This window comes from Hibiscus syriacus, unplaced genomic scaffold (assembly GCF_006381635.1).
Source record: "Hibiscus syriacus cultivar Baekdansim isolate YM2019G1 unplaced genomic scaffold, ASM638163v2 tig00112285_pilon, whole genome shotgun sequence".
NCBI classification, from domain to species: domain Eukaryota; kingdom Viridiplantae; phylum Streptophyta; class Magnoliopsida; order Malvales; family Malvaceae; genus Hibiscus; species Hibiscus syriacus.
This window is the reverse complement of record NW_024063293.1, coordinates 3,594,630-3,658,234: the sequence shown is the minus strand read 5'-3', so window position 1 is coordinate 3,658,234 and position 63,605 is coordinate 3,594,630. Positions and strand designations below refer to the sequence as shown.

Below are 63,605 nucleotides of genomic sequence, written 5' to 3'. Positions count from 1 at the left end.
ATAAAAAATTATAACAAAATTACCTTATAACGAAAAATCGCACGAACTTCTAAATAAAATATGAGAAGATTGCCAGAATTATTGACTCATTGACGGAATTGTTGTATTAATTTATAAGTTGAGAGGAGAGATGTGAGAAATTAACCGGCGGAGAATGGTATTTATAGCGAGGAAAGTTATACAAAACGCTGTACCTGTCCCCCGCTATATAAAATTATGTCAGGAGTAAAGGTATGTCGCGGCGTATAGCGCGCTACAGGGGCCGCGTCATACTCACGTGGCGCCAGTTCACCGTATAGCGCGGTGCAGTGGGCGCTATACCCCACGTGACGTCAAATCATCGTATAGCGCAGTGCAGAGCGTGCGCTTTACTGCTAAGGATGTTAGATCGAAAAATATAATCTGACCGATGTTAGATCGATAATATCACCGGTCACCGGTGATATACCGGGAAAATCACCGTTAAAATGAGTCGTTAAGGTTTGGTGGGGGCAGAAAATCTTAGTTTCTGCCATTTGCGTGCAATTTGGTGCTTAGTTATAAATAGTAAATAAAATAATATAAAGTTAATAATTAAACGTTATATTAACATGTATATTTTGTGAGGGAGGTTTCGTCTCAAGTGAAGCAAAAGAGATCATTTGTGGGAATGAAGCATTGGTTGAATGACACGTGCGAAACATAGTCTTGATGTTGTTGTAATTTAGTTGCTGACGTGTAAAGTTACTAGATAAATAAGCAAGAGAGGTGGCAAATAGTCTCTGCCTTGCCTAACAAGGGAAACTCATCCCAGTTGAATTTGGGTACGTATCGTTATTGCTATTTATAAATTCCCCAACTGCCCTTTTATAATGTAGCTTCGAATATGAATTTTATTTTATTTCGTAAACTATACAATTGACCACTTAATTATTATCTTTTTTTTTTATTATTCACTCAATTAATTATTCTCTTATTTAGAGGAGGAGAATGAGGACTTCAAGAGAAAGAATGAGAGTGTTTCTAGTAAGTCTAGAACTCATGAAAAAAAGGGAACATGAGAGAATAAAGATGAATCACTTGACCAACCAACCAAATGTGTTTGCTCATACATTTTATTTTTAGGAGGGGTCATAATTTAGGAATCATATCATGAGTAGGGTCGATTTTTTAATTTATTCGATTTCGGTTTGAGAAATGTTATTTTTCATCTGCCGCTTGATTTATCTGTGATTCTAAAATGTTACATTCAATTCCGACATCAGATTTATAGTTTGGGGTAAAAATTTAATTCTGACTCTATCTCATCCGAATCAATTTCAAACTCTTATATTTTCTCATCAATTCTTCAGTTTAAAAATCATGAGAAAAAAATCAATCAAAGTAAACTTAAAAATAAAAAAAATTAAAAACTAAATCATAAAAAATAAACCGTCGAATAAAAAATAAAATAAACATGTAAATGTTAAAAATAATATCAAAAAATAAAAACCTAAAAGAAAAAAATTTAATTCATAAATAACATATGCAATATTTTAATTAATATTATATTTTTAAAATAATCTCACAATATCCACATAAAGTTACTACAAAAATTACGGAGGAAGTCGACCGTTGTAAGTGATGATGAAGATTGAGGAACTAAAAAATCTCTCCAGAACAAAGAAACACAGAAAAAAGTGAAAAAAAAGTATATGAAACGACAACAAAAATGAAGGATAAGAAATTGACCTAAATAGTGTATATATATATATAGGATTAGGTCAGATATTTGTCTTAAATTCGACATCGATCTAAATCTGACACTCATTCAATCAGACTCGAATCTAATTTGTTATTTCGAATGAACTCAACCATATAAAATCAAATCAAATTGAAATTCATCAAATTCGAATTAATAACCATCCTTAATCAAAATTCATGCCAATCCCTAACTTCATCTACTGAGAATACTACAACAAAACAAGTTTTTAGCGACGTTTTTTAGTCATGTGGCAGCATTTTTAACCGTTGCTAAAAGCCCTTGTGGCGAAAAAAATGCCACCAAAAGCTTTGAAAGGGATGAAACAAGGAAGCATAAATTTGGAAATTTAAAAAAAGGGGAAGATTTGATTACCTAAGAAGATGAGTGTTGTCGGCTTGAAACCTTGCTGGTGAGAAAGAGTAGATGTTATTTCATATAATGATTTGGGTGTTTCCAAATTTTGGAACCCGATGGGTTAACGGATTGGACAATCACGATGTTTATAATAAAAACGCCACTAAGGTACATGACTATTGCGGCTTTTATTACAAAAAAGCCACTAAATTACATGATTATTGCGGTATTTATTATACAAACACCACTAAAGTACAAGACTATTACGCCATTTTTATAAAAACGCCACTAACGTAGGGGTCTTTTGCAATGTATGATCAAAAAATGCCGCTATACACCAAATGTCATTTTTATTTTAAGTCTATCATATTTTGGTCATCTGATATGAAAAAAAAAATTACTCATGTGGCGTTTGTATAAAAACGCCGATAAAATACTACTTTATTGTGATGTTTTAATAAAAACACCGCTAAATTTTAGTCATATAGCGGCGTTTGTTGAAAAAAGCCACTATATACGTACCCTATTGTGGCATTTATATAAAAAACCACTAAAGTACTACTATGGTGCGGCGTTTGTAAAAAATGCCACTATTTATGAAACCTATTGCGGCATTTGTATAACAGCGCCGCTAAAATACTACTATGTTGCGAAGTTTGTTAAAATAACGCCACTATAAATTAATCTTATTGCAGCATTTGTATAAAAACGCCGCTAAAGTTACCATTTTGTGACTTTTGGAAGGGAAATGTCGCTATATGTATAAAGTTAGTGGCGTTTACTATCGAAACGTTGTTGTAGAACAGTTTTGTGGTAGTGCAATTCTACAAGGCTAAAGGAGTAATTTCCTTTTGTAAAATACTATCAAAATTGCATGTCAAAGATGACATCTTGTTATAAGACAAATGCTTCTTTTATACCCTAACCCTTTTCCAATTTTGTCTTGAATTTCCTAAACATCAATCCACATTCGAAACACTATATAAACAAGTCCCAGTTTTCTCACATTTTCCAAGGACTAACTAATCTCCCATCATCACACTCTTTTCCCATTTTGCAGAGATGATGGGGAGATCGCCTGGAAGTGAAGATAATGGCCTTAAGAAAGGGCCATGGACGCCCGAGGAAGACCAGATTCTCGTCGATTACATTCGGAAACACGGGCACGGAAGTTGGAGAGCACTTCCGAGCTTAGCCGGATTGAACCGGTGTGGCAAAAGTTGCAGGCTTCGATGGACTAATTATCTCCGGCCTGATATCAAGAGAGGCAAGTTCTCCGATGAGGAAGAGCAAACCATCATCAATCTTCACGCGGTTCTTGGCAATAAGTAACGTCTTCTACTTATTTATTTTGTTATTTTGTACTCGTCAGTACTAAATTTACGATTATGATAAATGATTATGAACTTAACCTGCTGCAGGTGGTCTGCGATAGCGAGTCATCTACCCGGAAGAACGGATAACGAGATTAAAAACTTTTGGAACACGCATTTGAGGAAGAAGCTACTTCAAATGGGGATCGATCCGGTGACTCATGAGCCGAGGACCAATCATTTCGACGTTCTAGCTAGCCTGCCGCAGTTGCTTGATGCTGCCAACTTCAAAAACATGATGAACAATCATCCTTTGGATATCAATGCTCTCAGGCTACAATGGGATGCCGCAATGCTGACCAAGCTCCATTTGTTGCATAACATGGTTCAAATCCTCGGCAACCCTTCGACGATCGAAGCGATGAACCTTATATCCGGACCAACTTTCCCAGAAAATCCACAGCCCGGAGCGAATACCGGTAATCTTCCATTCGGCAGCTTTGCCCCGATTGAAGTTACGAAATTGCAGTCGAATTTGATCAACTTGGAGGCTTGTCAACAACAATATCAACCAAAGTTGAGAGAATATCAGCAGCAGCCAATGAAAGACTCATCATTTGCTGTCAATGTTCCAACTTCGAGTACTCCTCCTGATCCTCATCAGCTCCCGGCATTGATTTCGGCCTCGCCGCAACATCGACCCACCGTCGTCGAAAACAAGATTAACCCGAACAAGATCTCTAACCCTTCATCCCCTTCAACTAACTTTGAAGTTTGGGGAGATTTAATGGATGATGTATCAAGTGACCATTACTGGAGGGATATTATAGAGTAAGTACTAAATGCAAATTGCTTAATTCTGTTCATTTACTCTCTTATGATCCATTCTTTCTTCTTGAATTGCAGCCAGGCATCATCACAGTCATGGTCCATCTCTTAGTTAAGTGAAGCTTTCGTATCGGATATATATTTAAATTATCGATAACCTACTATTATTTAAGTATTTAATCAAGTTTCCAGTTCGATATCTCTTCCCCTTATAAAAAAATGGTATTTCATTCGATTCAAATGGGATGAACATAGAAACATAGGATATAGTCCATTGTGTAAATAAAAATAAATTATTCTTATATATTGTGTAAATGTTATACTGTGTTATTTGTAAATAAAAATAAATTATTCTTATATAATGAGTAAATGTTATATTTTATTGTAATTGTATTGTGTACAATGAAAAAAAAGGGACCATAATATTATTGAATAATTGTTAATTAAGAATAAGATAATATAAAATAAGTTAATTGTGAATAATTTTGGACACGAAATTGATTACGAAAGAAAGTAACCTATTTTCCCTCTAATTAGGAAAGGGCTTGAAAAAGTGCTTCGGATGGTGTTTATGAGTCAATGACATTAATTTGTTTAATTATATTAATAATTATAATTAGTTAATTGTAAATGTATAATATAACTAAGGATATTTATTTTTCCACAAAAAGATATTTAGTTCTTTTTAAGAATTAATAGTAAATTTAATTAAAAATAATTATTGAATTGAAAAACTACTTCTCCAAAATTTTATTAGCAATTTTATTTTTTAAAATATACTAAGTTATTCTTAAAAAAGTGAGAAATAAAAAATTAAATTATAAAGGCATTGCTGCTAAGCTATTAGATAGCTACATCTTCCTCATGATAAATAAAGTCGAGACTATTTGGTACTCATTAGGTAAGATTATTTCCACTTACTAATTGATATTCAGCATTCATGATTATCTTATTTCAATTTTAAAAAATATTGTATTAAATACAAATTATTTCAAACATAAGAATAATTCAATAATTATTAACCTTAGGATGGAAGGAAAATGTAAATATATATACATATTTAAATAATTATTTGATATACTAATGATAAATATTTTTTATTACTAATTTTAATTTATTATCGTGTGTCTTTAATTAAGGATAAACGACGATAAATTAAAAATAATCATGGTTCAATGGTTAAAGGAAATATTATTCTCCTTAGAGATTAAGAGTTTGAACAATTGCAATTGTAGGATGTGTGTTATCAATGACTAAGAAAGATTCTAAACCGACACTACATTTTAATCACTCCAGATTATTCAGAAAATAATAATTATTGATTTTAGAATCTTGGGTACTCTTTTCTTCCTTCTGCTATTTTAGTCGAGCTTCTGCTCGATTGAGTTACGAGGAGATTTTTGACGAGGCCCGTTTACTTGAAAAAATAATTGTCGATTTTTTATTATAACTAAATCAAATGACATATAGATTCCTTAAGCAATGTCTGGGATTCAAATTCCGACATTTACGAATGAAGCAAATTGGATTGGAATAATTGCCCTTGTAATGAGTCTCTACAAAACTCGATTTGGATTAATCGATTAATAGATTAAATATTATTGATTAATTAAAAATAATAATTTTTTACTTTCAAACTTGAGGGAGAAATCCCTAATTACAAGTTAACCTTGTGTGAGAAGGGATATGATGATATTTAGTAGGTATACTATTTGACCTTCGGAAAACAACCAACTCTACCTACCTTGCCAAATATGTTGATTGCTATTTAATTAACATTGCTAAATCACAGAAATTTATATATAACATAAATAAATTCAGCATTCTTTTTTTTCCCTCTTAACGTTTCCTTTCCTATTCTTTTTTATTATCAATTTATATATTTTCAATATTTTTTACATAATTGATCTTCAAACTTCAAAGAATTCTAATTAAGTCTTCAAACTATCCATATAATTTTGTTTATGTCATTTCATCGACCTAACAATTTACTTGAGCATTAAATGTCTGTCCAAATATGACGTGGACCATATTTAAAATACATGAATCAAATTTTAAAACAATCGCGCACATATTACACGAATAATTTAAATATGATATGGAATGTATTTTTAGGATGAGAATTGAATTCAGCATCTTAGCTCTCTTTGGTCTGTGACTTCAGTCGATAATGATGGCCAGTGGAACTAATGATCCATATTCTGAGTTAAAGGAGAGGAATAAACCTTATCGATTTTTGTAGAGTAGAAGGATGAAATGTGGAATTAAACCGTTTTATGCCATAAACAAAATTGTAACTTCAAATAGATGAATTCTACGTCAGGAAAAGACGGAGGGACGGATTACATATTTTTTTACTGTGTCTGCATTTCCAAGTCTTGGAACTAACAGCGTACCATTTTACTGTTGCACAAGCATCAATGAACAAAGGTACCATGCAGTGAAAGTTGAAGAAGATGGATCTGGACTTCGAGATAATATTTTTCAACCCTATGAACATCGAAAGGTGGTTCAAGATTCTTCCTACAATCTATCATAATTCCTACTCGATCGGAGTACTTTTAAGTTTTACCTCAGGGACACCTTCTCCGTGCAAAATACTTCGAACCCGAATCAAAAGATTCCTAGGGCCATTTACCTTTGGTAATTAGATAATCATGAACACATACTAAATCTTCATATAAGTCTATGTATACATAAGCATGCAGAACACAATGTTCTCATCAAATGAAATATGTGATGACTGCGACGTTTTTTTACGCATGCTGTACCTTAAATCATCGGAAGTCAGAGAACATTAGCAGTCAGGAATTGATGATTAACGACTGCTTCTGCTATTGGACGTTTTCGAAAGTCGGGATTCAGCATTGCCTGCAAGAAGATGAAAATCTGTTAGTCCAATTGCAAATAAAGATGATAGATAACGTTGGCTACTGGTTAAAAATTAAAATACACATCATATCTACTATCCCCATATTGAAACTAACCTGAAGTAGTTCCCAACCAGCACCATCGCCCAAATCGAGAAATTTGACAGCTTCTAACAACCGGTCATCCGCCAAACAATACCTGCACAAAAACTCCAGAAGAAAAGAATGAAGTAACTAGTGAAACTTGAAACAAATACAATGGAGGAATAAATGGTTTCACAAAACAAATAATGTGCTATGGCTGAAACAAGGATAAGACTCGAACACGTTTCCAGTTCATCACAAGATATGTCGAGTAAATGAGAGAGAACCATTTTATATTCCTCCAAAGCTGTCCAAAATAATCTACATGTAGGCAAAACTTCGAAACTTTTACTTCATAAATTAGAGAAGTGAGACCAGATTTACAGTTTATACACAAAAAACAAGTCCTCTCAGCTTTCATATGTGACAGCTTTCATATCTGTAAGTAATTACAGATAGACGCTAAACACTTCATAGACCTATGAACTGGATTTGATCATATCGATAATAAAAGGACCTATATGCCTCTCAGTACAAGCAGTAGTTTTGGAATTTCGAAAGGCTTACTCTCTTGTAGCCATGACATCGAGTTTGAAAGTGCTTTCCAAAAGCCGCTGGCATTACATGAAATCGAAATTAGTTTGGTCAGAAAATTGCTCTTTCTTTTTGGATCATGCTTATAATTATATACAACCGGAAGAACAAAGACACATTAAAAGGAATTGCTTACTTGCAACGAAAGGCCATCCATAATGCCTGCTTCACAAAATGGAACAAAAGCCAAGTACGCAAAAAGAAGACCTGCTTCATATCTGTCTAGAGGGAAAAATTAATTTCTGGTATAAAAACGGCTAGGGAAGTGTCACCGAAAATCAAAACATTACATGTCATCTGCAATTCCAAAGGATCTTTTCTCCATAGGCGTAAATGCACCAGCAGAAGATGCCCTTCTCCAAAGACCCTCTGAGAATGTGCTAGGACCTTCTTCCAAAGATGAAAAGCTAAAGCAAAATGGCATATCATTGGATATAAATAGGCACTATTTTGAAAAACAAGAGCAATTCCAAGCAATATTTAACGGTCCATTTCCCTCATTTTAACGAGAATACTCCAGCAAAAAGGGAATTGAGATGTATTCCTATATCTTTTGAATAGATGATATATTACATGCTCATATCCAGGATCATTAACCTTATTCTCAACAAGATTGGTGATTATTTGCACCCTTCAGAAATGTAAAGGGATCTAAAACATTCAAAATTCTTGTAAAAACTAAGTCCATTCCATCATTATCTTGCTCTGTATACCATGATTAAGTACAGGCAATACTTTGCAACGGCAGTCTAAAGGGAAACAATATATCCTTAGTGGATTGTTTTAGCTTGGTTAGCGGTTCTCTTTTTTAGCCAACAATGAACCAACCAACTTATTCCAGGGAACAAAGTAAAGCCAAATATCAACATCGCAATACCTGATGTCAACAGAAAAGGCTAGATCTCGAAGCTTTGGAATCAGATAAGCAGCATCTCTTTCTACTATTGTACTGCCATCATTCAATGAAAGGTTGGTTAAATCTCTTTTAAGGACGGATAAACCCATATTTCAAATGAAAATTGTCAACCAATATACTTGAGTATAACAGAAGCCGGTCCAAGACTCTGGTGTAATCTTTCATGATTATGCATGTAGGCTAAACCTCTCATAGCACCCTGAAATAGCCTAATGACAAAGTATGTTCTGCGTTTAAACGCCTGCTCTTTCTCAAAAGGATTCCAAGAATTTTCTTGTAGAGAAAGGACTCTCAATACTTTCTCACTAGTTGCTTTTGCAAAGTCAGCTGCACTATATTTACCATCATCACGGAAGGCTAGCCACTGTACAGAAAAAGCTACTTCATTTCTTAAGTTACTGAAAATAAAAAAGCAACTCGAAAACTCACATATAGTTTATATAAAATGACAGACCTGCTCCCCTGTTTTTGTCTCAAATCCACCAAGAAGTAATAGAAGATTCTTACATATACCTTCAGAACTGCTCTGTTAAATAGATGCATGATCAAAGATAAAATCAGAGTACCATTCCTTCAATTTTCAATTACCAAAAGAAACAAAAATTTTATTTCTGTGATTGAAACTTATTGTTCCACTTCCACATCATTTTACCTGGAGGAAAGCATGTGCATTGAGTTCATTGGCTGCCATCATATCGGCCTCGATACCAGCGGCTCGTTGTCCAGGGTAGACCTTCACAGCCAGAGGTTTTAGTAAAGAGAATACAAATAACGAAATGGTTAACACCCGTGTAGCCTAAGAGCCTAAGATGGGAAACTATGGCTGAAAAAATGAGTATTAATAAAAAATATATAAATAATATCACCTTAAAGATCACTGGTGTGCCTTTGGATGGACCCTGAGCTATTCTTCCTTCATATAACCTGCAGATGGACTGGCACGAATAGCATCAGCAGGAAGATGGAAAAGATTCTGCAAGTTTCATTAACAGTAGCAAACATATTCAGCTTATTTGTGTCCACATGCATGTAGGGGTGAGCATTGGATCAAGTCAAGTTAAATCGAGTTTTTAAACGTCCAGTCGAAAAATTCGATTTTTTCTAGTCAATTTTTCTCACCCCTACATGCATATATCCATAGAAATGCACCTGATTTTTACACTCCCTTCTCCAACATCTTGAACTCTTAATTGCCCCAAATCTCCTGAAGAAAATTCAAGATCTGCCCCTGCCTGGAACCCTGAATAGCTGGAAATAAAAATTCAAACTTTTTTCCATGTCATCATTCAATAAAATTTGTCTCAAAAAAAAAAAAAAAGTAAATCAAGAATAACGCTTTCCAGTTGCAGATTCAAGTTGAATCTTACATACTCCTATGCCCAGAGATGGACCGAGGTGGCGGGTTACGGTAGCACCCCTTGAAATTTCTATTTTTTTTGTATTTTCTATGATCTAATTTCATATCCCTTGTATTTTATAATTTCAAACTCCTTAAATTTCTAATATATTTTTGTCGAGTCCGTCACAGTAGCTTCCGAAACCATATCCATGCAGGTTCATTAGCAAACGTATCTAACACAATTCAGGTAACTGACTGATCTGTTCAATAAATGATGAGAAAATCGAATTACCTAGTAACATTCATGAAACCATAGCTGCCAATTAGTCGACCAACTTCGAATGAGTCAGGACTGGTAATAAGACTGGCTGTACAGAGTCGACCGGACCGAGTTCGACTACTCACCCAGGTGCTGAATCGCGGTTTTGTCGAAAGGGAAAACTTGAGTTTTCGAGAAATGGAAAAAGGCAGACAATTAGAAGAAGATAAGCAATGGGGTGTGGCAACGAGCATGGCTGGTTCCGTTATTAAGTTCAGAGGGAGCAGAGCTGCTCTTCTTTGTTTTCAACTGAAATAAGTGATATGGAACTGGAAATGGCGCGGGGCAAACGATAAGATTCCATTTTTGAGGTTAACAATTAACCAAATTGTTCAAAATTTTAAATTTTAGATTGAAATTTGAGGGTTTTTATTTATTTATTATTATCATAGGGCCAAGTGAAGTTTTAAATAACTTAATTTCAATTTTAAAATTATAAAATATAATTTTATGAAAGAGTTTTATTGTTCATATAATCATATGAAACTCAAAAAGATTAATCTTTGTTTAAATTATTAAACGAATAGTCGATATACTTGAATAATAATAATAGTAACTAAATTCATCTTCACTGTTAAACTATCTATTTAGATATGGTATCATATAGTATTCAATTGGGTGTACCAAATTTCTGTTATTAAATTCTTTTTTTTTTTAATTGTTGAAACCCTCACTCTTTGCATTCTCCCCTTCTTCCATAAATATAGCAAATTCTTGTCATATGCTTTTCCTTCCATAGGCATGCCTTTATTGATTTTGAAGGTAGTTTATATATTTAAAATGTTAAAACTAAGATTTTTAAATTCAAAAATAAAAATTTTCCCATAATTATATGGTGGTTTAGTTTTTAAAATACTAAATTACATGATAGAAGTGTGTGGTAAGTTTGTTAAGGCATCACATAAGCATGTTCCCACAATTATACCTTCCTTTTATAGCACCACCTAAAAATCTACATGAAAATTTTACTTGTCTCGTTACCCAAAATGATCACCATTGTTGCTCTCCTAATAATACTCTTTAAATCATCATCTCCAACGACCCTTCCTCCCGATGATCGAGACCTTCGCATCGCCACTGAAGAAATGCAAAGAGCGAACTACTACACCTTCGTAATGCTTCTCAACATGTCACCGTTAGATCCTAAATTTTTTGGGAACATCACTTTTTTAATTTCCAACGATCGGATGTTGTCAAAAACAAGAATCCCTGAAAATAAAGTCTACGTATTCTTGTAACGTCATTCGATCCCTTCTCCATTGATCTTCGAGCACCTTTAGTACATCCCGATGGGTTCGATCATTCCCAATTTGTTAACCGAGTATATGATGGGTGTTGCGAACGGTGGTGACCGAAGGAGTTTTGTCCTCAACAATGTTATAATCATCAGCCCGAATATATGCACCTCTGGTTCCATTCGATGTCATGGTATCGATGGGATGCTAAGCCCGGTGAGTAATGTATCTCTACATGCGTGCTTCAACGGTGGAAGTTCTGTAGCACCACCATCCTCTCTGGTGGATTCACTGCCGCCGTTACCACCACTGGCGGACTCATTTCTTACTCCTGACATTGTCGATGAATTTATGGTGCCTGCACTACAACCATCTGAGAGCAGCTCTGGGTTTTCACAATTTTCATGGGATGGGGAAGTGATTAAAGTGATGATTAGTACTTTGGTACCTCTGGTGATTGGTGTTTCCATGTGAAATGAGTATTTGATGAACTTGCAAGCTATAGTTTAAAGCTTAAATGTTTGAAAATGTCCATGCTTATGTATCTGAGCAATATAACAATAAACTTTATTTTAGTTTATTTGTAAATTTTATTATAATTTTGTTAACAGCATACGGTGATATTCATGTTCATACTAACACATGTTTTAGATACGTACCACATATATTATTTTTTAGTCAAAATTGTACGTATATATTTTAGACTTTTTTTCCCTTTTTTTTTATCTCATCTCATCGTACTGATATAGAAAATAAATAAAGAATAAAATACATTTATTCAACTATTAATCTTTTTATCAATGATGGATACAAAAATACTTATTCTAAGATGGACACATAACATTAAACCTTAACATTATATGTAGTTGAATTATTATTATTATTTTTGAAATGAATCACTGATTTTATTCGAAATAGAAATTCCAAATGAAACGACGGTGAAGTTTTTTGGGATTAGGGGTTACTAGGGTTAGATGGATCGCTTGGGTTTTTAGAGGGGATCATTGTAGGGTTTCATGGCGGGATTGCACTTTGAGCAGTAAATTAGGTTACCCAAACTAGTACTGCTATTATTTCTTCTATAGATTGTTTGCAGTTTGCTTGCTGGTTTTTGGTTGGCTTTAGTAATTACTTCTGTAGTATTGAGTTATTCTGTTCCTTTGTGTGGGCATTGTGTTAAATTAGCTTGCTTTTGGAAGTTTAGTTGTGACTGCTACTTCTGCATGCAAGGTGTTTGTGAAAAAGTCACAGTTACTAGTCTGTGACACAACTGGGGTTGGAAAGTTGTCGTGTACGTTAGCCATTTTACTCCTATCTGAAGAGGAACGTTTGAATCCCAGTAAATGATCAAGTTAGGCCTGGACTAACTTTACGAATCCGAAATCAGCAATCTTTGGGTAAAAGTTCCTTCATTTAGATGACCAGAATATGAGTACTCAGGGTTTTCTATCGAAAACTGTTTATTTGTTTGTGGATAACTTACCAAATACTATTCATTGGAAAGGTTTATGGAAGATTATGGGTCGCTGTGGTGAGGTTCTGAGTGTGTACATTTCAAAGAAGAGGAGTCGAGCTGGCTCTAGGTTTGGTTTCGTTAAAGTTGGCAATAAAGTAGAAGTTGAAAGAGTTAAGGAGCGGTTGAATGGTCTTATGGTGTATGGCAGTCGCATTTCAGTGAGCTTTGCTAAGTATTCTTTGAAGGTCCAGAAGGATAAAGGTGTGCATAGTAAGTTGTCATGGAAATCAAAATTTGTAAGCCCAACCTTAAACGTAAATTCTAGAAGTAAGGAGGCTAGCAAAGTGTGTGCTTCCAGAAAGGAAGTTTTGGGGCATGTTGATGAGGATGAAGTAAGAAAGTTGAGGAGATGTTTGGTGGGAGTTATGGCTAGTGTTTGTAGTGTTCGGAGCATCGTTGATAGATTACATGACTGGGGTTTAGGGGAAATTAAAGTTCAACATTTACGTGGGAACTCTTTTCTGCTTACCATTGAGGATGAAGATTTGTTTCTCATACTTGAAGACCTCTAGTGGTCTTACTTGAAGGAGATTTTTGTGGATGTTTTGCTTTGGACAGAGTCTATTTGTCATAAGGAAAGAGTTGTATGGTTAGAGATAGATGGTATACCGTTGCATTGCTGGAATGTAGTCACTTTGAAAAGATTAGTTGGCTTGTGGGGTAGATTTGAGGCTTTTGGAGAAAATGTTAGCCATCATTTAGATTGTGAGAAAGTTAACATGTTGATTTCTACTTCAACGGAAGCTCGGATTAACGAAGTTGTAGATGTAGTCGTGGAGAATAAGAAGTTTGATGTTCAAGTACTTGAAGTAAGGATGGTGGATCATTCATTAGTGAATTTGTCTAAATATGAGTTTCTAAAGAAAAAAGATATTGATGATAAGAAGGCTGAGGTAGAGGTTGGGGCAGATAAAGAAGATGTTTCGTCGGCAAATTTGGACGTTGTTCCGTTGGAGGCTTTTGAGTCGGGAAGTTCAGATGATAAGAAAGTGTCACCCTTGTCCGGTGGTGGGTCTTTTGACGTCGTATGCTCTAGTGATAGTCTTGGTGATTGTAATAAGGTTAGTGTTGGGAAGCCGATCGAGGTCGGTTGTGGTATAGATGAAGGTAGAGAGAGTGTTGGTTTTCAAATTTCAGATCACTCTAACCATGTGGGGTTACAAGGATTTGATATTAATGGGGTTGAGATTAAGGATGTAGAATCAAATGTGGTTAAGCCTTTTATTGGCGGGGGTTCAAAGATGGAGGATATAGTTTTGGATGGTGCTTTTGTTGTAGGTTCTTTAGTAATTGGGGTTCCTCGAGGGTTGGGCTTACAGGCTGAAGATCTAATGGATTCACATAGAGATATTCTGGTGGCTTCAGGGGGGGAGTATGTTGGTATTAATTTGGGTCCTGTCATCTCTACTGAAAAAGGTAATTCAATTATTAAGGAAAATACTGGAATTGAGCATTTTGAGGGAGCTTTCGAAGATGAGTCATTCTTGCCAGTTCAGTCCATGAAGAAAAAAAGAAGTTGAAGAAATTCGATTCTCTTTTGGATATTCTGGGCAATGTTCTCTCAAAATCTGAGAGAAGAGGAAGAGATCGAGCGTTGAAGAGTACCAAGGTGAAGAAGTCTGATTTATTATCCTCAGAATTATCAGGTATATCTTTTTCAAATTCGGATTTAAAGAATAGGTGGGTTGCTACTTATGTTGAAGCGGATGAGACTCTGGCAGTAGCTAAGTTGCTTGGTATTAAGTTTGATGGTCCTAAAAGTAAGGTTATTGAGGAGTTTGTGTCATTAGAATTGAGTTGAGGGTAGCGAGAGAATTGTAGGGCATGCGTTAGGTTTTTGCAATTCGAATTTGAGGTCCCTGTCGTGGTTTTTGTTGAGGTCTTGGAGTACATTTTTTCAGGGGCTTTTTATGAATCTGTTTCGTCTTGCAGTGGGGGTTAGGATAGGGGAGGTTTTAAGTTTTTCTAGTGTGTAAGTCATCTAGATTAATTGTTTTGTCTGTGATGGAGTGAGTTTAAGATTATAGTTAGGCTTCTTTTGTTGGGAAGGATTTTGTTCCTTCGCTTCCGAGGCATTTGGGTGGATTCTGTTATTCTATGGATAGTATGATGTTTTCTAGGATCTATATTCTTGATGAAAGATGTAACACCCTAACCCGTACCCAACTCGAATACGAGTCTGAGGTGTCACTTTAACTTTTCAAACTTTGACTCTTAAAGAAAAACCCCGGGAATTTAAAACTTTGTTTAAAACAAAATACTTTAATTTATATAAAAGAGATCACAAAATACAAACTCGATCAGAGTTCTCATAATTAACGACTTATTACATGCCAACACTCTATACACAACAAAATACCTACTTTGTCGATTACTTCTAATCTGATCTTCTAGTAATAATACTGTCCTTGCTACTTCTATTCTTACTCTTCTCGTTTCTTGGTACATACGTGTAAATCACTTACACGCTAAGTCATAGACTTAGTGAGGCAATAAATAAACATGTAACAGTAGATTCATGAATATGCATTCTTACCATTTGATCATTATATTTCAATATGCATGTATATATTTCATATGACATATATAACCCAGTCATGCACACATGAAACTTACCTTTTTGCATCACTTTCACTTTAGTTTATATTTCAATTGCCCATGTATATTGTTTTTGAGAACAAAGGTATGTGAGTACATTGAGGTTGTGCACTAATGCTGTCACCACAGCTCATATAAATTCCCTCATGGGCACCGAACATTTGTTCAGTATTCGTCCCGAAGGACTGCTATATATGTCCCGTAGGACCGCTACGTCCCGAAGGACTACAATACCCTCGACTCTTGGCATGCCAACTATACCTATAGCTCTTGTATCATATACTATGGGCATTTACGATGAATACATTTCTCATCACTTGTTCTTTCTTTTATGTCACATACCACATGTATGTGTAACCATGTATTTCATATCATATCACATAGCTTATCTCATTTCACATTGGTCATGTCTCATAGCATATATCACATATGCATATAATCATGTATATTATATCATATATCTTATGTTTTATGCTCTTATGTCTATGCATATCATATAACATATATAATAACCTATACCCATTTCATGTATTCATGCACATATATGAATAACAAATCAAATAACATTTTAGGAGTCACTTCTTACCATAGTAACTCCATCACTAGCTCATCGCAAGCCAATGTTCGTTCAATAATATAAGTACAATTAAAATTGCACTCACCTTAGCCTTATTTGCTTTGATTCGATCCTAATCCTTTGATTATTCTGGAACTTGTTTAGACTCAATATCTACATAAATATAACATTTCAAAACAACTATCAGAAGCCTAAACCTTAAACTTGATGTTAACAACTTAAACCAAATTAAAGAACCAAATTTCATTTTTCATTTAAAGGGGAATCGATACCCCCCAGGGGGAATCGATACCCCCTGAACATACTGAAATTTTTCATTCAAGAGGGGGGAATCGATACCCATTCATAGGGTATCGGTTCCCTCTACCCAGAAATTGTATTTTAAGCCCGAAAAGCATTAATTCTTCATTCAATTCTTCTATTTAAATCCCTACCATATCATTAAACCTAACCACCATTACTTAAACCAATTTATATCCATGAAAACCATCCATAACCTCAAAATCCTATCCCTCATATGTAAATCAAGAATCATACTCAAATTTCAATATGTTCTAAATACAATTCTAACACTTCATATTCCTTAATTAGCATGATGACAAGTCAAATTTAACTTCAAATTCAACTTATCAACTCTTTTCCATAATTTCATATAAAACCCGTTTTCTTTAATTTCTTATAACTTCTTCATCTTTTGATTATAAGATAACTTAAGCTTTCCTTAAGCTTAGTTATCTTCTAATGATCAAAAACCTAACTTTTAATTTAACAAATACCAAAAAATCAGAAAACTCACCTCATGCTTCAAGCCTCACGTATGAAGAACAAAGAGGAGAATATAACTCTGGAGAATTATCTCCTCTTCCACGTGTATCTCTCTAAATAGAGAGATGACAATATCTTTTAAGCTAAATTACCATACTATCCTTTTAATTCTTTCATATTCACCACTTAATCCAACTGAAATATTCCTATTTAAATCAAACAACTTCTAAAACTTTACAATAAAGTCACTAACCCGTAATTTGGGATGTTACAAATCTCACCCCCTTAAGAAAATTCATCCTCAAATTTTCATTGTACAAAGAGATAGGGATATTGAATCTTCATGTCCTCTTCACGTTCCCAAGTCGCTTCTTCCACCTTGTGATTTCTCCACAACACTTTGACTAATGGAATAGTCTTATTCCTTAATTGTTTAACTTCATGGGCTAAAATTCTGACCGGTTCTTCCTTATATGTCAAATCCGATTGCACTTCTATTTCTTCTGGTGATATAATATGGGAGGGATCAGATCGATACTTACGAAGCATTGAAACATGGAAAACATTGTGAATTTTCTCCATATCAGGTGGCAAAGCTAATTAATATGCCACTGGTCCCACTCTCTTAATGATTTCATATGGTCCAATAAACCGAGGACTCAATTTTCCTTTACGTCCAAATCTCAATACTTTCTTCCACGGAGACACTTTCAAGAACACTTTATCTCCGATTTGAAACTCAATTTCTTTCTTTTTTAAATCAGCATATGCTTTCTGTCTATCAGATGAAGCTTTCAGATTATTCTGAATTACTTGAACTTTCTCTTCCATTTCCTGAATCAACTCAGGACCAATAACTTCTCGATCCTTAAGTTCATACCAATTCAAGGGTGTACGACATCTTCTCCCATATAAAGCTTCATAGGGAGCCATTTTGATGCTTGACTGATAACTATTATTGTACGCAAATTCAGCAAGTGGCAAATATTTTCCCACGATCCTTTAAATTCGATAACACAAGCTCTTAACATATCCTCCAGAATTTGAATAGTTCATTCAGACTGACCATCTTTCTGAGAATGAAACACTGTGCTAAAGTTCAGTTGTGTGCCCAATGCTCCATGTAAAAACTTCCAAAATCGTGACGTGAATCTAAGATCCCGTTCAGAAACTATGGAAACAGGTACACCATGTAACCGTATAATCTCTCTAATATACAACTCAGCATATTTATCCATAGAGAAATCAGCTCGTATCGGAATGAAATGAGCTGACTTAGTCAACATGTCTACAATCACCCATATTGAATCTCTTTTGTTCGGAGTTAAAGGTAACCCCATCAAAAAATCCATCGTTACATTCTCCCATTTCCATTGAGAAATTGAAATTGATTGTAACAGTCCCAACGGAACCTGATGCTCAGCCTTAACTTGCTGACAAGTCAAACACTTAGATACGAATTTAATAATGTCTTTCTTCATTCACAGCCACCAATATCGACTCTTGAGGTCCATATACATTTTGTTTCCTCCTGGATGCATCGTTAATGGACTACAATGAGCTTCCATTAATAAATCATTCTTTAATTCATTAACATCTAGAATCACTAGCCTCCCTTGATAATATAGGTTCCCATCAGTTTTCATCTCATAATCTGTACACTCTCCATTCTTTATTTACTGCAACTTCTTTGAACACTTTTCATCTTTAGCTTACAATTCTTTAATTCGATCTAACCATGATGGTTTCATAGTCAATTCTGCACAAATTGCACCATCTCCGCCTAATGATTGTTTAGCATCCATAGCTCGTAAGGCTACAAACGTCTTTCGGCTTAAGGCATCCGCTACCACATTTGCCTTTCCGGGATGGAAATCAATCACAACATCATAATCCTTGAGAAATTCCACCCATATTCTTTGTCTTAAATCTAACTCTTTCTGAGTCATCAAGTACTTTAAACTTTTTTTATCCGAATATAAGTAGCATTTTTCACCATACAAGTAATGACGCCATATCTTTAAAGCGAACACTACTGCAGCCATCTTCAGATCGTGTGTCGGATAATTCTTCTCATGCGGTTTTAATTGTCTCGAAGCATAGGCAACCACCTTGCTTTCTTGCATTAATACATATCCCAAGCCATTATGAGACGCATCACTATACACTACAAAGTCCTTGCCAGACTCAGGTTGGACTAACACTGGAGCTTCTGTCAAAACATTCTTTAACTTTTCAAAACTCTCTTGGCATTCTTGAGTCCAAGTAAATTTTACTTCCTTTCTCAACAGCTTAGTTAGGGGTAATGCTATTATTGAAAAGTTTTTAACGAACCTTCGATAATAACCAGCTAACCCCAGAAAACTTCGAACTTCTGACAGATTCTTTGGAACTTCCCACTCCAGAATAGCTTTAATCTTTTGAGGATCCACTCGAACTCTTTCTGCAAAAATTACATGTCCAAGAAATACCACTTCATTCAACCAGAATTCAAATTTAGAGAATTTAGCATAAATCTTATTGTCTCGTAAATTCTGTAAGACAATCCTCAAGTGAGAACTATGCTCTTCCTCTAACTTTGAATATATTAAAATATCATCAATGAAAATCATCATGAACTGATCCAAATAGGGTTAAAAAATTCTGTTCATTAAGTCCATGAAAGCAGTTGGTGCATTCGTAACTCCAAACGACATTACGATAAACTCATAGTGACCATATCTTGTTCTAAACGCCGTCTTTGGAACATCTTTCTCTTGAATCTTTAATTGTTGATAACCTGAACGTAGATCAATTTTTGAGAACACTGAAACTCCCTTTAATTGATCAAATAAGTCATCGATTTGAGGAAGTGGATATTTATTCTTGATAGTCACTTTATTGAGCTGCCTGTAGTCGATACAGAGTCGCATTGATCCATCTTTCTTCTTAACAAACAAAACTGGAGCTCCCCAAGGTGATACACTTGGTCTAATAAAACCTTTTTCCAGTAATTCCTGTAATTGAATCTTTAATTCTTGTAACTCTTTTGGAGCCATTCTATATGGTGCCATTGTAATGGGCGCTGTTCCCGACATTATCTCAATCTGAAATTATACCTCTCTGTCCGGAGGTAAACCTGACAATTCTACAGGAAATACATCAGAGAACTCTCTCACGATAGGAATTTCTTCAATCTCTTTGTCTTTGGCTCTTACATCCAACACACTACTAGCAATGAACCCTTGATATCCTTGTAGCAGTAACTTTTTTTCCGTCATCACTGAGATTACATTTGCCAATGGATTCCACCCTTCACTGAACACCACGATTTCTACCTCTTACGGACTTCTCAACGTTACTCTTTTCATTCTACAGTCGACATTAGCATAATAACGATATAACCAATCCATTCCCAGTATCACTTCAAATTCTTCAAATATGAATTCCATCAAATTAGTAGGGAATTCAATTCCCTGAATTCGTATGGGACACCCTCGACTCACCATATTTACCTGAGCACTGTGCCCTAATGGATTCGTCACTATCACCTCATTGTTAGTAGCTTCTAATTGAATGTTCAATTCTCTCACTAACTTACTAGTAATGTATGAATATATAGACCCCGTATCAATCAATACCATAACATGTTTATCAAACAGCAGAAAGGTACTTGTTATAATCTCTGGATCATCCCAATCTTCATTGGTCCTGAGATTATACACTCGAGCAGTGGAACGTATCTCTTGTTGAGCAGAGGACTCTGACTGACTTCTTCCTCTGCCTCTACCTCTTCCCCTTTTGGCCTGTAGAAATAGACCTCTCTGGCTGTGCAGATTCATCGACTACCCTAGGACAATCCCGAACAAAATGTCTGGTGTCCCCACATCTAAAGCAAGCTCCAGAAATCATTCTACATATCCCAGAATGATTTTTTCCACAATGTGGGCATTGTCGGACTTGGCTATGGTTAAATCTTCCAGATTCAGATCCCACTGATTGAGTTTGTCTGTCTCTCATCGGATTTGATCCTCTAGCTGAGGATACCACTGACTCTGATCTAGCTTGAGGTCGAGAACCAGCATCTCTGCCTTTTTTTGACGGTACGGAACTCGAAGAAGCACCCGTTCTCTTGACTATTTGAGTCCTTGAATTTTCAAATCTCTCGTTTCGATCTCTTTCCAGAGCTTTAGCACGGTTGACTACTTCTTGAAACGAAGATAAATTCAATACAATCAATATTTCCTTCAACCAAGGACGTAATCCCTCTACGAACCACTCACAAGCATCATTCTCAGTAGGAACAAGCTCGGCAGCAAAGCGGCTCAACTTATTGAATTCACACTCGTACTCATATACAGTGTGATTCCATTGCTCAGATTCAAGAACTCTTGCTTCATTTGTCGAACAAATTGATCTCCGATGTACTTATGTTTGAATTCTTCTAAAAACAATGACCAAGTAACTTGATTGTTAGACATCCTCAATATAACATTGGTCAACCAGATCCTCTCTTGTCCGCTCAACAAGGAAATCACTCCATCTAGTTTTTCAGCATTGGAACAATGAAGTCCCTCAAGCATGACTTTCACGTCATTAAGCCAAAGGTCCGCAGTAACAGGACCTTCATCGGCTTCCCCTTTAAACTCTGGAGCTCCTAAACCCTTCAACTCTTTTGCAACATTCATTTTTGGAGTTAAAGTAACAGGAGGTTGAAAACGTGTCAATACTACGTCTAAAGTTCTAAAGAATACATCTTGATCATTCACATGCACTCTAGAGGGTGTCTGTTCTTCACTCTGCCTGGCCAGGGCAGGTGAATTACTGCTTTCAGCGGGTATATCATCTCCTGCTTCATTTCTAGAACTACCTAGTCTGGACATCTATAAAAATACAATCATATAGTTCTATTAGTATAACAGTATACTTACTATTCCATCAGATCAGAAGTTTTCACTATTTTATTGGCATGTATACCTTATAAAACACTCTAGACTCTGATTTATGCAGAAAATCGACTAAACCTTAGCTTTGATGCCATTAACTGTAACACCCCAACCGTACCTGACTCGAATACGAGTCCGATGTGTCACTTTGACTTTTTAAACTTTGACTCTTAAAGAAAAACCCTAGGAATTTAAAACTTTGTTTAAAACAAAATACTTTAATTTACATAAAAAAGACCACAAAATACAAACTCGATCAGAGTGCTCATAATTAACGACTTATTACATGCCAACACTCTATACACAACAAAATACCTACTTTGTCGATTACTTCTGATCTGATCTTCTAGTAATAATAATGTCCTTGCTACTTCTATTCTTGCTCTTCTCATTTCTTGGTACCTACGTGTAAATCACTTACACACTAAGTCATAGACTTAGTGAGGCAATAAATAAACATGTAGCAGTAGATTCATGAATATGCATTCTTACCATTTGATCATGATATTTCAATATGCATGTATATATTTCATATGACATATATAACCAAGTCATGCACACATGAAACTTACCTTTTTGCATCATTTTCACTTTAGTTTATATTTCAATTGCCCATATATATTGTTGTTGAGAACAAAGGTATGTGAGTACATTGAGGTTGTGCACTAATGATGTCACCACAGCTCGTATAAATTCCCTCATGGGCACCAAATATTTGTTCAGTATTCGTCTCGAAGGACTGCTATATATGTCCCGTAGGACCACTATGTCTCGAAGGACTATAATACCCTCAACTCTTGGTATGCCAACTATACCTATAGCTCTCGTATTATATACTATAGGCATTTACGATGAATACATTTCTCATCACTTGTTCTTTCTTTTCTGTCACATACCACATGTATGTGTAACCATGTATTTCATATCATATCACATAGCTTATCTCATTTCACATTGGTCATGTCTCATAGCATACATCACATATGCATATAATCATGTATATCATATCATATATCTTATGTTTTATGCTCTTATGTCTATGCATATCATATAACATATATAATAACCTATGCCCATTTCATGTATTCATACACATATAAGAATCACAAATCAAATAACATTTTAGGAGTCACTTCTTACCATAATAACTCCATCACTAGCTCATCGCAAGCCAATGTTCGTTCAATAATATAAGTACAATTAAAATTGCACTCACCTTAGCCTTATTTGCTTTGCTTTGATCCTAATCCCTTGATTATTCCGGAACTTGTTTAGACTTAATATCTACATAAATATAACATTTCAAAACAACTATCAAAAGCCTAAACCTTAAACTTGATGTTAATAACTTAAACCAAATTAAAGAACCAAATTCCATTTTTCATTTAGGGGGAATCGATACCCCCCAAGGGGGAATCGATACCCCCTGAACATACTGGAATTTTTCGTTCAAGAGGGGGGAATCGATACCCATTCATAGGGTATACTTGTTAGATTAATATCTAATAAATTAACATTCAAAACAACTATCAAAAGCCTAAACCTTAAACTTGATGTTAATAACTTAAACCAAATTAAAGAACCAAATTCCATTTTTCATTTAGGGGGAATCGATACCCCCCAAGGGGGAATCGATACCCCCTGAACATACTGGAATTTTTCGTTCAAGAGGGGGGAATCGATACCCATTCATAGGGTATCGGTTCCCTCTATCCAAAAATTGTATTTTAAGCCCGAAAATCATCAATTCTTCATTTAATTCTTTTATTTTAAACCCCTACCATGTCATTAAACCTAACCACCATTACTTAAACTAATTTATATCCATGAAAACCATCCATAACCTTAAAATCCTATCCCTCATATGTAAATCAAGAATCATACTCAAATTTCAATATGTTCTAAATATAATTCTAACACTTCATATTCCTTAATTAACATGATGACAAGTCAAATTTATTTTTAGGATTGTAAGATTGTATTGTGGGAGTAATATAGAATTGTAGGTGATTTTGTGGAGGCAAAAGTTTGATCTGATTGGAGTGCCTTTGGGGGTATTGTACATTTCTTTTCTCTTATTGCAATGCTTTTTGGTTTATGCTAAGTAAAGATCGAATTGGGATGGTTCATGGCACCTTAGAGTTATTTTTATGCTATTCTTATAAGGAGGTTATATAGGTTTTTCCTTGAGATTCAGTGTAATGTCTTTGCAACTTGTGACCTGCGAGTCATCTGCGTTTTAATAAATCTGGTTTCCCTGTTTGCACATGCCCGTTATCCCGTATGGTCCACTCAAATACAAAATGCTTGTTTTCATCTCAGTATGGTTGCAAATCAGGGTTGATTCTGGTTGAGCATGCTGATATGTTTCTTTACGGAATTTACCCTGTCAATGATTCCATCTCCGGTACTAGTTTAGACAAATGCAAAAGGATGTGCCTCAGTGTCTTGAGTTGTACTGCTGTAACCTTCATAAATGATGGGTGGGTAGGTGTTGTTGATAGTGGATATTGCCTTGTGTTCATTGTCCATGGTAGATGTGGTATGTTGGTGCTGTAATTGCTGGGTTTGTTGGTTTTTACAGTGGAGTGGTCGATTGGTTGGTGATTGTTGGTTTGTTCAGAATGTATTCTCTTGAAGGTTGGTGCCTTTAAATAGAGCTTAGTGCTGGATTGTTGGTTTCTTCTTGTATCTAGTTCGGTAGTGGTTTCTTCATCAAGACTTCTCTTTGGTTGTTCGCTTGGGAGTTTTTGGAAACACTTTTGTTGTCTCTGTTTGTTTTTGGTAACTCTGTATGCGTAGACGTTGTCGAGGAAGCCTGTTCGGTTGGAACTGTTATGTTGTTTTTTAGTTTTTGTACGTTTAGATGGTTGCAGTTTCTTGCTCATTTTGGTCGGTAGTGATAGTTGCTCTTGAATTGCCTTTATTTAGGTGATGTTGATCTTTGTTGGTATGGCTTTCGTTTCTGGTCTGTTTTGTGTGTTTTGTTCTCTTATTTAGTGCTATTTTCCTCCAACTAGTTTAGGGAGATTTTTAATGAGGCTCATAAGTTGTACGTCAACTATTGATTTTAATAAATCTCCATTCTTATTAAAAAAAAGATGGACACATATATATTAATAATAATTTTTTATATAAGATGAAAATCATCAATAAAATAAATAATTAACATAAAATAATTCAAATTTCAGCGTAGACCTACCCCAGGTAACCTTTACATTTGCCCCTGCTTTAAATTATATTTTTAATTAGATATGTAAACTTTTTTTATGGATTAGACACATAATTATACTATTTCCTAATTTAAATATATAAATTATAAATTTTTGACGTTATCATAATTTTTGCAGTTTAAGACAATGTGACATAATAAAAAAATATCATGTATCATAATAAAAATACACGTGATATTATCAAAAATATCTTGTCATAAAATAAAATAAAAAATATTTTCAATAAAAAATATTTATTAAAATTGTATTTTTAAAATTTTAATTTATAAATATTTTGAATTATTTACCATTTATATATATATATTTTCTATTTTTCTAAAAATATCTAACACAATAAGGTATAAGCAATTAAATATTTCCATTTCGGACCACTTGGGTTCCACCTCTACCACGAAACAGCTTGGAAAATGGAAAGAAAAGAAAAGAAAATCAAAATAATCATTTCCTTATTCCTTTTCTTTAGCCATCAAACGCCACCTTCTCCTCTGTAATTTTCTCTCTAACAACGGTTTCCTTCCTTTCTCTCGCCCTGTAAAGCTCAAATTTTTATTTCTATCATCAGCAAGGGGGAAAACCCAGTTTTTTTAATCAAAAGAATTCTTTTTTTCTTCTGTCTCTCATAACCCAGAATTCATGGTTTCTTTGAGAGAGAGAGAAGAAAGCAGAAAACCCCAAAACAAAAAGAGGGTCCTTTTCAAGCTTTTGAAAGGATGGGTCAAGCTTTTCGCAAGCTCTTCGATAGCTTCTTTGGTAACTCGGAGATGAGGGAATTTTTTTTCAATCTCTCTTTTTTATTTGCTGATAATTGACCATTTACTTATTGTTTTTACTTTTTTTAACTGAATTATCTTCATCGTTAGGGGTTCTTTTTACCCGATATATTTGGTTTGTAATTAATGTAGAGTTGAATTGCTGAAGATCTTATCTCCAAGCTAGAAACTTGGTAATTTTTTCTCTAATTTGGTTAGTGAAATTTAGATTTATGACTTTTAGCTAAATGTTTTCGTTGCCTTCCATTACATTGTGTTTGAAGATTTGTGCCAATCTCTGATGTAGTATTCAGATTTTTTGTTGCATAGATCATTTGTAACTTCAGTATTTGATATAGCTTGTTCTTACATTAATGAGATAAATGAAAAATACAACAATTGGATGGTTCTGTAATCATCATATTGAGAACTTATATAGTTTGCCTTTGTTATTTTTCACTCTTGGTAAGGCTCACTAAATGTCGGTTTACCAATGTGCAAAACTTAGATACTAGCTCTTGTTTTCGAGTTCTATTATAATAGGATGTATAATCAATAATGCAGAACTAGAACGTTTAAGATTGGTAGACCTTTTCCATTTTTGAGTCCTCCTATGCATTAAATTACGGGTTATGTTTCTTTAAATCGGTCAATTCTTTTGGCTAAGGTCTTCTTGTCATTATAACCAGTGTATCAAAGATTTCCTTGCCATGGAAGCTGATAACAATCCAATTAAACCAGATATTCTAGCCAATGTGAATTAGTTATCTACTTATCTTGTTCATCTGTAACGATGAAACATGAAGTTATCAGTTATGCTAAATGCACTTTGACGTCATTTAGGTTTTGATGCATTCCCAGTACTGTTGTTTTATGCTTATTATGTGGTTGAAATGTATGTGATTACCACAGGGCATATAATAATATAATTCTCACCTAATATTTCCGCTCTGTCACTAGACTATGTTGGAAAATCTAGAAATAGTAAATAGTTCTTGGAATTATGAACCTGAGAATGATTGATGTAAGAAAGAGACATAATTTACTTGTTTGTTGAATTTAGGTGCTAAGGTATAAATAGATAAATTGTAATTCCGGTCAGTTTAAATGTGTATCACTTACATTTTTTTTAACATGAGATATAATGTTTTGAACGAGTTCAGCCTAGAAACTATAGTCCAAGCCAGTCATTTAAGATATCAGTATATTGTTTTCAACTTTCTGGATTTAGTTAGTAGCATATTTTCATTGTCTTTACTTTTTTTTGTACCACATCCGGGCATCATTATTCTTTATCCCAGCCTCTTATTGAAGGCTATTCTACTTCATGATTACTCTTACAATTAGATATTGGTTTTGTCGACTTCTTTTTAACTTTTTTTTCAACTTTATGTTCTCCTTTCTTATCGCAACTTTTGTGGAGCTGGCTTAGGTTGTGATGCTTGGCCTTGATGCAGCTGGAAAAACAACTATATTGTACAAGTTGCACATTGGAGAAGTTTTATCAACTGTCCCCACTATTGGTAGGCAACTTAGCCCATAATTTGATTTTCTTTTTAAAAGTACTTTTGTGATGATACTTTCAGAAAATGCTCGGATCATGTTTTATTTTGTTGATTTTGTCATGCGTGGCGTGATGATGCAGTGTCAACTTTCCATCTGTTTGGTTATGGCCTATGGGTTTGAACCCAACAAACCCATCTCTGCGTAGAACAAGTGGAAGGCTGCTTACTTTAGGACCTTCCTGGACCCTGCATATTGTGTGAGCCTTGTTTACTGGGTACTACCCATTTTTCATATGTCGTTTGACGTGTTTACAGCCCTTGTTCATTAAAAATGACGTGCAAGGTGCCACTTCAGGAAGGACTAAAAGCATAGTACTAAAAATTTTCCTTTTCAAAATGAAACCTTGATTGAGTTAAATTCCAAGGCACCTGCCTCGTATAGCAGTATGTTTGTTGTTTGGGATAGAGAAATCGTGCTTCTCTAGCCTTCGTCCCCATAGGTTCTTTATGGAAAAGTGGTATTGGATATATCATTGATTAAATTTTGTGTGTGGTATGAATTTATTTTTCTTCTATATTCGTTGGAGCCGGTTTCTCTTTCTCAAAATTTACTTTTTCAATATATCATTGATTAGTGTTATGGCCCTTTTCTCTTATTCCTCATATAGTCTTTGGTTGAAACTTTGGCTTTAAATTAGATGTTATTAACATTTTGTCTCGAGGTGGATAGACAAGTTGATACGAGTACTGAGTTCTTGTCGATATCTCCTTCAGGTTTTAATGTGGAGAAAGTTCAATATAAGAATGTGATGTTCACAGTTTGGGATGTCCGCGGACAAGAGAAACTAAGGTCGCTATGGAGGCACTACTTCAATAATACAGATGGATTAGTGATAGGATTTTATTTGTCTAATTGATTTTGCTCTGTCCTTCAATACTGAGTGAAAAAGTAAGAACATTCATATCTCTCTCTAATACATGTCTGTACAGATCTACGTTGTCGACTCCTTGGACCGAGAGAGGATTGGGAAAGCTAAACTTGAGTTTCAGGTTGTAAATTTTGAATGTACTCAAACTTGTTAGACATTCAGGATTAACGTTGTCTAGTTTTTTCTTTATTTGTATTGTTTCAGACTATTATCAACGACCGGTTTATGCTCAACAGTGTCATCTTGGTGTTCGCCAACAAACAGGACATGGTATGCTTTCTGCAGTTGTTTTAGACCTGTGTATTTCTATGTACATTGCAGAATGAATCTACTAGATGAACTATTAGAACTAATACATGCTATTTCGAGTAATCTGACATAACAATCTTTTGGCTGAATAGCTAAGACGAATACAGCAGTGTTCGATAAATATTTTCTGAGCTTGCTCATACATTGATTCATACATCCAAGTTTCTTCGTGAAAAAATATTTGTTCCATTTTATCTGATTATATGATTTCTTTTTCCAGAAAGGAGCAATGACCCCGATGGAGGTATGCGAAGGGTTAGGTCTTTTTGACCTGAAGAACCGAAAATGGCACATACAAGGTACTTGTGCTCTTAGAGGAGACGGCCTCTACGAAGGCTTGGACTGGTTAGCCGGAACGCTCAAGGAGATGAAAGCTGCTGGATATTCATCGACAGGCCCATCATCGTTCTAATGGCATCGGAAACGAAACATAATTCTTAATGGCATCGTTATCGGGTACATCATCAGAGAGATTGAAAGTTGGGAAGTTTAGTGTTGTAATCGAAGTTCTTTTATGGTTTGTGTCGTAACCGGTTTTCGTCCGGGCACAAAATATTCATTTGGCGGGAAAATTGATGTGAATAAATGGTTTTGAAAATAATTTGGGAGTCGCCATCGGTCTTTTGGGTCAGGTAGGTCGAATACCTAAAAATTATTTTTTAAAAGAGTTTTAAGAAAACATCAATTAAAAAATGAACTGATCTGCGTTTATAACCAAAAATTCGTTCTTTTTAATAATAAAAAGGGATTCGTGGGTGGTTACGTTTAAGGAAGGATTAGCACCCTTACAACGCCCAAAATTGATACTTTTTTTATTATAAATTGTCTCTATTATTAAAAATTTTAAAATTCAAAATATAATTAATTTATAATCCTATTATTTCAAAATTATATAAAAAATATTTATTTAAAAATATCGGAAAAGGACTTCTAGGTGTCTTAAACAAATTTTTCTTTGATATTAATAAATATTAATTTGAATAAAATTAAATAATAATTTTTTATAATATTTAATTTTAAAATACCAGAATAGGACATCCAGTTGTATTAAGACTGCCCTTTTCTTCGATATTGATAAATAAATATTAAAATAATTTATTGAAAAAATATAAATTATTATTTATTATATTTATTTATGACTACATAATAATAATAAAAATATTTAAATATATAAACAAGTAAAATTAAAACAATAAAAATACAATTAGAACGATATATTTAAAAGCAATAAAATAAATGAAAATATTTAAAATTAGTGACTAAATTATAGTAAAATTAAAATTAAATACTTAATCCTAATAAATTATTTAAAATTATAGGGATTAATCATGCTATTTTCCTTATTTATTAATTTAGTGACTAAAATAAACTTATCTAAAATTCGAATATCAGATTAAAATAAATTAAAAATATAAACTCAAGATTAAAATATTAATTATTAAAATTAAGGGATTAAATCTGTTATTTACCCTATATATATTATTTTAATATAAAGGACTAAAATAAATAAAATTAAAATTAAAGAACCAAATTAAAAGGATTATAAATTGATTTAGTGACTAAAATGTAAAGTTTACAAATTTGAGGGATGGCGGACGGGTTTTAATAATTAAAAAATTATACAAATAGCCCTCCCCGAAACGACGTCGTTCGGGAAGTGCTATTGAAAGCCAAAATCGGCTGGCCCGAAAGGCCAGCTTCATTTCTCATCTATTCCCTCTCTCTCTCTTCTCTGAGAGAGAGAAAATTCTCTCGCTTCTCTCTAAAACAGAGAGAAGCTATCCGGCCGGCAGCCGCTCGCCGGCCACCGTCTTCGGTGGCCGGAAAAATTTTTTTTATGCTAAAATATAGATCAGACCGTCCTAATGACGGTTTCGATGGTTTTTTCTTTTAAACGGCTCCCGATCGGAGCAAATCTAAGAAAAATACCTTCGGTTTTCGAAGGTTTTGGTGACGTTTGAAGAGGTCCGGTGGTCGTAGCTTCCTCGGTAAGCTTCTCTCCTCCCTTTTCTTTTGTTTTTGGTTGCTGGTTGTTGTGAGTTGGTCTCTTTTTGGGTATCTTTGCTTTCGGTTTTTTTTTTTGTGTCTCTGGGTCTGTTGGCTCCTTTCTCTTTTTCGCAGATGGGGTGATGGCTTTATAGCCATCACCGGTGTGGCCATCGGACCGGGTAAAAGAGTACCCTTCGGTGAGTCACCGGACTCCCAGTGGTGACTCACCCTAGGGCCATAACGTGGACGGCTGGCGTTGGAACTTCTGGAGCCTTCGGTTGGGGCGTGGCAGTGGCTGGAGCGACGTGGAGCGGCGGCAGCTGGCGTAGTCCCTAGGGTATCATAACCCTAGGGTTTCCTGCTGGAACCATCTGGACCGTTGGATCTTGCCAGATCCAACGGTAGCAAGCTGAGGCGGCTGGGGGAAGAGGGAAACCCTAATCTGTTAGGGTTTATTATGGGCTTCTGGATCTGGGCCACCAAGTTTGTAATTGGGCCTCCATTTGGGTTTTGTAATATTAATAAATAATATATATTAATAATAATAATAATTATTATAATAATAATAATAATTATAATAATATAAATAACATTTAAATGAAAAAAATGAATATCTTCAGCTGCCCCTCTTTGCTTATTCTTAATAAGAATAGAGCAAAGACGAAAAGATAATAAGTTTTTTTCATTTGACTTCACTTGATTAATATGGAGATGTTGAATAAATTCTTCTCTTTCTTCAGATGAATTCTTCTCATTATGAACTTTCCACTGGGGATGATGTTGACCTCTTTCCTTCTGTGATAGAGTCATTCAAAAGGTTGAATAAGCTCTTCTTATTATGAACTTTCTCTTCTTCAGATGAGTTCTTCTCATTATGAACTTTCTCTTTGAAGGTTGATCCATTAAGTGATGAATTTGAACAAAGGGTTAAACAAGTTCTTCTCATTATGAACTTCTTCTTCCTTCTTCAGATGAGTTCTTCTCATTATGAACTCAAACTGGAAAATCTGATCCATCAAGTGATGGATTTGAGCAAAATGTTGAACAAATTCTTCTCATTATGAACTTCTTCTTCCTTCTTCAGATGAGTTCTTCTCATTATGAACTCGAACTGGAAAAGCTGATCCATCAAGTGATGGATTTGAGCAAAAGGTTGAACAAATTCTTCTCATTATGAACTTCTTCTTCCTTCTTCAGATGAGTTCTTCTCATTATGAACTCGAACTGGAAAAGCTGATCCATCAAGTGATGGATTTGAGCAAAAGGTTGAACAAATTCTTCTCATTATGAACTTCTTCTTCCTTCTTCAGATGAGTTCTTCTCATTATGAACTCGAACTGGAAAAGCTGATCCATTGAATGATGGATTTGAGCAAAAGGTTGAACAAATTCTTCTCATTATGAACTTTTTCTTCCTTCTTCAGATGAGTTCTTCTCATTATGAACTCAAACTGGAAAAGCTGATCCATCAAGTGATGGATTTGAGCAAAAGTTGAACAAGTTCTTCTTATTATGAAATTCTTCTTCTCTCTTCAGATGAGTTCTTCTCATTATGAACTCTAACTGACACTGTTGATCCATTGAATGATGGATTTAAATTTTTGCTAAAATCTTTAAAATTCCTGTTAAAAATTCAACATGGATGAAAATGAATGAAAATGCACCTATTTTTGCAAACACCTAAATATGATGCATGAATGTTAAGTTATTTGATTTCAGATTGGTGAATTGTGTATTTCTTCAATTGTAAAAACCCAATAGATCTTTCTTCTTCAAATCAGAGAATCTATCATCTTTGACAAATGTAGATGTAGATATAATGTCACAAAACCTCTTGAGAATAAAACTCAATAGTATAGGCTCTTGAAAAACTTGCATTCATGCAACATGTTGATTCTGATAACAACTCATCTGATTATGAAGTGACCTTTCAAGATGATTTCACATATATCGATAGTTCTTTTAATACCGAGAAATCTTGAATTCTGATTCTGATGAGGAGAATAAACTGTTATACTTGACAAAAATGGGATTCTCAGAGGCTGAAGCTTCAATAGCCCTGGAGAGATGTGGTCCAGATTCATCAATTGCAGAATTGACAAATTTTATATGTGCTGCTCAAATGGCTAAGGTTACTGACACATTTCTTCCGGTAAAAGATGGGAAGCCATTATGTGATGATCCCAATTACAAGAAAAGGCGAAACTTGGGCTATGATTTTTGGGAAAGGAATAAGCAAAAGAAACTTGAAAAGAAACTTCTTAATGAAGACGATCATGCAATTCATCTTTTTATTCCAATGATTGGTTCTGGGTTTTATATCAAACCAAATCAGATAACTCAAAGAACACTTCCAGAAGATGCTATGAGCACATTCTTCTTCCAAATTCAATAACTGGTTCTGTGGTTCATACCAAACCAGATCAGATAACTCAAAGAACACTTCCAGAAGTTGCTATGAGCACATTCATCTTTCAAATTCAATAACTGGTTCTGTGGTTCATACCAAACCAGATCAGATAACTCAAAGAACACTTCCAGAAGATGCTCTTGGGTCTCCTTATTTCTACTATGAGCAAATTCATCTTTCAATATCCAATGATTGGTTCTGTGGTTTCATACCAAACCAGATCAGATAACTCAAAGAACACTTCCAGAAGATGCTATTAGCACATTCATCTTTCAAATTTAATGATTGGTTTTTAGGGTTCATACCAAACCAGATCAGATAACTCAAAGAACACTTCCAGAAGATGCTATGAGCACATTCATCTTTCAAATTCAATGATTGGTTTTACCAAACCCAATCAGATAACTCAAAGAACACTTCCAGAAGATGCTATGAGCACATTCATCTTTCAAATTCAATGATTGGTTTTACCAAACCAGATCAGATAACTCAAAGAACACTTCCAGAAGATGCTATGAGCACATTGCATTTGTTCCAGTTAATGTTTGGACTGAGATATCACAGTACTTATTCGATGTAGAGCCAAAATTTATAGATTCGAAGCATTTTCATGCTACTACACTAAAAAGGGCTATATTCATAATTCTGCCAATTAAGAACAGATTTTCTCTTATTCTGCTTCCTCCATGTACTGATGCTTTTCCATTGACAAAGAAATGATGGCCTTCCTGGGATCCAAGAACAAAGTTGAACTGTTTATAAACATGTGCAGGAAGTGCCAAACTGACAGAAAGGATCTGTAAGGCTCTTAAAGCTTATGACAATGAGCCACATTCGAGTGTCCAGAAGTATGTTCTTGATGAGTGCTGAAAATGGAATCTAGTATGGGTTGGAAGGAATAAAGTTGCTCCACTTGAACCTGATGAGGCAGATATGCTTCTAGGTTTCATTAAAACCCATACACGAGGAGGAGGATCTACTAGAGATATGTTCCTCAGTGATATCAATGTCCTGTTTCTTTTTACTGGAATCAGTGCTGCAGAGGTCGCCTTCTACTGTCTTAGCATATCTTTGAAAACAGATGTACAAGAACTGAATGATGATCGGTTGGAGAAATTGATGAGTAGATTTGGCGGATTCGACCTTGTTGTCGGTAGCATCTCGTGTAACAATCTTGATGGAAGCAATAAACATCATCATGATGAACTAGAAGATTTTTATTGGTGCATTTTCTTGCAATGACTATTACGACAGCTGTCTCTTCTGCTGTTCCAATATATCCCATTCTTTTCAAATCATGGAACGATTTAGTTAACAGTAAAACTGGTCATCCTCAACTTTTGGAATACTGTAATCAATGTTACCCTATATTTTCAGAGTGCAAATAATGACTTGTTTATGGATTTATGATGATGATGATTGGCTTACTTTGTATTCCATGCATTTAAAAGTATTAACATAAAGTGATATTCAGAAATCTTTAACTTATTTCAAATAAATGTTAATTCATAGAAGAATAAATTGAATTTTCGAAAATAAATTGAATCTCAAATAAATTGAACTTGAAATAGATAGAATTGTATTCAAAGTTATGACAAGCATAAGATTGATAAAAATTCAAATGTCTCAACAAATTATTAGCATAAGTATTTCTAAATTAATCAAATTGACACAATTTAGAGTAATGATGTAAGCTTTTGTCTGGAAGATCTCAAACGTTGTCAAAATGCTTGTAGATGTGAAGTTTCTCCCAAACTGTCAAAATCTTAAGAGGGTTCAATTGCCAGATGCCTAATATCAACATGCATTTGAGCCGCCCTTTCAGGTTTTCAACTCAAATCCTTCCTTTGGTTACAAGATGCCCTTTGCGGGTTTTCATCTTGACCCCTTTTTTTTTCTTTTTTTTTTCTTTTTTTTTTTCAATTTTTTCAAGCATAATATTTCTTGACAGAATCCGAGTTTATTGGATTTCTCAGAATTTTTCCATCCATTTCTGCCAAGATCAATGCTCATCCGGAAAAAGCCTTTTTTACCACGTATGGCCCTTCCCAATTAGGCATCCATTTCCCACGGAAATCTTTATGTATAGGCAAGATCTTTTTTAGTACTAGATCACCCTCTTGGAATTCTCTTGGATGTACTTTTTTGTCATGAGACTTCATCATCCGTTTCTGATACATCTGTCCATGGCAAATAGCTTTCAATCTTTTCTCCTCAATAAGGTTCAATTGATCAAATCTAGCTTGGATCCATTCAGATTCATCCAATTTTGTTTCTCTCAAAATTCGAAGCGATGGAATCTCAACTTCAATTGAATACATCTGTCCATGGCAAATAGCTTCAATCTTTTCTCCTCAATAAGGTTCAATTGATCAAATCTAGCTTGGATCCATTCAGATTCATCCAATTTTGTTTCTCTCAAAATTCGAAGCGATGGAATCTCAACTTCAATTGATAAGACTGCTTCCATCCCATAGACTAAAGAAAAAGGCGTTGCCCCAGTAGATGTTCAAACAATAGTTCGATATGCGTATAGAGCAAAAGGTAACTTCTCGTGCCAATCTTTGTAAGTTTCAGTGGTCTTTGTAATGATTCTCTTGATGTTCTTATTTGCTGCTTCAACTGCCCCATTCATCTTTGGACGATATGCCACTGAGTTTGCATGTTTGATCTTAAACTGTGCACAAAGTTCGGTCATCATTTTGTTGTTCAGGTTCAGAGCATTATCTATAATGATCCTTTCTGGTAGGCCATACCGGCAAACTATCTCTTTCTTTATGAATTTGCAGACTGTAGACCTCTTAATATTGGCATATGAAGCAGCTTTACCCATTTGGTAAAATAATCAATTGCCACAAGGATGAGCAATGTCCATCGAGGCTTTTGGTGTGATTGCTCCAATGACATCTATTCCCCACATAGAAAATGCCAGGGTGCTGTCATTACATGTAAAGGAAATGGGGGTACATGAATCTTATCTGCATATATTGGAATTATGACATTTCCTTGCATAATCAATGCAATCTGTGCATGTAACCCAATAGTATCCATATCTCATTATTTCTGGCCATGGAAAGACCATTTGCATGTGTTCCACATATTCCACTGTGTACTTCTTCAATGATGCTTCTAGCTTCGCTGGTATTTAAACATCTCAATAGCATTTGATCATTGCTTCTTCTATACATAATCTCTCCATCAAAATATCCAGCAGCCATTCTTCTCAAGGTTCTTTTATCAATTTCAGATGCATTTTGTGGATAACTTTGATTTTGATATATTGCAGGATATCATGATACCATGGTTACCATCTACCTCTTCTTCCACACTATAACAATGTGCAGGAATTTCGTATACTTGCTTTTGATTGGCATCATATCAACTTTCTTAGTTGCCTAAAACATAGCAGCTAATGTAGCCCAAAGCATCTGCCATTTGATTTTCTTCTCGAGGGAGATAATTGAAGGTGACTCTTTCAAATTCTTCACTAATTCAAGGGTAAAATTTCGGTATTCCAACAATTTGGGATTTTGTTTCCCATTCTCCTCGTAATTAATACACCACTAAAGATGAATCTCCATATATTTTGAGACATTTGATTTTTCTTTCTATAGCTGCTTTCAATCCCATGACACAAGCTTCGTATTCCGCCATGTTGGTGCAAAAGAACTCCAGTCTACTTGTAAAGGGATAATAAATATTTTCTGGAGAAATAACACTGCCCCGATTCCTCTTCCCAAGGCGTTAGATGCTCCGTCAAAGTAAAGCTTCCAAGATGCAGATGCATCTTTGTCCTGACTTCTTCATTCATGGATATGCACAACAAATCTTCATCGGGAAAATGAAACTCAAAGGCTGATAATCATTTGATACACGACTGGCCAGAAAATCAGCTATGACACTTCCTTTTATCGCTTTTTGGTTGACATATCAATATCAAACTCAGATAATAACATCTGCCATCTAGCCATTCTGCTGTCAAAGCTGGTGATTCCATTAAGAATTTCAAAGGATCAAGTTTTGATATCAACCAAGTAGTATGGTATAACATATATTGTCTGAGTCTTTGAGTAGTCCACACCAAGGCACAACATAATTTTGTATTGGTGGATATCGAATTTCACAATCAGTAAATTTCTTGCTCAGATAATAAATAGCTTTTTCTTTCTTCCAGATTCATCATGCTGTCCAGTACACATCCCATTGAATTTTCAAAGACCGTCAAGTAGAGAATTAATGGTCTATCAGGCATTGGTGATACTAAAATTGGGGCATTGGATAAATATTTCTTAATAATATCCAAAGTTTCTTGACATTCTTCATTCCAGACTTCAGGATTGTTCTTTCGAAGTAATTTGAACACTGGATCACATTTGTCAGTTAATTGAGAAATGAACCGAGATATATAATTTAATCTTCCCAAAAAGCCTCGAACTTCTTTTTTGTATTGGGTGGTGGAAGATCTTGAATTGCTTTTACTTTATCTGGATCAATCTATTCCTTTTTTGCTGACCACAAATCCCAAAAGTTTCCCGGAAGTTACCCCAAAAGTGCATTTAGCGGGGTTGAGCTTTAATTGATACTTCCTCAATCTCTGGAAAAGCTTTCTCAGATTTTGAATATGTTCTTCTTCAGTTCGGGATTTGGCAATCATGTCGTCTACATATACTTCAATCTCTTTGTGCATCATGTCATGAAATAAAGTTACCATGGCTCTTTGATACGTTGCCCCTGCATTTTTCAATCCAAATGGCATGACTTTGTAGCAGAATGTGCCCCACATGGTTACAAATGTTGTTTTTTCCATGTCTTCAGGATTCATTTTTATCTGATTATATCCTGAAAAGCCATCCATAAATGAAAACCATGCGTGTCTTGCAGTATTGTCCACCAAGGTGTCTATGTGGGGTAATGGAAAGCTATCTTTCGGACTAGCTTTGTTGAGATCTCTGTAATCCACACACATTCGAACTTTCCCATTTTTCTTTGGTACAGGAACAATATTAGCTACCCATTCTGGGTATTTGGCTGCCTGTAGGAAACCTGCATTAATCTGTTTCATCACTTCCTCTTTGATCTGTAACAACATTTCTGGCCTCATTCGCCTGAGTTTTTGTTGGACCGGTTTATATTTTGGATTGATTGGAAGCTTGTGCATTACTATATCTGTGCTCAAACCAGGCATATCTTGATAAGACCAGGCGAAGATATCCTTGAACTCTTGAAGAAGATTTATCAATTCTTGTTTTATTTGGATTGTCAGAGTAGTACCAATTTTCACATCTTTCATTTCTTCATCTGTTCCCAAATTCACAGTCTCAATCTCTTCTTTGTGAGGTAGAATTTGTTTATCTTCTTTTTCTACCAGTCTTAATAATTCAGTAGGAACATCACATTCCAGTTCATCCTCACACCCATTGATTTCTTCCAGACATATGGGTTGCTCTAAATTTATCTCTTGATTAAATTTAGGAATAAACATGCTATTAACATGGTGACACCTGCAAATTTAAGTCAGACATATTTCTGAAAGAATATAGTAAATTTATGAAATAAATAAATGTAAAAATGTAAGAAAATGTAAAGAATGATTGCCATCTGAAATTTTTAGAGAAAATTTCTTATATTTAACCTAATTTCCTTTACAAGATAACAAAAAGTTTTCATACTTTTGAGCTAAACATAAAGATTAGTTTTGAATATTACTATGCGTTAATATTAAAAACTATAGGAAGGTCTTCAGTGGTCCAATTGTTGAGTGTTTCTCCAGGAAAACATGGGCGAATCCTATCCAAGTATTTGCCAGTCTTGTTGTCATTCATGATCATGTTGATAAATAGTCCATTCATAGCTTCTTCAACTATGCTTTGATCTTTCGTCAACTTTTCTTCTTTAAAGGCCTCAACAAGCTGTTGTTCTACATTAATTGTTCCCCCGGATCTGAATGTGGTCTTCAATTGTGGGAAAGACATGTGTTCCCAAAGGATTTCTTTTCCTTTCAATCTTGCCTTTCTGTCTTCACACCTTCTTTCATCTCTTTGATCTTTTGCTGAAAATTGGGCTTAAATCCAAGCCCAAAACGATCTTTCTTCATCTTTATACTTACAGGAACCGACATCCCTTGAAGATTCTTTCCTAAACCTTTCCCAGCTTTAGCTCCGATGCCTAAAGTTTGTCGTACCGTCATCTTGGTACAATCAGATAATCTGGGATATGGAATTTTGCTTCCTTCTGCAATAAAAGTTGCATTGACAAATTCAAGAGCTCGGAAAGAGCATTCAAGAGCCATCATCATTGGTTTCAATATATGGAACATCACTTGTTACAGACGCAATGATTTCTTCTTCAACTCCGACACATATTAGTTGTCCATCAACAACAAATTTCAATTTCTGATGCAATGAAGAAGGAACGGCTCCTGCTGAATGAATCCATGGCCTCCCTAATAAACAATTATATGTAGGGTGGATGTCCATCACCACAAAGTCAATATTGTACACGACTGGTCCAATTAACAACGGTATTTCCATTTTCCCAAGCACCTCTTTTTGAGTACCATCAAAGGCTCGTACTACATTCTGATAACTCTTCATGTGTGATTTATCCACAGGCATTCTTTGAAGTGTAACTAGAGGCATCAAGTTGAGAGCGGATCCATTGTCAATCAATACTCCTGGCAACACATGACCATGACAATGAGAGTCGTGATATTCAAAGCTTTTACTGACCCCATTCCGCCTTCAGGTATTTCATCATTCGTGAACGTTATGTAATTGTCAGCGGCTATATGTCCCACAATTCTGTCAAGTTTATTGAGGGATATATCCTCAGGGATAAATGTTTGATTGAGCATTTTCATCAAAGCATTTCTATGTGCTTCTGAATTCATCAATAGATCAAGAATAGAAATTCTCGCTTGTTGTTTGTGTAGTTGTTCAACCACACTATACTCACTATGTTTCAGGAATTTCAAAAATTCTTGAGCTTGTTTTTCTGTCACAGGCTCATTGAATGCTGGAGGGGATTCATCATCAAATACCTTCTGGGGTATTACCATGGTTTTTCCTTTTGTTTTCACTTGTTCCGAGGCATTGGATGTTTCGGGAGAGTAACATCTCCCACTTATTGTAAAGAATCTGACTTCACTCACTGCTTCAGACGTCGAACCCAAACTCTGTATTTTCTCTTCCATTTTTTCTAGAGAAGTAGGTCCTCCTACCATTGAAACATTGGTAGTATAATTCCAAGGTACCCTGCGGGTATCTTTGTATGGAAATGGTAGAGGAGTGGTGATAACTACTTTCGGCTTTATTGGTACAGGAATCACCGTAGATGATTTCACATTAATGATCACATGATCATTTGTTCTTTGACTAGGTTTAGAATCCTCTGATGAGCAAACATCATCTTCTTTTTTCCCTGGTTCTTCTTCAAAGAATTCTATTTCTCTGTTGTTCATCAATTTTTGCACCAAATCCCTAAACTCAAGACATAGTTGAATTTCATGCCCCTTCTCTTGATGATATTCACAATAATTCTTGCCTTCATTATGCTTTGGCCTGAATTGTTGTGGAATTATACCGGCTAAAGAGAGTTGTTGAAATACCCAAACAAAAGGAGATTTAATTTCAGAAATATCAGTTTTTGCTTTCTTTCTATTCTCTTCCTGAATTGCATTCACGTTTTTATCTCCATGATTTGGCAATGGATGATTTGATGTAGATGGTGAATTGAATTCCAACTTTCCAGTATTGATCAAATTTTGAACCACCCTTTTGAATGCCAAACAGTTTTCAATAGAATGACCCGTAATTCCTTCATGGTAAACACAGTGTGCCTTTACATCATACCATGGAGGGAATGGTGGTTGTATGGGAACCAAAGGATAGGGCCGTATGACATCTACTTTTAACAGCGAATCATAAATCTCAGCATATGGTACTGGTAAAGGTGTAAAAGACAACCTTTCATTTTCCTTTCGAGATCCTCTGGACTCTGCTCGATTAGTGTTTGTTTCCTCTTTCTTAACCCTTGGCTGGGTTATTGTAACACTTTTCGATGAATCCTTATTGTAAGAGTTTGCATTGTTGACTTCATTCTCTTTTTTCCGGTACATAGGTCTTTTGGAACTAGACCCCTCATTTGATTCAATTTTGCCACTTTTCAAGACATTTTCAATGAGTTCTCCAGAAATGACCAAATCTGCAAAATTTCTGGTTGTATTCCCCATTAGATGATTTAATAAGGAGCTTTCAATGTATGAACAAATATTACTGTGGCCTCTTTCTCTGACAAAGGTGGTTGAACTTGGGCTGCTGTGTCACGCCATCTCTGAGCATACTGTCTGAATGTTTCGTTATTCTTTTTCTCCAAATTTTGGAGAGTCCATCTATCAGGGACCATGTCTGTTACGTGGCGGTACTGCTCTAGAAATGCTTTAGCCAGATCTTTCCAGGATCTAATGTTGGCTTTGGTCAATTGAGTATACCATTTTAAAGCTGGTCCTGTCAAACTATCTTGAAAGCAGTGAATTAACAATTTCTCGTCTTTCACATATCCTGCCATTCTGCGACAAAACATAGTAATGTGGGATGAAGGGCATGTAGTACCGTCATATCTATCAAATTCGGGAACTTTGAACTTGATGGGGAGGATTAGGTCTGGAACCAAACTCAACTCACTAGCGTCAAACCCATAGAATGATTCAGTTATTTCCACGGATTTCATTCGTTCTTCTAAGCTCTTGATCTGTCTGGTCAATTCTTCATTTACTTTTTCTTTCTCATTCAGCTCATTCAAATCTGGGATTAAATGCTCAGTATTAAAATCCCCTATTTTCACATCTGATATAAGTGGATTTTTGCTTGAAGATGCAGGATCCACTTGTCGATTTTCATGTGATTTGGCTTCTTGAAATGCTGAAGTGCGAGCATTAATTTGTATAGGTGTAGTACCAGAGTGATAAATTGGTTCTGGTGGAAAACCTAGAGGATACATAGGTTCTTGGTCGAAAGATACAGGATTTTCATGCATTTTTCCAATGATAGCCTGCCTTTTAAACATGTCTTCTATTTTCTGCATCATGCTGTCTTGTGAATTTGCAATATTGGCTTCAATTTTTTCCATCTTCATTCTCATTTCTGCTTGTTCTTTATTATGTTGTTCCTCAATACGTTGTATTTTATCCTCCATAATTCTCTTAGTAGCTTGTCTAGTACCGTAGTGATGTTGTATTTCTCTTTTGGCCAGAATAACTACGATTGAAAAATCTTTTGATATTATTTTTTCCAAATTTTAATTAATGAATTTTATCTTAAAAATAATATCCATAAAGAAAATCATGAAATGAATAATGAATGTATGCAAAATGCATGTATGCAAAAAAGTATTGATCCCAAAAAGTTAACTGTCATAGAACAACTTTTATCGGCATACAAAAGTTTCTTTATAATAGTTCATAACTACAGATAAGGCGTAGCTTTCCTATTAAGCTCTATAATTTCTTTCATTAACCATGACACCTTCTTTCCAAACTTAGAAACTGGATCAACGTGATGCTCAATTATTTTAGCTTCAACAGCTAGTTCCCCAACATACCTAGCAACTTCGCTCATTTGTACCATGGCCTCGAACACCATATTACTTCTTTCTTCACTTCTTTCAACATAGAAATCAATTGACTTTTGCCATTGTTCATTAGTTCTTTCAAGAGTTTGCTCTAATCAGTGATTCTGACTTGACAATTGTGCAGATTTTTTCAAGATCTCTAATGTGTCTCGTAGTGACCACTTTCCTCATTACTTTCCTTGAGATCATTAGGTCCTAGACGAACCTTTTCTTGAAATAATGATTCTTCAAGTTGCAAAATGTAAGCGTTAAACTCTGAGTTTTTGTTTCTAGACTGATCCAGATCTTCTTCAAGTTTTGTTCGTGCTTCTTGCGTTCTTTGATTAATCTTTTGGATTTGAACATTCTTGTTTCTGCATCTTTGCATCCAATTGCTAGCCACTTCTTGCTCTACCTTAATTTTGGTGTTGAAATTCTTTCTTTCCAGCTCCCATTTTTCTTTTTCAATATTGAATTCTTCAATCTTTTGGCCCCTGACTTCAAGTTCAGTAATCAGCTGGTTCATTTCAGATTCAAATCCCTTGAACATGATATTTTTCTCACCTTCAAATTTATCAAAGATGTCATTCTTCATCTCTTCTAAATCTTTGGCTCGATCCCTTTCTCTTTGCATTTCATTCATGATCTCACGGTGTTCAGCTTTGTGTTTTATAATTTGCTCTCTTCTGTCAACCTTAAAATCCTCCATTTTTGTTTTCCTTTCTCAAGGCTTTTGAGTAGACGGCTATTCTTTCCTTCAGATCTTCAACTCAACTTTTTCGATGTTCAATTCTCTGGTCATCTGTATTGTTGATTGGCTTGGTCCTGATGCTTTCCGGGATTTATATAACTCTTGGTAATTTTTCTTTAATGCTCTAAATTCACCATCAACTTTTTCTTTGTTTTCTCTCAACATTGCACATTGTGATGAATGAAAGTCAATATCAACACCCAACATAGCTCTATCTCGTCTCATTTGCTCTAATTCTCTTGACCAACCTTCTCTTTCTGTTTCAAACTCAGCTCTCAGGATTTCAATCTCTGATGGAACCACCTTAATGCGATCTTCCATAGAGATATCCTCTTTTTGATCTGGTAGAGGAATATTTTCATTTTTCCTGACAGATCTCCATTCCTCATAATCAGGAGTTAGCATTTCTTTTGCTGCTTTAGCTCGGATAAAAAGTTGTTTTCCAAGCTGTAACGGCTTCCATGATATTTCTTTATAATTTTGCCGTGGAATGCGAACTCAGATGAATGTAATCCAGCGGTGATAGGTACAAATTGACGACCTTCATACTGTCTTATGACCAGAAGTGGTGCATATCCAATTCCTCCCCATAATCCGAGCAGCATTATCCAATTGTAATCACCATATTTGTAAAAGAATTCCCTTTGGATTTGCCACGGGGCTCGCCAAACAATGTCATTGCTTTGCAGATTTCAAAAGGCATTAATCCACATATCTTTCTTAATTTCTTTCGGCCATTCTTGCTCCAGAAATTCTTTTAATGGTGAGTAATCCGTATTAAAGCGTCGGTATAAAACCTTTTCTGTCCTCCAGAAATGGCTAATGATCCAAATATATAACAACTGGGTACACCCTGAGAATCGTCCACCTCCTAGCTTTCTGCAAACATTTAACGATCTGAAAGTCTCTGCTAGAATTGCAGAAGCAGGATTAATCTTTTTTTGTAGCTGTTCAAACAAATCTACTACTGCAGCTTCAATATATCCCAATACTTTTGGGAAGATGACCATACCATACATACCCAGAGCAAATAGATCGAATCATACTTTAGTGTCTGGATGACTCTGAATAAGTTCTTTAATGGTGGTCCAAGCAATGCCTTCGCTTTCGCCTTTTTGTTTTGTACGGGATGCCACCCATTCTTCCCGTACCCCGGCAATCTTTGCTAATTTAACTCGAAAGGGTTGAGTTTTAATTGACTTTGAATAGATTCGATTCTCCAAAGCCCCTTCTATATGTAGCAAAGTTGTGTACTCTTCAATAGTAGGGACCAAGTCCTCCTTATTGAGAGTGAAGCAATTGTACCATTGATTCCAGAATTGAATTAGGGCTCTGAGTAATTCATCATCAACTTCGACATAGAGCAAATATGGGATGTCTCCGTAAGTCTGATAAAACTGCAATTTTTTGTTTGAGTCCCAACTTTCCCAAATGCTTCGCAAATCTTGCATATCATTTCTTTTTAGCGAAACTGGAGCATAACTGGCCAAGTCCGATACATAATCATCTTGCAGACTGTCTCCTCCTTGTCTTTGTAAGTCCTCAGCCCACTGTCTTACTTCTGAGTTTAGAATTATTTGATTTGAACACTTTTTATCCATGGATGAAGGATTTCCAATGAGACAATTAACACGAGGATCAATGCCTTTTATCCTGTATAATGCTATGCAAACAGAAAAAATAAAGAACACACAAAAAGAAATGAATTAGTTTACATAATAAAGAAATTTAATAATATCTACCTAAATATTTTATTTAAACATGCTTTTTCATAATTTAAATAATTTAAATTACATGTAATTTAATCAGTAAGAGAATAAATAAATTAACAGGAAAGTTAGAATTCATTTCTCCTGTGTGTACACCTATTTTGGACAAAATTTCAGCATGGCTTCAGATCGGAAGAGTTTCTAGGGTTTATTATATGCAAGGTTTTAGATCTAAGAATAAAGGTACCCGAATTGTCCTTGTTAGTGCCCCTTGGGCTGTTAACCCTCAATCCTAATCCATCACATACTAAAGTGGATCGAGTTCAATTCGAGGGGATACATTTCTCTATGCCTGACACGGAGAATAAATTCTCACGAAGACATAAAGTATATGAACCCCGAAAGTTACTTGCTAGGTCTGACACGGAGAATAAATTCTCACGAAGACGTCGCTTTCACTCCCACTTAAAAGGGACAAACTCAGAGCTTTATGTTATGCAATGCAAGTGTTGTGTGTGAGGAGAAATGTTCAAACCTCTAACAAATAAATAATAAAATTTAATATTTGAAAATAAAGCATTAAATAACATATAAATAAAATAATAAGTATATATATAAAAATTTTGAAAAGAAAGAATTAAAAATTAAATATATGAATTTTTAATTTTCTAATTGATAGAGACAATTAATAATTTGTTTTAAAGTTTGACCAATCCCCAGCAGAGTCGCCAAGCTGTCGTAACTGGTTTTCGTTCGGGCACAAAATATTCATTTGGCGGGAAAATTGATGTGAATAAATGGTTTTGAAAATAATTTGGGAGTCGCCATCGACCTTTTGGGTCAGGTAGGTCGAATACCTAAAAATTATTTTTTAAAAGAGTTTTAAGAAAACATCAATTAAAAAATGAACTGATCTGCGTTTATAACCAAAAATTCGTTCTTTTTAATAATAAAAAGGGATTCGTGGTCGGTTACGTTTAGGGAAGGATTAGCACCCCTACAACGCCCAAAATTGGTACTTTTTTTATTATAAATTGTCTCTATTATTAAAAATTTTAAAATTCAAAATATATTTAATTTATAATCCTATTATTTCAAAATTATATAAAAAACATTTATTTAAAAATATCGGAAAAGGACTTCTAGGTGCCTTAAGACAGCTCTTTTCTTTGATATTAATAAATATTAATTTGAATAAAATTAAATAATAATTTTTTATAATATTTAATTTTAAAATATCAGAATAGGACATCCAGTTGTATTAAGACTGCCCTTTTCTTTGATATTGATAAATAAATATTAAAATAATTTATTGAAAAAATATAAATTATTATTTATTATATTTATTTATGACTACATAATAATAAAAAATATTTAAATATATAAACAAGTAAAATTAAAACAATAAAAATACAATTAGAACGATATATTTAAAAGCAGTAAAATAAATGAAAATATTTAAAATTAGTGACTAAATTATAGTAAAATTAAAATTAAATACTTAATCCTAATAAATTATTTAAAATTATAGGGATTAATCATGCTATTTTCCTTATTTATTAATTTAGTGACTAAAATAAACTTATCTAAAATTCGAATATCAGATTAAAATAAATTAAAAATATAAACTCGAGATTAAAATATTAATTATTAAAATTAAGGGATTAAATCTGTTATTTACCCTATATATATTATTTTAATATAAAGGACTAAAATAAATAAAATTAAAATTAAAGAACCGAATTAAAAGGATTATAAATTGATTTAGTGACTAAAATGTAAAGTTTACAAATTTGAGGGATGGCGGACAGGTTTTAACAATTAAAAAATTACACAAATAGCCCTCCCCGAAACGACGTCGTTCGGGAAGGGCTATTTAAAGCCAAAATCGGCTGGCCCGAAGGGCCAGCTTCATTTCTCATCTCTTCCCTCTCTCTCTCTTCTCTGAGAGAGAGAAAATTCTCTCGCTTCTCTCTAAAATAGAGAGAAGCTATCCGGCCGGTAGCCGCTCGCCGGCGTTCTTCCTCCGCCGGCCACCGCCTTCGGTGGCCGGAAAAAATTTTTTTATACTAAAATATAGATCGGACCGTCCTAATGACGGTTCCGATGGTTTTTTCTTTTAAACGGATCCCGATCGGAGCAAATCTAAGAAAAATACCTTCAGTTTTCGAAGGTTTTGGTGACGTTTGAAGAGGTCCGGTGGTCGTAGCTTCCTCGGTAAGCTTCTCTCCTCCCTTTTCTTTTGTTTTTGGTTGCTGGTTGTTGTGAGTGGTCTCTTTTTGGTATCTTTGCTTTCGGTTTTTTTTTTTGTCTCTCTGGGTCTGTTGGCTCCTTTCTCTTTTTCGCAGATGGGGTGATGGCTTTATAGCCATCACCGGTGTGGCCATCGGACCGGGTAAAAGAGTACCCTTCGGTGAGTCACCGGACTCCCAGTGGTGACTCATCCTAGGGGCATAACGTGGACGGCTGGCGTTGGAACTTCTGGAGCCTTCGGTTGGGGCGTGGCAGCGGCTGGAGCGACGTGGAGCGACGGCAGCTGGCGTAGTCCCTAAGGTATCATAACCCTAGGGTTTCCTGCTGGAACCATCTGGACCGTTGGATCTTGCCAGATCCAACGGTAGCAAGCTGAGGCGGCTGGGGGAAGAGGGAAACCCTAATCTGTTAGGGTTTATTATGGGCTTCTGGATCTGGGCCACCAAGTTTGTAATTGGGCCTCCATTTGAGTTTTATAATATTAATAAATAATATATATTAATAATAATAATAATATTATAATTATAATAATAATTATAATTATAATAATATAAATAACATTTAAATGAAAAAAATGAATATCTTCAGTTTGTGTTGGTCTAAAGATTATGAAGTTTACTTGGGGTGCTTCCCCACATATGAGTGAAATTCACAAGTCCAAATCCGCTCCATAACCCGACCTTTATTCTTTAATTTATTAATACTAATCCAAACACTTAATCTTCTATAATTCAGCCATAAACTTTCATATCAGTTTCTTCATCCTAAGGGAAAGGCTCCAATGGTTTGGTTGCATCGATAAGTTCATCTACCGGAATCTTCGGGTTCCGAAGTTAAACTCGACTAGTTTATGAGTTTAAGATATCTTGATTATCTCGAAATTGTATTCCGATACACAGAGAAGCTGAAGTCAAACTCGACTAGCTTATGAGTTTTAGATATCTTGAATAGATTGAAATGTCCTTCGATACCAAGAGTGACAGAGGTAAGATGCCTCATGCATCTGTTTGAATTGCTTTAGTACGTGTGAGTTATGTTTAGAATTATATCAATTCGTCTATTTGAGTTTTAATTATGATTGATTCTGATCGTAATTATATGAATGTATTGATGGCATTTATAAATTCGTTTGAACATAATATTGATTAATTTATATTATACTCAATATGTATGCATGCATGTAATTGTAACTTAAGAAAATCTTACATTATTGTGTTTTTCTAATTCTTTGGTCAAATTGTGATTTTGATTTCTCGCCTATATTTAAATTCGGAATTTAATCTCTATATTTTTATTTAACACAATCTGATCCTTTACTTTGACAATTTGCTTTAGGGCATTGTAATCAAAATGCCAAGTCAATGTACTTTAGCTTAACCTCAACACCCATGGATGTTTTATTCAATTTCATCAACCAACTAATCAAGTTAAAATATTTTAATTTTTTAAATGAGAACCCCATATATTTATGATTTTTTTATTGAAAATGAGAATCAAATTCATTTTTTAAAAAATAAATAAGTTAAATATTTTTTGATTTTCATCTCTACTAAAACACGATTATTGAAAAATAAAATTTGATTAATATTACTGTGAGAGACGCACGTATTTTATGTTAGAGATGATGTTAGAAATTTAAGAGGTGTGGAATTTAAAATTTTAATGAGTGCGAAATTAGATCGTCAATAGAAAATACAAAGAAAATATATAAATTATATGAAAATTTAAAATTTTCCAAAGATAAGACCACTCCCAACACCTCGATTCATCCTCATTAGTCAAATCAATTTCATGACAAACAAGATTTTGAATTTATTAATATAAGGAAAGAAAAATCCATCCTGCATTCTTTTATCCATATTAAGCCAATTCCAAAACCTCGATTAGGTTATTTACCATAATTAACCCGTTCTTAATTATTAACATAAATGCATCATGCATGCATACATATATATATATATACATATTAACTAAACCAAACAACAAGCATTGTCTAAAAGTGTTGTAAGAAAAAGGTTTGTCTGAATAACTTTATTCCTTTCCATATTAATATTCTAATACATTTTAAAATATATATATATATATATTCAAATATTTAATTTGACTTAACTCGACTCTACAAATATTACTCGTTCAAGTTCAACGACTACATATTCGGATCAACAGATGGAAAAAGATAGTGAGAATGCAGGAAGTTCATCATCTTCTTCATCAGATGAAAGTAATGGAGCGAATCAATCAATCAGTCGTGTGCAAAACAATGTGGTTGAACATTCATTCATGTATGTCATTTACTTCTAAGCATCCTCTTTTTTTTCTTTTGCAAAATTTAGCAAAATTACTGAATTAAAACAATTTTTTTGGGATAATTAATTAGGTCTCAAGCTATGGAAACACCAACTCGTGGAAATGCATTGGTTAATGCTCATAAGTCAAGTGCACATTTGATGAACAATGCTATTGAAGCCTCCAATGGCTACCGTTTTCCTACATCAAATCTTCCACCGGAGTTCCGTTTGGATACTTCATCTGCACTTCAATTTCCTCAGGTTAATCGATTTTCTATTTACTTTTTTATCGAGTTTAGTTTCGTTGTATTCAGAGACGAAAGTATGATCAAAATCTAAAATGAAGAAGAAATCAATTATACCTTGGAAATAATGAATTATTTTCAAGTTTCATTTCCTTTACATTATTCATTTGTATAGGTAGATCAAGGAAATTGGAGTGGATCCTCTTTGGCCAACACAAATTGGACTAAATGGCAGCATTTCTCTCGTATAACTACACATGAACCTGCTACAAATTTTGGGTATTTCTCCAAATATTGTGTTTCTATATATAAATCCGATTGTAGACACTAAATTTTTAGCTGCAGCAGCCCCTCCACGTTTCAGCTCTACTACAGCACCCTTTCCAGCAGCTTCCAGAAGTCAGCTGCCCTTCCACGTTGAAGCTATAGGGTGAGTCACCACCATAGTTTGGTGACTCACCGGAAAATCGCCCTATTAACTGGTCCATAGTGAGCCTTGGTGGTGGCTATAAAGTCACCAAATCTGCAAAATCAAAAAAAAGGGGGAACAACCACCAAAACCACGAGCAAGCAACGACGACCAACAACGAAAAGAAGAGAAGAGATAGAGGGAACTTACCTCGTCGGAACCTCCCTACACCGCGAAAAGAATCAAAATACCCGAAGGTATTTTTTAAATCTACGTAAATTAAAGGTTTGTAGGGAGAACGGGGTCGGAATCGGTTTTAGAATGGTCCGATCTATATTTTGAGAAGATTTTGTATTTTCCGGCCACCGTATGCGGTGGCCGGCGGTGGTGACCGGAGCCATAGCTCCCTTCGGCCGGAGGATCTAGAGAGGAGGGGGAGAGAAATTTTTTCTCTCTTCTAGAGAGAGAAGCTGAAATGGAAAAATGAAAGAAATGGCTCAAGGGAGCCGGTTTTTAGGCTATTTATACCCTCATCAAAACGGCGTCGTTTTGATGAGGGGTCTGGGTGCAATTTCAAAATAGTTAAACTACACGCACAGTCACCTGAAGTTTATAAACTTTCATTTTAGTCACTGAAATCAATTTATGAACATATTAATATTATATTCGAATTTTATTTTATTCTATTTTAGTCCTTATCTGTATATTTATATACTTAAGGTAAAATACCATGATTAATCCTTTTAATTTAAAAAAAATAATTTTAATCCCGTATAATTATATAGGTTAAATTACACTGATAATATTTAGGTTTTATGGTATTTCGAATAATGTCTCTTAATTTTGCTCTTTTTATAAATTAATCACTAATTTTTTTTTTACTATGAATTTTACATATTTATAATTTAATTGTTTTAATTTCAATTATTTGTTATTTAAAAATTTTCTTAAAATCGTTGTCAATTAGCTATTCACTATAAATTTGCCTTTAATGTTTCATTTTCATTAATTAGTTGTAATCTTAATGTTTGTGTCTTTGACTTTATTTTTTCCATACTTTAATTTTTTCATTTATTTATAATTGATATCTTAAATTTACTTTCCATTCTATCCATTTTTAATCATAATAGAAATTAATATTATTTGACTTTATTATATAGATATTAATTAAATATAAATCTCTTTTATTTATTTATTAATTCGTTTACTTTTATTATACTTATCCATGGTATTTTATTATTTATATAACGTTAAGTGTATTTATATTGTAGTTTTAATTTTATTTAGTTATTTTATTTCATTATTTATTTGTAATATTATTTTATTATTATTTTTAATATATTTTAATTATTACTTTAATTATTATTTTATTATTATTTTATTATTATTTTTATCTTAGTCTTATATATATGTATATATATATTTGTTTAAATAATAATATGTATTTATTTTTAATATCAAAGAAAAGGGTAGTCTTAAAGTAACTAGATGCCCTATTCTGGTATTTTAAATAAATAAATTTCTTACTTATAAATTTCTTAATATTAAGAAATGGGCTGTCTTAAAGCACCTAGAAGTCCTTTTCTGATATTCTTAAATAAATAAATATCTTACTTTTATAAATTATATCTATTTTTAAATAAATGTTTTATTTATTTATTTATTTTTTAATATCAAAGAAAAGAGCTGTCTTAAGGCACCTAGAAGTCCTTTTCTGATATTTCTAAATAAATAAATATTTTATTTATAAATATATGTAAATTAATATTTTTTCATAATTATAATTTTGAAATAATAGGATTATAAATTAAATATATTTTGAATTTTTAAATTTCTAATAATAAGAGACATTTTATAATTAAAAAGTACCAATTTTGGGCGTTGTAGGGGTGTTAATCCTTCCCTAAACGTAACCGACCACGAATCCCTTTTTATTATTAAAAAGAAAGAATTTTTGGTTAAAACGCAGATCAGTTTATCTTTTAATCGATGTTTTCTTAAAAACTCTTTTAAATGATGATTTTTAGGTATTCGACCTACCTGACCCAAAAGGCCGATGGCGACTCCCAAATTATTTAAAAAAAAAACCATTTATTCCCATCACTTTTCCCGCCAAGTAAATATTTCGTGCCCGGACGAAAACCGGTTACGACAGCTTGGCGACTCTGCTGGGGACCTGGTCAAACTTTTAAAATCAATTATAAATTGTCTCTATTAATTATAAATTAAAAATTCATATATTTAATTATAATTCTTTCTTTCAAAATTTTTATATATATACTTATTTTCATATATTTATATGTTATTTTAATTAATGCTTTATTTTCAAATATTAAATTTTATTATTTATTTGTTAGAGGTTTGAACATTTCTCCTCACACACAACACTTGCATTCCATAACATAAGCTTTCTAATCAAGCTTGTCCCTTTTAAGTGGGAGTGAAAACGACGTCTTCGTGAGAATTTATTCTCCGTGTCAGACCTAGCAAGTAACTTTCGGGGTTCATATGCTCTATGTCTTCGTGAGAATTTATTCTCCGTGTCAGGCATAGAGAAATGTGTCCCCTCGAATTGAACTCGATCTGCTTAAGTCTGTAATGGACTGGGATTGAGGGTTGATAGCCCAAGGGGGCATCAACAAGGACAATTCGAGTACCTTTACTCCTAGAACTAAAAACATGCATATAATAAACCCTAGAAATTCTCCTAATCCAAGACAATACTGAAACCATGGGCATAGGTGTACACAAAGGAGAAATAAGCTCTAGCTTTTAATTTATTTAATTTATTATTTCCTCTCTGAATAAATGCATGTGAACTAGAAATCATGCAGTTAGGTTAATTTTTCCAAACAAAGCATGGAACTAGAAAGCATGAGGTTAAGATTTATACCTTGATAGATAGACTTTTCTTTCCATTAATTGGTACTAACCAATTTCTTTTTTCACTTCTCATTTTTTTCATACATATTGTTTGCTCTAAACTTGTTTATATTAATTTGTTTTGTTTAAATTGCATGATCATGGCATAATCAAAAGGTGTTTATTTGAAAGACTGTTCATCATATTGGAAAGAAATCGTAAATGGACAAAAAGTTTTATGATCAAACAAAATATGATGCGGCCGAGGAAAGATATCCTGAGGAAACCCTGAGGATAGAAGCAAGCAATGCACATAGAGATTATATTAATACCAAAAGTACTCCACAAAGATCCTGCCAGATTGATACCAAAAGCAGTCTATGGTAAGAGTATCAGTCGGGACACACAGAATAGAGGAGGTTTTTATGAAGTTCAAGCGTGTTATTTGAAGGACCAAAACAAGAAATTGAGCACAGAAATGGAAGCCATGCATGAAGATTTCCAGAAGATTAGTCAAGCCTTTCAAAATGCTGGCATAGGAAACACCCCAGAAGAATGGATCACAGGGGTCACCAAGCTGAAAAAGAACTGCAACATATGAAGATCTTGTTCAAGAACTTCTTAGACAGAAAGGATCTCTTACAAGGGAAAATGAGCAACTTCGAGAAGTGACACAGAAGATGAAAGAGAATGTCATAGAATAAGTTGCAGTCCAGACAAGCAATATGGTTCTTAAATGATAAATTTAGCTGATTTTACAAGGAGATGAAGCAGACTGAAGACTCAACTTTTTGAGCATGAATGGAAACTAATTAGGCTTTGGAAAAGTTAGGAGTAAAATATATCCCTATATGTAAAGTTTTGTTTGATGTACCGAAACTTTTACGTTCAATGAAATCTGTTCTAAGATGATCACTCTTGAGTAACACCTTTTCATACATGCATTTGTATTTTGCATTTGTACATTTTACGTTTGTATTTACATTTACATTTTTAAATTTACATCATGCATTAAAACATATTTAATTAAATAATAATGTTTATTTATTTTCAATATCAAGAAAAGGGCAGTCTTATATAACTGGATGTCCTATTCTGGTATTTTAAATAATTTACATTTACATTTTTACAATTGCATATTTACATTTGGCATCTTTGCATTTGTATTTTTATGTTTGCTTTTGTATTGCACAATTTGTATTCTTATTATTACATTCACATATTTACATTTTCCTTTGGCATCTTTGCATTTTTTTATGTCATAATACATTAAAACATTCATTAAAATAAGGATTTCAAATGAAGTGATCTTGGTTTTTCCTTGAAGTAAGAACGCTAAATGTCTAAAGAAACTGAGGATAGGCTATCCAAATTAAAGATAGAGCAAAAAGAGATAGAGGAAGAATTGAGGAGCAAGTTGGCACAAATCGAAGCTAATTCTCAGATCGATCTACTGAACAATATGAAAGAAATGATTGAGAAGCATTTGACTGCTAGAAAGAATCTTGTTGAAAACTCCACAAATCCTCTGGGTATTACGCCTGCTCATATTCCTGAGCACACCTCTGTACGTCAGGAAATCCAATCACCAGTTCACTTCACTGTTAAGAAACAACAATATCAGGCTGGAGTTTCGTTCCCCACTGACTGTCTTACTGCTTCTGGGTTAAAGCCAAATGAATTATGTACTACTTCTAGAGAGACGGTTGAGTCATTTTATGAGTTTGACGCCAAAGAACTGAACTTGGTCCCCGACTTAATTCTCCCACCAAATTTTAAAATTCCAGATTTTGAGAAGTATAATGGGACCACATATCCTGAATATCATATCACTATGTACTGTCGTCGTATGACTGGCTATGTAGAGAATGAAAAATTATTGATCCACTGTTTCCAAGACAGTTTATCCGGGTCTGCATCCAAATGGTATAATCAGCTAAAACGTACTCAAATACGTTCTTGGAGGGACTTATCTCAAGCCTTTTGGGTCAATACAATCACATGGCTGATATGGCCCCTGATCGAACAATGTTGCAAAACATGAATATAAAGTGCAATGAAAGTTTTCGACAGTATTCACAACGATGGAATGGCATCGCTTTTCAAGTGCATCCACCATTGACTGAAAGGGAGTTCACTACTTTGTTCATCAGTACATTAAAATTTCCCTATATTAATCACATGATAGGGGCTGCCACTAATAATTTCTCTGACATCGACATGATTGGAGAAATTATCGAAATACCTATCAAGAATGGTAAGATAAGCGGCTCTGACGATACTAACGTCGAGAAAGAAGCTGAGGTTAATATAATGAGGTCTTATTCAGTTAAACATGGTGTCAAACCTTATAAAGTGGCCAAGAAGAAAAAGAATGTGCAGGGTTTTCAATTTCCTCCCTTCCATTGTTCGAGTGAAAAACTGCATTCAAAAATGCTCTCAGCCAGATTAACTACTCCACGACTTGTTCCACCACAGTGGCCTCCAAATGAGAATTGGACCTATAAGGAGGTTCCTTGGATAAATCAGACTGGAATTTCAAATTGTTCAGCTAAGGTTCCTGGTAACCTTGAGGGAAATTTCCAAGATCTTTTAGAGCAAACAATTCAAAAATATAAGGTAAAAGAAGGGGTGAAGGTTCAATGTTCAGAAATTGTTGCTTCAACAAAGACTAATGTGACCAAATCCTGCAAAGAAAATGGGAAAAGAAATCAAAAGGCTCCCATGGATGTAATTCGAGATTGGCCTATAGGTCTAAGAAAGAATGAGGCAGATATAACTCAGAAGACACCTCAGATACATGTATCAGATTTTCCGAAAACCAGTAAGGCAAAGGACAACTTAAGAAATCTGGTTAATATTACCCCAGTTATAGCTAAAATGAGCATTCAGAACCCCCTCGATAACATGAGAGCATTCATTCGTTCAGAACGATCAAAGAAAGTGATAGCCTCGCGAGCGAGAAAAACTCTGAAGGTGTTTCAAGAATCTATCTCAGACCTGTACCCTCATTTGGTTAAAAGTCAATACATTACACCAAGATTGGTGAAGATGTCACCAAAGCCTTATGCCCATTGCTATGATCAAAATAGCTTCTGTAATTTTCACTTGGGAATATCTGGACATTCAACAGGGAAATTTTGGTCACTGTTAAAGGAAATAGAGACGCTCGTCGACAATGGAGTCTTGACACAAGAAACGATCAAGGAATGGGGGGCAAATAAGGATAAAAATCCTGGGCCAAGTACACACCCAATAATAGATGAGTAATGATGCATAAACAAATGGAAGTGTTATCTACCACTGTAGTACTTTCTATTTTCAGCATCTTGTTTGAATATGTTTTTGTTCCTTTCCTTTTGGCAATAAATAAATATGTGTTTCTTTTATGGTTATGAGCAAGGAGTCAAATTTTAATCTTGAGATTATTGAGTATCAAGTAGATTAAATATTCTTTTAATTTTTCAAGAGTTATAGATCTATTGGCAAGTGGTAAAATTATATCTTCAATATCCCATCCAATGCCAATTACTCAAACCAAATCCTGACACTACAAAGATTCTGAAGAAATGTCTCCACCTGTTTTACACCTACTCCAGATGTTTACCTTTTGGGTATAGTTGATTGATGATACTACATTCCACCATATACATGACTTCAAAAGTCACACATTGTCTTTTCGAACACAAAACCATCATAAACCAAAAGACCTCAAAAGAACCAAACTTTCAATTATCCGTGAATCTTACTATAAGAAGAGACGAGATGAGGCATCAGGGACCAACTCATTGATGATAATTTCGAGTGATTAGGGCATACTCAAGAAGAAGGGGAAAGTGATTGATTGAAATAAATATATCATGCATTAATTACATTTTTTTCATGTAAATAAAGTTAATCTTGAATATTCATCCCCCTGTGGATACCTCTTTTTACAAAGGTTTCTGTGTATGAGATGATGAACGGCATTGTTTCATTTATCCTTTATATATATATATATATATCCTTTGTTGTCCCCATTTGAGCCTGAATAATGTTTCTTCTAATTCAACCCTAACCAAGGATCACCCTCTACATTGGGGGGCAAGGTAAAGGATATTGGCTCACAAGAATAAAGATTGTCAATACAGTTTTATTACGAAGACAAGTTTCCATGAAGTCATGAAAGTTTTAAACTACAAAGTATGTCAAATACAGAGTGCTTGAAGATCAATCCAATCAAGAATAATGGAAAACCTCCAAAATGCAAAAGGAAAAGGAGGTGCTCAAAGCAATTAAGTATTATACTCATCCAGCTAAGAAAGAAGAAAAAAAAGAAGAAGAAAAAGGAAAATTGAATCAAGATGGGTGACTTATTGAGCCTCAAGTTACAAGGTTGATCAAGTACGAACAAGAAGAGCAAGAAATGCTAAAGATATGAGAAATTGGAAATGAATCCAAATTTGGCAGTCTAGAGGGATCCAAATGATGGAAAAATCCCCAACAAAAGATCCAAGTTAAGCAAGACAAGATTGATGGCATCAGAATGAATTGATCCTTGGTTTGATTACCCTTAAACACTTATTTGGGCCTTTTTATCCCTTTCTTTCGTAACCATAAGCCATGGCCTACGTTACGTACCTGAAAAGTCCATTCTAATCATACATGAATTTCTAAGTAAAAGATGATATCTTTAGAATTCATTCCGCCTTCCAAGATTGATTTTTATTTGCAAAAATTGGTTTTTAAAATCTTTAATGCATGATATGAAAATGATAAAGGGGGGGTTCAAGATGTAAATTTTTAAATAACATCTTGAAACCAAAGGAGGATTCGAGTTGAAAACCTAAAAAAGGCGGCTCGAATAATGAATGGTGCAACAATGACATAAGAGACGATCTTAATGAAACACCGCACATCCCAAAGACGTTCATGAGAGTCTGGAAACGAGAAGCATCTTTACAAGATGAGCATAACAACCATTTCTTCAAATTAATGAAAGCCCTAAGAGACATATATGTTGGACTAACCTGAGAACCTGAGAGACCTTACTTTATCAGAATCAACCTACACCTCAAATCAGTCAATAATTTTGACACTTACCATAGGACTATGATTTTTGAATGATTTAAAAGTGTAGTTGATTTATTTGATATTTATTAAACTCATTGTTTATGATCTGATTCTATTGTGAACCTGAGAAGGGCAATACTTTGTAAAATTCTTTCATTCTTTAATAAAAAATGAGGAAAAAACATTTTCAAACAGGGCAGTCTCAAATGAGAAAGGTCCTTGAAGCAAGTTGATGCATGTTCTATCTCTGTTATAGAAAAAGAATGAACGAGGCCATAATAATGAAGCACTTCACATTTTTGAAGGCAAGTGGTCCGAAAAGCCAGAAAGTCTGGAGAATTAAACTTGTGACACTCTCCTATGATATTATTAACAATCCATCGAGAAAGATTATCGTTTATTTCATGCTGAGGGCGATAAGCATCACCAGACAGATTATTTCCCCAACCATCAATTCATGTTCTCTAGAAGATTACATCATAGAACCATGAACAAGTCACTACCTGCACTCTGGTTATACCGTGATGCTGGCTCAAGTCTTGATACATCATTGCTACTTCTTCTATGTCAATCACTTTCTTTGTCAAGATGATATCCATTATGTCCTTCAGAAGATTGATGAATTTGAATTTGAGGACTTATGGCATAGAATAAGACATTGGAACAGAATATACCCTATAAGCCTTTTATAGGGTAACATTGGTTACAAGATTCCAAAAGTTGAAGATAACCAGTTTTACTGTCAACTAAATCATTCCATGATGCGAAAAGAGTACATATTTGGAGCATTAGAAAGACAGTCGTTATAGTAGTCATTACAAGAAAATGCACCAACAAAAATCTTCTATTTCATCCTGATGATGTTTATTTCTTCCAGTAAGGTTGTTACACTGGATGCAATCGACAACAAGGTCGAATTCGATAAATCTACTCATCAATTGCTCCAACCGATCATCATTCAGTTCTTGCACATCTGTTTTCAAAAGTATGCCAAGACAATAAAAGGCAACTTCTGCATCATTGATCCCAGAGAAAAGAGACAGGACATTGATACCACCATGGAACATGTCTCTATACAGATCATTGTGTATGGTTTTTAGGGAAACCTAGAAGCATTTCCACCTCATCAGATTCAAGTGGAACAATTTTATTCTTTTCAACCCATACCAGATTCCATTTTCAGCACTCATCAAGAACATACTTCTGGACACTCGAAGGTGGCTCATTGTCATAAGCTTCAAAAGCCTTACAGATCCTTTCTGTCAATTTGGCACTTCCTGTACATGTTTATAAACAGTTCAACTTTGTTCTTGAATCCCAGGAAGGCCATCATTTCTTTGTCAATGGAAAAGCATCAGTATATGGAGGAAGCAGAATAAGAGAAAATATGTTCTCAATTGGCAGAATTATGAATAAAGCCCTTTTAGTGTAGTAGCATGAAAATGCTTCGAATCTACAAATTCTGGCTCTATATCGAATAAGTACTATGATATTCCAGTCCAAACATTAACTGGAGCAAGTGCCATGTGCTCATAGTAGAAATAAGAAGACCCAATAGCATCTTCTGGAAGTGTTCTTTGAGTTATCTGATCTGATTTGGTATGAACCCCAAAACCAATCATTAGATTTGAAAGATGAATTTGCTCATAGTAGAAATAAGAAGACCCAATAGCATCTTCTGGAAGTGTTCTTGAGTTATCTGATCTGATTTGGTATGAACCCCAAAACCAATCATTAGATTTGAAAGATGGATTTGCTCATAGTAGAAATAAGGAGACCTAATAGCATCTTCTGGAAGTGTTCTTTGAGTTATCTGATCTGGTTCGGTAGGAACCCCAGAACCAATCATTGGAATTAAAAGATGAACTGCATGATCGTCTTCATTAAGAAGCTTCTTTTCAAGCTTCCTCTGCTTCTTCCTTTTCAAAAATCATAGCCCAAGTTTCGCCTTTGCTTGTAATTGGGGTCATTGTATAATGAATTCCTACCTTCTACTGGAAGAAGTACGTCAGCAGCCTTAGCCATTTGATCAGCACATATAAAATCTATCAACTCTGCAATTGATGAATCGGGACCACATCTCTCCATGGCTATTGAAGCCTCAGCCTCTGAGAATCCCATTTTTGTCAAGTATAACAGTTTATTCTCCTCATCAGAATCAGAATTCAGGATTTCCTCGATATCAGAAGAACTATCAATATCTATGAAATCATCCTGAAAGATCACTTCATAATCAGATGAGTTGTTAACAGAATCAACATGTTGCATGGATGCATATTTTTCAAAAGTCTGTACCACTGTATATGTAGTCTTGCTGTTGTATCAGATTACTGTTCACATAAATTGGTTTCTCGACTTCAGAAAAGTATATTCTAAAAATAGCCTTCATTGAAAACAAGGTTCACTATGTCAGCCTGGAACGGATTACCAAGCTATTTATACTACTCTATCCGATTAAGATCTCTCCAGATTCAAAAATGGGCACCTCATTTATAAGAGGTACATATCTCAGACATTTCTGTCAGAATGATTGAGTACTTCTTAAGTTTGTGACAATATGAAGAGAATTCTTCCAGTTACCGGACAACACTGCTGTTTAGTGACACCAGAATGACAGTATTCAAGATAAACATTTGGGGCACGAATAAAGCTTCAAGTACCTACAACAGTTCATTGTCAAAATTGGACCTCGTGGGGATCATGACATTTCAGTCAAATAGACATTGAGAGTGAATCAGACAAATCTAGAGGGACATCTTGAGGGCCCATTTCAATCAGAAATAGAATATTGGGGCATTTTGAAGGCTCACAACATATGAATATTTGGGGCATTCTTAGAGGCTCATCTCAACAAGAAGTAATGTTGAGCACACTTTAACATCTGTATCAGCAAATGTTGGGGAATTTTAAAGGTTCCTTCAGACAGATCCATGTGGGGCATTTTGAAGGCTCGGATTAACAAGAAGCAAATATCATGGCATGCTGAAAGCCCATTTCAATCAGAATTAGGACTGTTGATGCATTTTTGAACGATCGTATCAGCAAATGCTGGGGCATGCTGAAGGCCCACATCATCATGTGTTAAAAATCATTGACTTGAGTAGATATTTCCAATAAGACAGAAAAATATGAAGAATGAAAATGGTGAAACAATAACAGTCAATCTGACTACACATAATTGCTTCGTTCATCAGGCAGTTGCATTAGGGTCCTGTTGTTGAACAAATATTTATTCAGCAAGTATGGTTTCAAATACCCAATCTTCTTAAACCATGTGTCACATGATAGTATGTTCTTTGTTAAGCTACATCATGGTTATATGAATAAAGATGGTCCCTTTATAAACCATTCGATCCAAGGATCAGTTCCTCGAGACCTCAAAATCTGAATTTGGCCTTTTGTGTGTCGGTGATAATTGAAAATATTTCTTTGAGATTTCTGTCAGTTAGTTTCAACCATACTGTTGAGGTTACGAAGGTGTTTTTCACATCAGTTTTGTTTACTTGATGACATTGAAGAGAGAAGCTCATGTATATTGCTCTTTCCCGATGTTACTGGGGTTATCATTGCCAACTAGACTGAACCGAGTTTTCATCTATTTGGTTTATCATGTGAGTTTCATCCCCAGCATCAAGAATTCTACGGATATCTTTCCATACATGGCTCTTATAGTGGGTGTGTTTCTAATTCCTACAACGCTCATTACAGAAGAAAACGTTATCAATATCACACTTACCCTTGCCTGAGACAATATCAAGATCAATTGGTATCTTATTCAATTCATCACTAGCATATCTTGAGAATTTGATCAACTTTTTGGTCATACCAGCATCTCATTTGTATTCCTATTAAGTTTTGTTCTCAAGTGGTCTTGTGACGTCATTCAAAAGCTTTGAACACTAGGCAAAGAGCTTCAATGATTGAGAACATCTGAGCAGAAACCACAGGAAAGGATGAATGTGTTGTCAAATGTTTTACGAACATCTGAGCAGAAACTACAGGAAAGGATGAATGTGTTGTCAAATATTTTACGAACATCTGAGCAGAAGCCACAGGAAAGGATGAATACGCCGTCAAATATTTTACGAACCTGCTATTCTGATGTTGAACCAATGTTACGATCATATGGTTTCCATTTATTGATCAAGTCTGTCTTCTTCCACCCCAAGATTAGAAGTGAGATATAATGAAGATTTCTTTCCACAGAAGGGAAGCAGAAATTTTAACAACAAGAAACTAGTGGCACCAACTAAGGTTGAACGACAGGTTGTTGTTAAACATCTCGACATGATATGGTCCAAGTTGCCGTATTCGAGATTGGATTAGATGTGGAGATATGAAAGGAATTAAGATAAATCCTCCTTGTGATATGTTTCAAGAGTCAAATCAGAACAAACTCTACTCTCCTAATTAATCCCTGCTGAGTCAAACATATCTACATCTATATTCTTCAAAGATGATAGATTCTCTCTTCAAAGATGATAGATTCCCTTTTTAAAGATGACAGATTCTCTTTTCAAAGATGAAAGCTTTATCAGATTTCTGCATAACTCCAAGCAAAGAAAGTTGGTTTTATCCAAGACAAAATGGGGCATCAAGGTCATAGTTCTGACTACGACAAGAGTTCCACAAATGAAACAATTCTTCTGAGACTTTCATGAAGCAAAGAAGACATAAAGATACAAGTTGATCAGATGGTTCTTCAGAAATGCAAGCTTGATAGCATAAGTTGCTACACTGATATCCAGAGGTGACCCTGACAATAAATGATGAAGTGGAGGAAAACCAAGTTCACCATTTTGAAGGCAAATGAAGATTGCATCAACATTCATGCATCATATTTAGGCATTTGCAAAAATAGGTGCATTTTCATTCATTTTATCCATGTTGAATTTTGACAGGAATTTCAAAGATTTTAGCAAAGATTTAAATCCATCATTCAATGTATCAACATTACCAGGTCGAGTTCATAATGAGAAGAACTCATCTGAAGAAGGAAGAAGAAGTTCATAATGAGAAGAACTTGTTCAACTTTTCGCTTGAATTCATCATTCGATGGATCAACTTTTCCAGAGAAAGTTCATAATGAGAAGAACTCATCTGAAGAAGGAAGAAGAAGTTCATAATGAGAAGAACTTGTTCAACTTTTTGCTTGAATTCATCATTCGATGGATCAACATTGCCAGGTAGAGTTCATAATGAGAAGAACTCATCTGAAGAGGAAGAATTTCATAATAAGAAGAACTTGTTAAACCTTTTGCTCGACTCTATCCCAGAAGGAGATAAATCATCATCAACATTTCCAGAGAAAGTTCATAATAAGAAGAACTCATCTGAAGAAGGAAGAAGAA

General features: G+C 34.6%; 4 protein-coding genes across 6 annotated transcripts; 3 read left to right on the top strand and 1 right to left on the bottom strand.

The window, feature by feature from the left end:
* The first annotated feature begins 3,107 nt into the window (after positions 1-3,107).
* LOC120177181 (transcription factor MYB53-like) lies at positions 3,108-4,419 on the top strand. Its single transcript, XM_039183405.1, has 3 exons — positions 3,108-3,405; positions 3,499-4,221; positions 4,297-4,419. Exons 1-3 carry the CDS (start codon positions 3,140-3,142, stop codon positions 4,328-4,330), a joined length of 1,023 nt encoding a protein of 340 aa, XP_039039336.1. The 5' UTR covers positions 3,108-3,139; the 3' UTR covers positions 4,331-4,419.
* Positions 4,420-6,778: 2,359 nt separating this feature from the next.
* On the bottom strand, positions 6,779-10,623 carry LOC120177183. Of its 2 annotated transcripts, XM_039183407.1 has the most exons (13): positions 10,314-10,621; positions 9,832-9,930; positions 9,549-9,606; positions 9,335-9,415; positions 9,137-9,208; positions 8,802-9,046; positions 8,644-8,715; positions 8,057-8,173; positions 7,903-7,984; positions 7,740-7,786; positions 7,206-7,287; positions 6,990-7,089; positions 6,779-6,856 (listed from the first exon to the last, which is right to left on the bottom strand). In XM_039183407.1, the coding sequence occupies exons 1-12, from the start codon at positions 10,532-10,534 to the stop codon at positions 7,006-7,008; spliced, it is 1,260 nt and encodes a 419-aa protein (XP_039039338.1). In that variant the 5' UTR covers positions 10,535-10,621; the 3' UTR covers positions 6,779-6,856; positions 6,990-7,005. The 2 variants fall into 2 exon arrangements, 1 of the variants encoding a protein (XP_039039338.1); XR_005521390.1 differs by lacking the exon at positions 6,779-6,856 and having other exon boundaries at positions 7,907-7,984; positions 10,314-10,623.
* Positions 10,624-11,326: 703 nt separating this feature from the next.
* Positions 11,327-12,169, top strand: LOC120177176. Its single transcript, XM_039183398.1, has one exon. The coding sequence runs from the start codon at positions 11,630-11,632 to the stop codon at positions 12,047-12,049; it is 420 nt and encodes a 139-aa protein (XP_039039329.1). The 5' UTR covers positions 11,327-11,629; the 3' UTR covers positions 12,050-12,169.
* A 13,485-nt stretch (positions 12,170-25,654) lies between these two features.
* LOC120177237 (ADP-ribosylation factor 1-like 2) lies at positions 25,655-29,264 on the top strand. 2 transcript variants are annotated; one of them, XM_039183458.1, is made up of 6 exons: positions 25,655-25,939; positions 27,371-27,461; positions 28,218-28,333; positions 28,434-28,493; positions 28,577-28,642; positions 28,902-29,264. In XM_039183458.1, exons 1-6 carry the CDS (start codon positions 25,823-25,825, stop codon positions 29,091-29,093), a joined length of 642 nt encoding a protein of 213 aa, XP_039039389.1. In that variant the 5' UTR covers positions 25,655-25,822; the 3' UTR covers positions 29,094-29,264. The 2 variants fall into 2 exon arrangements, with proteins under 2 accessions (XP_039039389.1, XP_039039390.1); XM_039183459.1 differs by having other exon boundaries at positions 25,670-25,956.
* The last annotated feature ends 34,341 nt before the right edge of the window (positions 29,265-63,605 follow it).

Coding starts and splice junctions, on each gene's coding strand:
- LOC120177183 (XM_039183407.1), bottom strand. CDS start 10,534: ATGCTCGTTGCCACACCCCATTGCTTATCTTCTTCTAATTGTCTGCCT. Junction 7,985..8,056: donor TTTGGAATTGCAGATGACAT/GTAATGTTTTGA, acceptor CCCTCTAGACAG/ATATGAAGCAGGTCTTCTTT. Junction 7,787..7,902: donor TGGATGGCCTTTCGTTGCAA/GTAAGCAATTCC, acceptor ATGTAATGCCAG/CGGCTTTTGGAAAGCACTTT.
- LOC120177237 (XM_039183458.1), top strand. CDS start 25,823: ATGGTTTCTTTGAGAGAGAGAGAAGAAAGCAGAAAACCCCAAAACAAA. Junction 28,494..28,576: donor AAGCTAAACTTGAGTTTCAG/GTTGTAAATTTT, acceptor GTATTGTTTCAG/ACTATTATCAACGACCGGTT. Junction 28,643..28,901: donor TCGCCAACAAACAGGACATG/GTATGCTTTCTG, acceptor TTCTTTTTCCAG/AAAGGAGCAATGACCCCGAT.
- LOC120177181 (XM_039183405.1), top strand. CDS start 3,140: ATGATGGGGAGATCGCCTGGAAGTGAAGATAATGGCCTTAAGAAAGGG. Junction 3,406..3,498: donor CACGCGGTTCTTGGCAATAA/GTAACGTCTTCT, acceptor AACCTGCTGCAG/GTGGTCTGCGATAGCGAGTC. Junction 4,222..4,296: donor TACTGGAGGGATATTATAGA/GTAAGTACTAAA, acceptor CTTGAATTGCAG/CCAGGCATCATCACAGTCAT.
- LOC120177176 (XM_039183398.1), top strand. CDS start 11,630: ATGGGTTCGATCATTCCCAATTTGTTAACCGAGTATATGATGGGTGTT.